The sequence below is a fragment of the Phacochoerus africanus genome, chromosome 10, assembly GCF_016906955.1.
Source record: "Phacochoerus africanus isolate WHEZ1 chromosome 10, ROS_Pafr_v1, whole genome shotgun sequence".
Lineage (NCBI taxonomy): Eukaryota > Metazoa > Chordata > Mammalia > Artiodactyla > Suidae > Phacochoerus > Phacochoerus africanus.
The window spans coordinates 104,161,259-104,233,347 of record NC_062553.1 but is presented as its reverse complement, the minus strand read 5'-3'; positions in this window follow the sequence as shown (position 1 = coordinate 104,233,347).

Here is a 72,089-nt window from a genome sequence, read left to right as displayed (position 1 = left end):
ATCTTATTAAGGTTCGGGTGGGAGTAGGGGGCAGTGAAGTGTGTTTTGGAGGGTTACCAGTTGTCCTGCATAGAGCTCAGGTTGCATGCTGCTAGAGTGTGAAATGCCACCATTTACAGATTTTGTTATGTTGTAGCATATGAAATTACCATTTTTTAAGGTTAAAAAAAAAACCTGAAAAATTGGCAATCACATAGTTTGACCTAATATTCTGTGTATTTGCAATAAAGCTGCTAATGGATAAACTGCTCATATTAGATGACTAAAAATGCTACTTATGCTTTATTGTTTAGTATTTTCAGAGTTAGAAGTGCCTTAAAATATTTAAGTGGAATGAGTATTCTAGTTGGACTCCAGTAAACTTTTTTTTTTTTTTTTTGGTTGTTCATGGATGGGTCAAGATAAAAGTATACTGTCAGCAAAACTTTTGAGGTAGGCATATTGCTCACTACATCTCATGGCAGTCAGAACCTGGGTACTCAACTGAAATAGTTCAGCCTACCTCATGTTTTGTCTTTCAAAGATGGGTGGCCTTGAACCCAAGCAGAAAAATATAAGAGATAGTTGATGCCTGGGTTTCAGGGGAACCCATCAGGAAATAGAGGACTCAGGATAGACCACGGTAAAGGGAAGTGTCGAATTTCATGTTCAATATTGCCCTCTAACCACGTATTATTTAGTAACCTATTGGATGAAGATATGCTGGAGTTTTGATGTGGTTTCTCATTCTGCAACACAACTAAGAAGGTGTGAGTCAAATGCTAGTTAATATGAATTTTAAAGGGAATTTCCACTGAGACATATATTTTTAAAATATTGCTACTTTCTACTAAACATACTGGAAGTGCCCCTGAAGCCGATCGCTGCTGCAGAAGCAATTACTTGAGCAGTGTGGTAGACAGATAATGGGTCCCCAAAGATGTCCATGTCCTAATCTCCTGGACCTGTGAAAATGTTACCTTACAAACATGATTAAATTAAGCATTTTGAGATAGGGAGATTAGCTTGGATTAGCCAGGTGGTTCCAATGTAATCACAAAAGTCTTTACAGAAGGGAAGCAGTAGGGTTAAAGTTAGGAGAAGATCATGTAACAATGGAGTAGAGACTGGAGCCATGTGGCCAGAAGCCAAGGAATTCTAGCAGCCTCTAAAAGTTGGAAGAGGCAAGGAATGGATTCTCTTCCAAAATGAAGCAGCCCTGAACACATGTTGATTTGGCCCCACTGATTTTTTTTCCCTGTGAGACTTAATTCAGACCTCTGACCTCCAGATATGTGTAAAAAAAAAAAAAACTAATCTGTATTTTTGTTTTGTTTTGTTTTTTGTCATTTTAGGGCCATACCTGCAGCATATGGAGGTTCCCAGTCTAGGGGTTGAATCAGAGTTGTAGCCACCGGCCTACACCACAGCCACAGCAATGGCGAATCCAAGCTGCGTCTGCAGGCTACACCACAGTTCACCGCAATGCCGGATTCTTAACCCACTGAGTGAGGCCAGGGGTTGAATGTACATCCTAATAGATACTAGTCAGATTTGTTTCCGCTGAGCCATGATGGGAACTCCCCAAATCTGTACTGTTTTAAGCCACTAAATTTGTGGTAAGTTGTTACCGCAACCACATGAAACTGGTTATGTGAAAGTAATGAGGGGACACCTATGAGCACAGATTCCTTTTGACACTCACTCCTTATTGTTACCCCTTAAGAACCCAGATGAGAAATCCGCACAAAGAACTTCAGGGCCTCAGAGAGACTGAGACTAGGACACATCCAGAAATTTGGAGTTAGAGTGATCTGTTAGGACAAATTAGGGTGCTCTGACCAAGACGCAGTAACAAAGAAGAGCAGTGGGATGCCTAGGACCAAAGTTTCCTTAGGAAAGGGGGAAATGGGAGGTCTTGGCTGATCCAGTCTTGACATAAGATCCCAAGGGTTGTTGCGGGGAAGACTGGTCTGGCACAGCTTGCGATTTATGCTATAATGCCCTCCCGACCCAGCTGCCCAGGCATGGCATTGTGTCTTTAGGAAACAATGGCTGAGCAAGGCATTGGGACAAACAATGGGAAACTCTGCTCTAGGAATCCTGTGGCAGTGAGAAACACTGGTAGAAACACTGGAACTGAGTAACCCTTGAAGGTTCTTGGTAAATTGGTGGGGAGTTGGGGGGTGGGGGTGAAGAAGGTGAGATGGGAGGCGGGGAGGTAGGATGGGGTGGAATTTAAGAGTTACTGGGCTACCTGCTAGTAGCTTTTGTTTTTACTGACTGGATGAATTAGGACAAAATAGGAGTTATACAAAACTGTTTTTTTTTTTCTTCTGTGTTTGTGGACTAGGTGATCCTAGATACACATGTTTGTTTTCTGTTAGAAAAAATTTTTAAATATTTATACCTTCTTCTTATATCTTTTTGGAAATTTGAAAATAAACCACACTAATTTCTACATTCTTTACTCTTGCCCTTCATTAAAACAAATAATCTTGTAATACTATAAAATTAGAGGATTTGTACTTATATTATTCATCTCCTTTGAAATATTAACTTCTTTAATTGAGAGACTCTGTCAACAGGCATTTTCCAGAAGTTACTTAACCTTTATGGAGGACCTACCTTATATCAGATATTTCTCTGTGATTTTACATAGTTCATCTCATTTAAATCTTCCCACAATTCAGTGAGGTAGATTTTCTTGCTATTTTATAAAGGAGGAAATAGATTCATAGGGCTCAGGAATTTTTTCAAGGTATGTCTCTAAACATAATTATTGGTTTTATAAGCATCAGTTATGATTGCATTTAAATCGAATGGCAAGTGAAGCAAGAATATTAGTAGGATGCTTGAATGCAGCCAGTCTAGGAACACAATCAAGATTTAATATAAACTTACTATATAACAACAGTTTGCATTGCTCTTATTTTGGTCTAATTAATCTCTTACTCCAAACAAATCCTATTATCAGATAGGCCAGCATATCCTCCTTAACTTCTAGCTCCTCCATCAAATTCCTGAACTTTATATGTGACAATAATGTGTGAAAGATATGTAAAAAGTTCCTACCACTGTACCCTGAATAAGGATAGTACTAGTTAAAGTTTGGTTGAATAAAATGTTAGCAAAAACATAATCTGAAACACACAGTAAGAAATAGGGGAGGCAAAAAAATTGTCTGATACCATTTCCAAAGTTACTGCCTGATTTAAAAAACAGCAGCTACAGAGTAACAAAGCTGATATACAACTCCTTTTTGTAGAAAGGCTAAAAACAGATCATGAATTTGAAAGACAGGGTTGCAAAAATCTCCTGACTGAAAAATCCTAAAGCTACAGAATAAAAATTATTTATATATGGAAGAATATTTGCTTTTGGTGTTTAGAGAGCTATATTTTATATATGATCACCAATCACCATTTGAAATAGACATTTCTGCTGTCTACAAGCATTCATTTCTCCCTTCCTTCCAACAACACCCAGACTTTATTCAAGTTATCTTCCCCTTCCTCACACCTCTCCTGGGCCTCAGGAGAACCCAACTTCATCACTCAGGTCAGCTCTGGTGGGTGGCTCTGGTGCATCTAAAGCTAACCCCATCTCTAGAGCAAGTGACAGCTGCAGGAGATGACAAGTGACCCAGTTAATATGCAAAGAGATGTTCAAGGGGCATCTGAGAAAGATTTATCATCATAGTGAGATTCTTAGGATAACCCTCTCTGCAGACATTGTCATGATTCTTCTGCAACTATTTTGTTATTATCATGAAAATGAAGCTTCTATCTGAGTAGGAAAAATAACTCTAGCAGTGACAATCTGCTAGACCTCTAAGGCCTTTCCTTCTCTTCTTCTGGCTAATTAAGCTAATAAATAACTGATTGTTTAAGCTTGTTTGAGTTGGGTTTTCTATCATTTTCTACTGAAAATACTCTAACCTATGCACTATCAACATTTAATTCTGTAAATATAATTCTGGTGTTGAGTCAATAAAACTAGGAAAACAGTCTTTGCTCGTGGTATCAAATGGTAAGACTCAGCAACCCCAGAAGTGTATACTTAGGGGCCTGCCAAGCCAAATAAATACCTTCTAAAGACTACATTAGTTTAAAAACTTGCCAATTCAAATATGCCTATTCATCTGAAGTCATCAAGTTTCAGTTCCCTAACATTGTATATTGTGTGTTTTGTGAAATTACACGTTTCCTATGATAGCAAGAAGCCCAAGTAATAATTTACCTGGAAAAAGAAAGTGAAGAGTAAAGATGGTATATAATTTGTGTATGAATTCTTGTAGAATTTTTGCATATTTTTACACCACATGGTATGATTACGATTAAAAAAAAATAACAGATTTTAAAAATCCAACAAATTAAGAAAGGGCCATGAGTTACTTTTCAGGCACAGTTAAAGAGAATCATTAGAATCAGAGCTATTAAAATTTGTTTCAAGTTGTAATGTACTTTTTAACTTAAAAAGAACATTTGACCTTTGAGTAGATAATAGCAAAGTATATAATTTTTAGAAAGTGTTATGAATTGAAATGATCACAGAACTATCAATATGGGATTTCAAATTGAGAAAGCAAGTAACCTAAAATAATGTGTCCATTATTAAGCAAGTAACCTAAAATAATGTGTCCATTTTGTTTAAAGATCCAGCAGAGCAGCCCAGTTGGCACTTATGAAATACTATCTCACTTACCCTCAAATCTGAAAGTATGCTTGTGACTTGAAAAAATATGCTCTCAAGTATAAAACTGGGCCCAAATTCACTTTTAAAATTTAAATGATTTTGTTATGTGATGAGTTAGGGCCTATAATCAAATTATTAACTGTTAAAAAAGCATTTACTTTTTATGTAAAAAAAGAGTATTTATTAAGTTTGTCTGTTTTCCTTCCTAACTAGCATTTATGGCATATATTTGGCACAAAGAGGTAAAAAACCATCCAGCTCTTACGTAAGGTAGAAGACTGACTTTTGTAGTCCCAGAGAGATTTCTTTGTGCTTTGCACTTACTTTCTATCTATATTTTCCCCCAAAAGTAGTAATTCTATTGTGTTTTTTAAAATTAAGTAGCAAGATAGCTCTCCTGTTGATCAGAATTTGTCCCCAGTTGATCTTATAGTGACACAATATTGTCCCCCATTGATCTTGTAATAACTATTTTCCAATCTGTTCTTGGATTGATGGTTTATTATATTAAACATTTATTACTTCATAAGAAATAAGTACAATCTTTAAACCAAATGAACAGATATATATTGAATATAACCATGTATAAGTTGTTATATTTAAATATTATTATTTTCCCTGTCGGACATAAAAATCCAGGTTAACGCAATCCCACTCTTGGGTATATATCCGGACAAAACTCTACTTAAAAGAGACACGTGCACCCGCATGTTCATTGCAGCACTATTCACAATAGCCAGGACATGGAAACAACCCAAATGTCCATCGACAGATGATTGGATTCAGAAGAGGTGGTATATATACACAATGGAATACTACTCAGCCATAAAAAAGAATGACATAATGCCATTTGCAGCAACATGGATGGAACTAGAGAATCTCATACTGAGTGAAATGAGCCAGAAAGACAAAGACAAATACCATATGATATCACTTATAACTGGCATCTAATATCCAGCACAAATGAACATCTCAGAAAAGAAAATCATGGACTTGGAGAAGAGACTTGTGGCTGCCTGATGGGAGGGGGAGGGATCGGGAGTTTGGGCTTATCAGACACAACTTAGAATAGATTTACAAGGAGATCCTGCTGAATAGCATTGAGAACTTTGTCTAGATACTCATGTTGCAACAGAAGAAAGGGTGGGGGAAAAAATGTAATTGTAATGTATACAAGTAAGGATAACCTGACCCCCTTGCTGTACAGTGGGAAAATAAAAAAAAAATATTAAAAAAAAAATCCAGGTTAAGTCACATTATCACCTCATTAGGTGGAGACAGTATTCCAGCTGCCTTATTTACAGTAAAGAAAACCTAATCATTGACTCTAAAGGAACCAGTTATTAAACAAGTTAGTGAAAACATGAACAGTGATAATTATAATCGGATCTAACATTCACTGAGTGTTGAATTTAGAAAATAAATATTTTCTAATGTCTTCTGAAGTCTCTATCACCTTATCTGCTCAAGTCTATCTCATAAAAACAACTTTCAGATAAATTTATCCCTTATACTATTTCTCTACAAAAGCTAATTGATTTAGAGAGTATAATTATTATTATCGCTGTTATTTGCTTTAGGATCCAAACAGGCAATTTTCCATAAGGGAAGGTAACTCAGGTTTTGAAGAATAATTCAACTATTCACAGGATCCAGAAAGTTCCTCAATGTTTCTTCAAAGTGTATTCATCCTTCCATGTACTCGTTAACAAAGGATTTTTCTGAATGCCTCCTATGTAAAATAAATTTTAATTATTTAAAAGCACTTTGTGAAAATATACTATTACTGGGAAATCAGCTATCAGGGCATTTATTTTCTGTTTATTTTGCAAGGAAACGTACCCTTCTGAGTTTGATTTGGATAGGTATTCCTAAAGTAAATATTGCTCTTGATGGCTTCCTGTTTAATGTCGGACTAGTTAAATGACCCTAGAAATCTTCCAGTTGTGTTAAAATTTGCTTTACATGGATTCCACTGAAGTTGCTGTCATATTATTTAACATGTAAAAACCAGCTACCTTCTACATTTAAACTTTTATACCATTTTATTCTTACACTTACTAAGAGACAAATTACAAAAATAATAATATCTTTAAGTAATGATACTATGTCTCATTTAGGCCAACATTTAACATATGTCACAATTTTAAAACAGAAATCAAATTAACTAGCCTGACTTCCTGGGTCTTGGAAAGTTATGTATTACTATTTTTTTTTTCTCATCTGCAAAGTTAAATTCTACCAAATCTATCAAGTTTCCTACATCTGGACCCACATCCTCTGCTTTTCCTGTAGTAGCATGGCTCCTACCACCACTTCTCACCTCAACTTGTATACTGGGTCCTCTTCCTCCTTAACTTCTCTGAAGCTAGACTGATCCCTTCTTTCTTCTGTATCACCCTTTCTTTCTGCAGTAAATTATTCCCATCAGCTAAAAGCTTGTGAACGATCTCCCATCTCATTAAAAAGAATCCCTCTCTTGACTCCTCCCATCCCACGCTAGTTCTGCCCATTTCTCTGCTCCCTCTTATGCTAGAATTCCATACCTGTTTCTGTTTTCTTCACTTTCTCATTCTCTGCCTGGAACCCACATATTTGACTCCTCCAGAGGACTCTCCCTTGAACCCACTGATGACCACTTGTTAAGGTTACAAATGACCTCTACCTTACCATATCCAATATAAAATTCTCAGTCCTCATCTAGCTTCATTTATGGGCACCATTTGGAGTAGTGACTGCCCCTTCTCCACTTTCCTCACTGGGTGTTCAAGACACCACTCTGATCTTTCTTTACCCCCATCTCACTGCCTGCTTGTCTATCTTAGTTGCTGGATCTGCTTCCTCTTCATGACTAGAACTCAGTCTTCCACCCTATTTCTATTCATACTCATTTCCTCAGCAACCACTTCTCTGGGCTTAAAACTTCCAAAATTATATGCCTAGCCAATGTAGAGTACTGACTTTTATTTCTCATTGCAATCTACTAAAAACTAGGAAAGAAGATTCTGTAGCAACCCTCTTTCTTAATTCCATATTCAACTCCTCATCCTACCTGCTATCCTTGGGACTAAAAATGATGTTCATTTGTCCATTAATTTGACAACTACTTATTGAGCAATATATGTCAGGCTCTATACTGTCTTATCCATAATCTAATCCTCTAATGGTTTCTGGTCTTTGCCCTCTTTTCTTTTTTTCTATCAATTCTTCTTGCTCAATCTTAGCCATTTTCATTTGCTCAGGAATGTTCTAATGACCTCTCAAATATATAACTCCAGCCCAGACAATCTCCCCCTTGCTGAAAACTCACAATTCTACCAACTAGATTTCTAATCCTGGAACAAACACTTCAAATTCAACATTATGATTTAAATGCAATTTTGTTAGAATGTTTTTCTGCCTAAATCAGAGATGAGTCATCCTCAATTACTTCTCTTCTCTCAGCTCACAGTGCACTTCTAAGAGTCTCTGTAACTGGTCACCTTATCTCTATTCCTGCAAATAGTGCTTCATCATTTACTTGCCTTAACCATTTACTCTCTAAGAATCTCTCAGCCTCTAGTCTTGTAGTCCTCCAATCCTTGACCCACATTGCTGCCAGCACAATCCCCTTTAAGTTGAAATCTGAATATTTCACTTTCTTAAAAAATATCTCTGATGGCTCTCCCTCTCCTATAGTTTCATCCCCTGTAAAAATAAAATCTTTTGAGCCTCATAAGCTCTTCTTCAAAAATTCTATAAAATTCTAGCCCAACAGAATAATTTGCAGATCCATGAAACTGACATGCTCTTTCAGATCTCTTTCTGCATTTGTTTCCACACCCTGTGTGTCTGGGGATCATGACTCAGATCAGTTTATACTATCTTCAAACACCTTAAGCCCTGATGTCACCCAGAGATAGACCCTCTCTCCTCTGTGTTATATTACCTTATATAGATCTCTTCATTTTTTGCCTATTTATTTCATGTAGTATAATTATTTGACTGTATGTTTGTCTATTCCAATGTACAGGGAAGTCTAAGTAGGCAGAGACCTTATATGGTTAATCTTATAATTTCAATATTTTTATTTTTATTTCATCTTCTCTAAAGAAGAGCAAACAGTTGATGTGCACTATCCTCTTAATGAATTTTTTTTAGGGCCACACCTGTGGCACATGGGAGTTCCCAGGCTAGGAGTTGAATCAGAGGTGCAGCTGTGGCCTATGCCACAGACATGATGACACTTGATCCAAGCTGCATCTGTGACCTACACTGCAGCTTGTGGCAATGCCAGAACCTTAACCCACTGAGGGAGACCAGGGATTGAACCCACATCCTCTCAGACACTATGTTGGATTCTAAACCCACTAAGCTCCATTGGGAACTCCTTATTGAATACTTTTAAACTGCGGATGTTTAGATGAAACTTTTTTTTCTAAAATATAATAGCTATTTTTTTGCTACTTATCAGCCATCATTTGCTGCAGCAGTCCGAAGCAACACTGGCCAGAAGACTCAGCCTGACGTCATGTCACAGAATGCTAGAAAGCTGATTCAGAAAAATCTAGCTACATCAGCAGATACTCCACCAAGCACTGTTCCAGGAACTGGCAAGAATGCTGCTTGTAGTCCTAAAAAGGCCATCAGAGACCCTAAAACTGGGAAAGCTGTGCAAGAGAGAAATTCATATACGGTGAGTGTGTGGAAGAGAGTGAAAGCCAAGTTAGAGGGCCGAGATGTTGATCCAAATAGGAGGATGTCAGTTGCTGAACAGGTTGACTATGTCATTAAGGAAGCAACTAATCTAGATAACTTGGCTCAGCTGTATGAAGGTTGGACAGCCTGGGTATGAATGGCAAGAGAGTAGACGAGTCTGGTTAAGCAAGGTCAGATATCCACCAGAATCAACTCAGCCTCAGGCATCCAAAGCCACACCACAGTCGGTGGTGATGCAACTGGGGGCTTACTCTGAGGAAACCTAGGAAATCTCAGTGCGCTAGGAAGTGAATCCTGCTGGACAGATGCACTCAGGGATACACGCAACACCATGGCCTGCAACCCCAGGGTCAAGGGTGAAAGAAAGAAAGCTCACCGCCTGAACACGGAGATTGTCTTTCTGCCACAGAACAGCTGCAAACCTGTCAGGAGGTTAGCTGCAGAAAGAAATCGGGATGCCGCAGAGCACAGAGTGATTTGGAACTCCATTCCACCTGACCCTGTGTGCACAATTCAGGAAAAAACAAACCCCGCTGGAACACAGAAAACTGGGGCCGCGAAGAAATCACAGCCAAGGAAGATTTGATGCATTCGGATTCTTGTGTAACACTTGTTGCTTGGCAACAGCACTGGTTGGGTTGACCAGTAGGTACAAAAAAGGCTATGTGGTATGAATTTCAGAAATGGACTGAAGAAGGAGAGCTATGTAATAGATACACTACACTGGAAGAACTGACTTCTGAAATGAAGGGAAAAAAACCCACCCTGTTGTCCTCCTCCCCAAACCCCACCACCTGCCCTTTCCCCTTTTACCTGATCTAGTAGATTTGCCATCTTTCACATTCCTTTTATTTCAATCCTTATGTTTCATATACTTCTGTCTCAATGCTGTTAACACTATATTTGGATATACAGAAATTTCTCCAAAACCACTGATAACATGGAAAATTCAAGGATTGTTTAAAGGTCTGATGATTACAAACGAATTCTGGTTAAAATAATAATAATAAAATAAAATATAATAGCTAAGATTCTTCTAAGATTCTCCCATTTCCCAATTTTAGGGGGAATATAAAACCCCCAAGTAGGAGTTCCTGCTGTGGTGCAATAGGATTGGTGGAGTCTTGGGAGCCCTGGGACACAGGTTTGATCCCTGGCCTAGCACAGTGGGTTAAGGATCCAGCAGTGCTGCAGCTTAGGTTGCAGCTACAGCTCAGATCTGATCCCTGGCCTGGGAACTCCATATGCTGTGGGGTGGTCAAAAAAAAAAAAAAAAAAAAGACCCCCAAATACAAAACTCTTAATTAAGATTTAACACATGTTAATTTTGAAGGAGAAGTACTTTCCATCTCCTATCTTCCTATTTACCCTACATGTAAGTGTTATATGACAGTGCAGGGCTAAGGACTGGGATAACACATTTAATTTGCTGTCCTTTGAGACTCTTTAGAGTTTTTATTTTTATTTCAGTTCATAGCAAGTCTTACCTAGTAACTAGCTATTACCTTGTTTTTGTCTGTAATTAACCCACATGCCTTGGTATTACTTGAAAATCTTCATAAACATACTATAAATTCCTTTCTATTGCCTAACGTGGTATTCAGTATCAACAGTGGGTTCTAGAAATTGGACGATTTATTTGAACATGTGGTAGGGTGAAGCGACATTTGTTATAGTGGCTATTTGTACCTTTACACACACTCCATGGTTGAATCTTTCAAATGAGGTGATTGTGATTGTGGCCAGTCTCTAGTTGAGGAGAGGATTATTTTAGTTTATACACACACACACACACACACACACACACACAAATGGTGACAATGATTTTACTCAGATGGATTCCCCAACCTGATAAGACAGAGCCAGATGCTGTAAGCCATTTTCTGCAGTGTCATGGCTTTTGAGAGACTTCTGTTGACATGTCTAAATATATTCTGATGAGGTGGTTGCTCTCTTTTTCCCATACTTATATAAATACATATCCAATGATACTGTGTTCATACATTTTAAGCATTTCTCAGTTTTGTCTGTAGGCTTTTAGCTTTGTCATTGACTAAATGCTTCATTCCTTCATTCACAATTTATTCACCCCGGATCAACAGTGGCGTGCCTATGATTTTCATCATCATCATTACTATTAAAACATGATGTCCTCACAGACCTCTCTGACCTTTCTGTCAAGGTACCATCTGTTTTTATAGTTGTATATAGCCTAATCTACCCACTCTATACAACCTCACCTTAGATATCCTAGCTAAAATATTATAACTTTACCCTCATGTGAATGTATATTGGAATATTCAGCTCAATGTCAATTCACCCTTGCAAAATATACACAATCAAAAATTAATAACCATATAATTCATCTTACCAATTATACATAATAATTTTATTTTGTCCTAGGAGAGTAATTAGCATTCATGTTTCTGTCACTTAATATACAGTGGGCAAAAAAGGAAATAAAGCAAATTATGTATGTAGAAGAATAATTCATACAACATGGTAAACGGTTGGAAGTTACATTAGCTTAAATGTTTCATCAGTATTGGCTGGTCAGCCTCATTTTTATCCACCAATGTACTTTGTTTTTGTCACATCTGTGGCGTAAGGAAGTTCCCAAGCCAGAGGTCAAATCTAAGCTGCGGCTGTGACCTAGGTCTCATCTGTGGCAATGCTGAATCCTTAACCCACTGCGCTGGGCTAGGAATTGAACCTACATCACTGCAGAGACAACACCAGATCCTTAATGCAATGCAACACAGCAGGAACTTCTCTACCAATGCATTTTGATTATAAAATGCTTTATTTGTGTCTCATAATTTCTTTGTTAGACTGACTTTTTCTAAGAGAGTTAATATTCTTAGTTGATTCTCAAGTTAAGATTGATTTTGGCAAGCAACCAACTTCCCCAGTTCAAGTAAGTCTTTTTCACTAGTAAACTTACTTGCTTTTGTTTTTTACATCTTTAACAAAATTACACCTAATTTGTGCTAGTGGGAGCTCTGATAATGGGCCATCAAAATTTGTTATTCTCTCTCCTCCCTGAAGGATATTATGCTTATCTAACTAAAATTTTAAGGCAGGTTATCTTTTCCTCAAATATATGAAAAAGAAGAATAGACAAGGCCATGTGTTTTAGCAATTGGAATTAGAAGATTATATCCCATTTATCACAAAGTTTATAACATGAAAGGATTTGTATAATTAGCATGTATACATGTAGAGCCTGGGGCCTACAGGTATTGTCTGTAAATGAAAGGTTCCCATAGGTACTACACTGTTTGTTTCAGTTTGGATGTGCAATCAGTCACATGCTCATAGCCCATGAATTTGAGCAGAGTAGCAGTGGGCTTGAATGATATGGTTTTATGGTTCCAGATGTTCTCTAATCTTTCAAGTTTACTTTGTACTAAATGATTTATTGAATACCATATTTTTAGAAAACTTTTTCTCCCAGTACCAGTTGCATTCACTTTCTTTAGGGAGAAGAGGCATCTTGACTCCCCAAAAATAAATTCATTGATTTCCTCAGATTCTATTCTATGTCTTATAGCATCATATTACTTTCAACAACTTTAGAAGTCAGGGATTCAATGTTCCTCTGTCCCACTTCAGTTTCATTGGTCAAATTCTTATTATTAAAAGAGTTTTTTGGGCTGTGCCCATGGCATGCAGAAGTTCCTGGGCCAGGGATCAAACCCACGTTACAGCTGTAATCAGAGCCAAAGCACTGACAACACCAGATCCTTAACATGCTGAGCCAAGGGGAACTCGAAGAATGATTTTATAATCCTAATTTCAGTAGCAATACTCTGCAGGACTAAGACTAGATCTTGTAGAATGGATGTCTGGATGTGATTTTAGTCATGTTATAGAGCCACGTAAACACTCAGTTTTCCTGTATATAGAATGGATACTAATAAGACAGGAAAGCCTCCTTACCTGAGCAGGATTTTTTTTTTTTTTTTTTTTTGTCTTTTGGAGCCACAGGTGCAGCACATGGAAGTTCCAGGGCTAGTGGTAGAATCGGAGCTATAGCTGCACGCCTACACCATAGCCACAGCAATGCCAAATGCGAGCTGTGTCTGCAACCTACACCACAGCTTGCAGCAACGCTGGATCCTTAACTCACCGAGCAGGGCTGGGGAGCTCACTGAGCAGGGCTGGGGATCCTCACGGATATTAGGCAGGTTCATTTCCATTGAGTCACAACAGGAACTCCACAGGCATGACTGATACTGAAAGAAAAACCCACCTAAAGTGAATACACTTCAAATATAATTTTATATAATTTATAGCAAATTGTAAGAAGTTTGCAAATTCATCTTTAAGAATTCAAGCTAAGTGACATGAAAATGAATTCATCTTAGTTCATAGTTAACCACAGCATGAAGTTATTTCCTAGCATAAATAATCACCTAGCATAAAGCATCGATTTTTGGTGTATTTGGGGGTTAAAATTATACAATAGCATGATAGACAATCTTTACTTCAGATTGGGCTTCTATAGCAGAATCATAATCTTTTGATTAATTGTTCTTTTATGAAGAACATAATCTGTTAAGAGTTTGCTGACTTTCTCTTCTTCAATTGTTAATTATTCTAAATTCTGCGAGGTCCTCATTTGTTAATGTCTTTGCTTGTGATTTGAACAGTGTTCCAACCTATTTTTCATCAACTTCACCTTTTCCAAAATCTACAATTATGCATTGTTGTTGGTTTTCACTGTGGTGCTGAATGTTTAATACAAATAACAGGAAGCTGAGGGACAAAAACTTTGGCTCCTGTACTGGGATGCTGGCATTAAATAGAAGTGATGCTTATTTGAATGGGAATATTTTCTATAAGTAGTCAACTTATTAGTGAATATTTTGTGTTATTGTGATTCTTAATTTCCTCTAACCTACTAGGACTAAGTAGATGAATACTGATATAAAATCTCCTAACTCATCTACATTTTTGAGAAAACTAAAAGTGGGATTATATCTAAGCCACTTTAACATAGTTTCTGTCAAATATTAATCAAATCAAACATATTAGTGATTTTAATATTATCATTATTTTACCAAAATTCTTTAACAAATATAGGTAACCATAAACAGTTAAGTCTTTGGTGTACCTACTAACAGAATGGACTTACCTATCTAGCAATTCACAATTTTTAGGTTCATAGACCACTACAGTGAGTCAGGCCACTCATTTCACTTATTTAATTCACCAGAGTTTACTTCTACAAACTTCTAAGTACTTTTTTAGAAACTCTGTAACCCAATCCATTCATGCTATTTTCCCCTTCAGAGAGGACATAGAAAGTATAGATAAAGTGTTTAAGACTCTAGGTTAGACATTGGAAAGAAAAATAATTTTTTGCCGAATCGGTGTCTGAATGAGAAACCAGGACATTATGTCAGCAGCAATTTCTTTTAAAGACTATGCCTTATTCCTCTCCTCCATTTCTTTCTTTTTTTTTTTTTTCTTTTTGGCTACACCCATGGCATGTGGAAGTTGCGGGGCCAAGGACAGAACCTGTTCCACAGAAGCAACCCAAGCCACCTCAGGGACAACGCTGGATCCTTAACCTACTGCACCACAAGAGAATTCCATCTCCTCCATTTCTTTTTCCTTCAGTTTGCCTGTAGTCTTGTCTAAGCTAAGAGAGAAATCAAAAGTAAAAATAGGAGTTCCCATCGTGGCTCAGTGGTTAACGAATCTGACTAGGAACCATGAGGTTGCGGGTTCAATCCCTGGCCTTGCTCAGTGGGTTAGCGATCTGGTGTTGCTGTGAGCTGTGGTGTAGGTTGCAGACGCGGCTTGGATCCCGGTTGCTGTGGCTCTGGTGTAGGCCTGCGGCTATAGCTCCAATTGGACCCCTAGCCTGGGAACCTCCATATGCCGCAGGAGCGGCCCAAGAAATGGCAAAAAGACCAAAAAAAAAAGTAAAAATAACATTCAATCGCTATTCTTTTTTTTTTTTTTTTTTGGAGACTGTGGAGAAAAGAGCAAAATATGGGGATGAATGGAAGGATAACTAGCCCTGTCTGAGAGCATGCAGTGTTCAGTTCCTGGGACTTTCAGTCAAAATGACCTTGCTAACAAATAAACTGACCTTATATAGGATGGGTTGCCATTTCTTCAGCTTGACCCATTCCACCTTTCTATCCTTGCTCCTACTCCTAGTTTTATTTTTTAAATGTGGGTTATCAGATCAGTAGATACTTTAATCTATTGTCTAGTCCAGTGCTTATCAAAATTAAAGCACTTAAATATCCCCTAGGGATTTTGCTAAAATGTAGGTTCCAAGTCAGTAGGTCTGGAAAAGGGCCTGAGAGCCTGCATTTCTAGCAAGCTTCCAAGTGGTATTTATGCTGCTGATCCAGGGCAAAGGCTCACACTTTGAAGAAAAAGAATTTGGTATACTCCCAAGAATGCTGGGTAGGATGAAATGAAAGCACTTACTGATGGTTAAAGAGTTTTCCCTTTATCAACATTACTATATATAAGGAAAGGAAATTAAATTAGTCTTTCTAGCACTACTTGGGTTTGCAAAGGCATGCTCATTAGTCTATTTCTGTCCTTTTAAGGACACTTTGAAATGATATTCTACTTTCTTCTTGGGTATCAGCATTAAACTGTCCAACCTAATTTTGCTTTGACCAAATCACGAATGTAGGTAGTCTCTGGTTTCATGATCTCTTCCTTTTCACCCTCAATGTAGCCTCTAAATTTATTCTAGAGTGTAGATAACTGATAATGATAATGTAAACAGATGGGAACACAATGTTAGCTTCTACTATATGACATAGCTGCTGTAAGTGCTAGGGACACAATGATGAATAAAACATATATGGTATCTAATTGCCTCCTCTTTTTAACCAGGGACATAGGTATGACTTTAATTGTGCAGATGAGAACACACAGTGGGTTAAGTAACTGCAGCAATAGCAGCTGGTAAGTGGCAGGGCTGAAATATAAACCCAATTCTTTTTTATTTTAAAGTCCTTGCTAAAGCTCCTGAACTCATTCTGAATGGGGAGTTGCCTACCCCTCCCCACCACAAATAACTAGGGGTTTCGTATTCTTTTAGTGTCCCTCCCCCCAAAAAAATCATTCTATATCTCTTTCTCATCCTTTTAGAATATATTTGCTGACTCTATAGTGACAGCTGTCAACATATTTTATAAATAAGGATCCTATCTTCAAGATCAAGTAATCCAAAGATACATAACGTTTTAAGACTGCTCCTGTTTTTCTCACTTTATTGTGACTTCCTATCTTTCTGTCTCTTGTCCTGGATGACAGACTAGAACAAGTATTCTTTTTAGAAAGGAAACACCTACCACACACAGAAAGCAATTTGAAGTAATGTCAAGATTTAAATGTGTGGAGTTCCCATCGTGGCGCAGTGGTTAACGAATCCGACTAGGAACCATGAGGTTGCGGGTTCAGTCCCTGCCCTTGCTCAGTGGGTTAACGATCCGGCGTTGCCATGAGTTGTGGTGTAGGCTGCAGACGCGGCTCAGATCCCGCGTTGCTGTGGCTCTGGCGTAGGCTAGTGGCTACAGCTCCGATTAGACCCCTAGCCTGGGAACCTCCATATGCCACTGGAGCGGCCCAAAGAGATAGCAAAAAGACAAAAAAAAAAAAAAAAAAAAGATTTAAATGTGAAAGGTAAAATAATAAAGTTTACAAAGATAACCCAGGAGAGTAACTTCAAGAACTTGGATTAGGGAAAGACTTCTTAAGCAGGATATAGAAAACACTAATCAAAAAGGAAAATATTGATATATTGTATTAAAACTTCTGTTGATAAAATGTAACATTAAGAAAGGCAGGCCCACAAAGCAAAGGATATTTGCAATACAAAACCAACAGAATTAGAATACCAAAAAAAAAAAAAAATTTCCAACAGATCAGTAAGAAGAAAGGCAGAAAATATACTAGAAAAAGTTGCAAAAGATTTACATGGATGGGCACTTGACAAAAACTTGTATTCAAATTATCAGTAACATATGAAAATGTTCTCAACCTCATTTGTCATCAGGGAAATGCAAACTAAAATCACACTAAAATGTCATCCCATACCCTCCAGAATGTCTAAAATGAAAAAGACTGACAATATCAATCTCAAGCAATGGTTTGGAGCAACTGGAACTCTCATACACTGTTAACAGGAATATAAATTGATACAGCAACTTCAGAAAAACTTTTGGCAATAAATATTAAAACTGAACAAGTGCACAGCCAAAGATTCAGCAATTCCACTTGTAAGTACATATGCAACAGATACGTGAACTGCAGAAAGTAACATACGTGAATATGCATATTCCTAAGCATTTATAATAGCCATAACCGGGAACAATTAAAATATCTATAAATATAGAATGGATAAATAAATTGCATTTAGTCTACAAATAACAAATGCTGGAGAGGGTGTGGAGAAAAGGGAACACTCCTACACTGTTGATGGGAATGTAAATTGGTACAACCACTATGGAAAACAGTATGGAGATTCCTCAGAAAACTAAATACAGAACTAACATATGATCTAGCAATTCCACTCCTGGGCATATGTCCAGACAAAACTATAATTCAAAAAGATACATGCACCCCCATGTTCACAGCAAGACTATTCACAATAGCCAAGATATGGAAACAACCTAAATGTCCATCAGCAGATGAATGGATTAAGATGTGGCACACATTTACAATGGAAAACTACTCAGCCATAAACAAGAATTAAATAATGGCATTTGCAGCAACATGGATGCAACTAGAAATTCTCATACTAAGTGAAGCAAGTCAGAAAGAGAAGGAAAAATACCATATGGCATTACTTATATGTGGAATCTAAAATATAGCAAAAACGAACCTATCTACAAAATAGAAACAGACTCACAGACATAAAGAACATACTTGCGGTTGCCAGTGGGGAGGGAGTGGGATGGACTGGGAGTTTGGAGTTAGTAGATGCAAAATATTATATTTAGAATGGATAAGCAATGAGATCTTACTGTATAGTACAGGGAACTATATCCAATCTCTAGGGACAGAACATGATGGAAGATAGTATGAGAAAAATAATGTATGTGTGTATATATATATGTATATATTTTTTAAACTGGGCACTTTGCCCTACAGCAGAAATTGGCACAACACTGTAAATCAACCATAATTTAAAAAGTAAAATAAAATAATAAATAAATTGCATTTTATTCTTTCAGTGACACAATTTAGCAATAAATATGAACACCTGCTCCATATAACAGTAAGAGTGAAATATCCTTAGTATCCAGCAAAAGAAGTTAGACACAGAAAAGTACATATTGTATGATTCTGTTTATATGAAGGTGGAAAGCAGGCAAAACTGGTCTATAGTGTTAGAAGTTAGGAGTGACTTATGCAGGAATGGGAACGGGCATGGGCTTGAGAAGGATTTCTGAAGTCCTGGAAAAGCACTATTTCTTGATCTGGGTGGTAGATACCTAGATGTGTTCGTTTTATGAAAATTCACTGAGATGTATACTTTTGTATATGTAGGCTAAGGTATATAGTTTGCAATACATGTATTTTAATAAAAATAAAACATATGAAGGAGTAAAACTGTTTAAAATCTGTATTTTTTAATGTCACATTATTAGTTTTTTCCCTCTATAGCAAAGAAGCATTTTTTTTATTTCATTCCTTTGCCTTGCAAAACTGAAATCTGTCTTTTAAACACAGTTTTATGATATTTGTAAAATACTTTTCTATTACTGCTTTTATGTCCCCAGTTTTTGCCTTTTCAACATTAAATCCATTCTGTGGGGTTTTTTTTCTTTTCTTTTTTTTGAGTTCTGACCCAACTCTGTTTTTTGTCACTTTTTCATTTGCCTTTTATGTTTCAGTAGAGTTCTGGTAATAATCCCATTTGACCTTAAGACAAATGCATTATCAACCATTAAACAAAGACCAGTCGCCATGGGCCTGATGTGTGACCTCATTCCATCTAACATTTAAGGAAATAACAGTCCTCTAAGAATGATGGAACAATTGCTTCCTGAGGATGTGAGACTTATGACTGAATAGATGATCTTTGGGAAAAAAAGCATTGATGATGGGAACATAAAAGGAGTTTATCCTGTCACAAGTGAAAAAACCACTCTGTCATCATAGCTTTGCACACTTTGCACTGCCACAACCCAAAGTAGCCCATGTCAACACATGGTGAAAATGATTTGGAAAAGACTTGCGTTCTGGGGTCAACAGGCAGGGATTCAAAAACTTTAGATTTTACTAACAGGGTGTTCTTGAGCACATGTTCAATCTCTCTGAACTTTGACTGACTTCACTATAAAAATGGGATAAAAATATCTACATCACAAAACTATTGCAAGGGTTACAGATTATAAAAATGTCTCTACCATGATATTTAGCACATCTAGATATTCAAAAGGTGAAACTCTCTTCCCTTTTCTATCCTTTTCCTTTTTAGGCAAAAATATGTCATTGTAATAGTTTGCAATCATGTCTGAGTTTTTGATTCACAGCAATTTGGCTTTAGAGATGACAGGCCCTGGGATAAATACGTATTGGATCGTATATCTTCTCATACAGTATATATATTTTTCACCTTTTGAATTTTCCAGATGTAATCTGTATCCTGAATGGGATTAGGAAGTAATAATAATTGTATAATTCCTTTGATGGGAAAGAAGATATTTTAATATTTGATCTACTATCTTAAAGAGAAATAGTGTAGATGAGAATTTATTTTGTATTTTTAATTCCAATTTTAAAGTCTCACAAATTTGGAAAACTGGACATAAGTGTAGTGTTTTTGGCTAATTTCACCCCCTGACAGTTTTATTGAGAAACTATTGACATACATCACTGTATAAGTTTAAGGAATACAGCATGATGGTTTGATTTACATACATTGTGAAATGACTACCAAATAGGTTCAGCTAACATTCACATTCCTGTATAGATAAAAGAAAAGAAAGAAAAAGAAAAAAGGGGTAAAAGAAAGAAAAAAAGAAAAAAGGGGGAATTTTTCTCTTTGTGATGAGACCTCTTAGCATTTACTCTTGTAACAATGTTCCTATACCGGCATACCTGGTAGATTTTGCCGGTTTAGTTCCATCCCACTGCTTTAAAGTGAATATCACAATAAAGTGATTTACATGAATGTTTTGGTTTGCCAGTGCATATAAAAGTATATTTTTACGATACTGTAGTCTATTAACTGTGAAATAGCATCAGGGGTAAAAAAAAAATGTACATATCTTAATTAAAAATTCTTCATTGCTTAAAAATGCTGTCATCTGACAACAAAGGGTTGCCAGAAACCTTAAATTTGTAGAAAATGCTCTATCTCTGAAGTGCAATAAAGCAAAGTACAATAACACAACATGCCTGTGTATCATTCATCAGTGTTAGCCATAGTCATCATGTTGTACATCACATCCCAGTACTTGTTTATCTTATCATTGGAGGTTTATACCCTTAGACCATCTTTTCCATTTTCCCCTCCCTCACCTTTTGCCTCTGATAACCCCAGGTCTTATCTCTCTTCCTATGAGTTTTGTTTTTCGTTTGTTTGTTTTTTAAGATTATAAGTGAGATCATCCAGTATTTGTCTTCCTCTGTCTGACTTATTTCACTCAGCATAATGTCTTCAAGATCCATCCCTCACAAAATGGTAGGACTGTCTTGGGTTTTTTTAATGGCTGAATAATATTCCACTGCATATATACACCACATCTTCTTCATCCATTCATCCAATGATGGACACTTAGGATATTTCCTGTGTCTTGACTATTATAAGTAATGCTGCTATGAACATGGAGGTACAGATTTCTTTCTGAGTTAAAAGTTTTTGTTTCCTTTGAATATAGTTCCAGAAGTGGAATTGCTGAATCATAGGTAGTTCTATTTTTAATTTTTTGAAAGTCTTCCCTACTGTTTTCCATAGCGGCTAGGACCAATTTACAATCTCACCAGTAGTGCACAGGGGTTCCCTTTTCCCCACATCCATGCACATTTGGCTACTTTCGATTATAACCAACTGCATGTCACTTTAAAAAAATGTGTTACCTAGAAAAGTTTAAATGGCTGAAGGGGACTTAGTATTGAGCTATCCCCTCATTTTATTCCTAAAAAATGTAGGAAGGTGAAACAAGTTACTTGAGGTGGCCATTGAATCTTTGGAGTCAAAAAAGAAAAAAAAAAAAGAAAGAAGTTAGGAGTCAAAGAATCACCTCCTCTCTTCTCTGAGTTCCAAGTGACAGAAAGTAGACATAAATGTTGAGAAAACAAAGAGTGGGTGTGCTAACGGCTGCTTAAAGCTGAATTAGGAAATGTAGCTGAGACCCAAGGTTGAAATGGCAGTATTCTGTAACTTTGACTCAAAACGAACACCTTGGAGACCTTCTGCAGGTGGAGCTGGCTTTGTAAAGCTGACTCTATGTACACTTGCCTGCTAATCTCATGGAGGAGTACAGGCAGGTCTGCCCGCAAGCTCAGACACTGCTGAATGCAGTTTAAAAAAGAAAGATGAGCCCTCCTGATCTCTGTGCAATGACCCTCCTCAGATAACACTTTCCTGCTAAAAAAATGCCCTGTTCATCAGCAGATGCTTTTAACATGCCAGAAAATATTTATTTAAAATACTGTTTGTTCTGTAATCTTACCTAGAGTAAGATTTGTTTAGCCTGCCTCTTCAAATTACTTATATCAGGGAAAATGACAACCTAGAACCTGCCCAAATGATCACTAATGATAGATTATTATTATTATTATTATTATTTTGATTACTCTTCCTACTGTTTGGTAGATTTTCCTCTTAGCATCAAAGAACTTAGCATAATACCTCACAAATAAAAGTCCTTGGAGGATTATACCGAATGTTGTTCCTTAATCGAATTGATATGGAGTTAGTCCTCCATATCTCAAGGAGTTCTTTTACAGTTTCAAACTGTAAAACTGCTCTATAAAACTATAAAGCCTAAAAAGAAAGAAAGAAAAATCACCCACATAAAGGTTAAGGACTATTACCAATTTCAGTCAAGATAAAATTAGGTGAAAGAATGAGTTTCTGGACACAAATAGCAGTTTATTTCCTAAAATTAAGAATCTCATAGTGAAATATAAGTAGGGAACTATCACTACCATTTTATCGTCACTGCATTAGAAAATCTGTTTAACATTAGTGCCGGAATAAACACGGCAGCCTTTGAGGGCATGTAACATTAATTTACTTCTTTAAACCCCACAATGCCACAAAGGATTTGAAGCATCTAAGCCATTATTGAGAAAAGAACAACATTTTTTTTTTTTTTCAGGAAGGTGGCATCTGCCACAATTGCATTTAGCAGTATGGATGTGAATGAAATACACACAAAAATCCCAGTGAATAATTAGCATATAGAGTCTCTGTAAGTTGTTAAATCCTTGGTGTCTGGGAAAATCCAGGAACTAAAATAATTGAAAGGGTTGGGAGGGTTGACATTAAAAGGCACTGCATATGTTTCCACAAGGAATCAATAACTCTCAAGGGAAATACACATGTTAGTTTCAATTTATTACTTGTGTACTTAGCCTCTTTCACTTAATCTCTTTCTTGCTCCCTTACTCTTGCTCTATCTCCTCCAAATAAAGTCTTATTTCTGAGTACAGAACAAATGAATTTAATAAATTAAGCTTCAATCTCTGTGATCTTCTATGACAAATTAAAGTGGTTAAAGGTATTTCACATAGTTTTGGCAATAAAACATAGGTTTAAAAGGACATTATCATGTAGTAAAAATGGAGTATGCAGCTGTATTTTAGCTCATTGGGTGACTACCTTACAAGGGTACTCTTCTGCTGAAGGGAAGTGTAACCTACACATGCTGTAAAACAGGTATTGCTTGGTCTGACTTCCTTCATGTCTGGACTTAAATTCCTGCATTCTCTTGAATATAGAATCTAACTCCCTACTGCTCAACTACGGTGTCTTTTGTTGACAGGAGAGTGACAGTGTGGAGCCTGTATATATAATTTGGCTACCTTTTTGGGAGTGTCATGATTATTCTTGTAACTATTTTATCACTATGATACTGCATTAATTTTAATCATTTCTATATTCCAAAGATTTGGGAAAAGCCTGCTCAGAACATAGACTATTCCTTCAAAGTCCTTGCTGCTCTTTAGTTTATGAACTGAAATTGATGGTTCATCTATTTCAGTAGTTATTAACATAGGGTGAAATAATAGAGTCACCTATAAGGGTTTTAGAAGATATATGTGATGATTTCCAAGTGGGTCCCAGATATCAGAATATGTTTTAATTTTCCCTCATCGCTTCCCAAGACGGTGCTACAGAACTTTCAGGATTGAGAATCACAGAGCTATTTACACAACAGTCTTGTGCTGTCTGGAGAGGTAATGCTGCGTAATGGTGTAATAGACCTGCAGCCAGGCTTCAAATCCTGGCTGCCACTTTTTAACCAGTGTGACTTTAGGCAAGGTACTTAACAATTCTTATCTTTAGTTTCCTCATCTGTAAAATGCAGATGACGGTAACAGAACATACATCATACATGTAAAACAACTATATGTACATAACATATAGTATGAGAGTGTATTAATAAATTTTTTTTCTTTTTTCTTTTTCTTTTTCTTTTTTTGTCTTTCTAGGGCCGCACGCATGGCATATGGAGGTTCCCAGGCTAGGGGTCGAATTGGAGCTACAGCTGCCAGCCTATGCCACAGCCACAGCAATGCCAGATCTGAGCTACATCTGTGACATACACCACAGCTCACAGCAACGCTGGATCCTTAACCCACTAAACGAGGCCAGTGATCGAACCTGTGTCTTCATGGATACTAGTCAGATTCGTTTCTGCTGAGCCATGATGTGAACTCCCCATATTAATAAATATTATAAATATTTAACTCTCGCTTCCAGCATTTTTTTTCATTTTAAAATTTTGCTCAAATATCAAGGAGAGCCTTATGAATATGGCTTGTGCATTTTAAGGGTTAACTAGCTGGTGTTCCTAAATAAAACAGTAAAATTTTCTATTGTTTCCTTGTTTCATCATCCCCATCGTCACCCAGGATGTGCTCAAGAAAACCCAACTTAATGATTATACTATTTCATTAAAATTTGATTATTTATACCCTCATTTTATTCCAAAAGGGTTTTGGCAGGTATCTTACAAAATACATATAATAATGTAATGAGCTAGAAGAACTAAGCAATAAAACCAGAGCAAAAGATAAACAAGGGTAGGAAGACAAATGAGCCTTTTAAGTTTGGCTCCCAAGAAGGCACCCTATAAGGCCCTAGACTTTTAGTTCAGGCCCACATCATTCATTCAGGCCTAACTTCATGCCAGATGGATATTTTACATTATCTGTGCAATAGCTTTTTTGGTGACACAAGAAATAGAAAGATGAGTTTTATTATTGCTATTTTCATAAGCAGAAAAATTTAGGCACTAAAGATGAAGCAAATTATTCTAGATGATTTTATAGGTTAGAAACATTGAAATACCAATATTCAGATGCTATATTTTTTTTACCTAAAATGGCTTAATTTATACAATAATATTAGATAAAATATAAAGTCTTTTAAAATACCTGTTAGACATTACTACCCCATAAAAGACAATAGTTTACATTCAACTATCCAAAGAAATGAGCCTGAAATGTATGCTAGACATGGCATTTATTTCCATTTCTATGATCCACTTTTATCAAACCATGCAACTGCTTGTGGTTAGCCCTCAAGTCTATAAAAGGAGACTAATGAGAAGTGGAGAAGTTTGGCCTAGCAGTCACCCACAATCTCCGCTGGACATCCTTCCCGTGTTGTCAAAGAGCTGTCACACATACACCCTACAGCCTGATCTGCAGAGCATCCATCCTGGATGGCTGCCTGCAGGCAGATAGGTTAATGTGTATTTCCCTCAGCAGCCAGCAAATGTGCAGTGTTCTTGTAGACTAATCCACTAAAGCAAGAGAAAGACAAAATAACTGTCAGGTCTAAATTTGTTAGAAAGCCACTTAGTGCTTCAACACCATACTATCAGGCTTGATTGCGGCAGCATTTCATTCTCTGTGTCACAGGAGGCAGGTTTGAGATGGGGCACATTAGTCACTGATGACGTTAAACTCCTTAGGATTTGTTTGGTGGATCTATTCCAAGCCTAAAAATTTCCAGGAATCTTAAAAGTTACAGTGCCTCCCAGGACTTCCCAGAAGAATTTGTGTGTATATCTAATATTCCCTCTCCCAAACAGCTAACACTTACCTTAATCTCACTGAAAATGTTAGGTTGGCAGGAAAAGTGAGAATATGAGGTGAAATTCTCCTGATTGCTCTAATTTTAGTTTTGATCTTAAGTTTTAGTGCTTTATATTTCAATCTGATAGTTTTTACTTCTCATATTCTTATCAATCCATTCTGAAGCGTGAAGGTTGTTAGAGCGTAGAAACTCCATCTGTGTTTTGTATTCAGCACATATACAGTTATAGCAATTACAGCTTTTTTAAATTCATTATTTGACTTCAGGGTAACTGGTAGGTTGTGCTTCAAGTTATAATTATCTTTCTTTATATGATACTCCTTTGTAGGATCGCTCTCATCACCAGAAGCAATGTTTATTCATGCCTTGGTTACTTATTGAGTGATGACTAGGTAAATGGTCTTGGGGTATGTATATTAGAAAACATAGAGACCACTACCAACAAAAATTGTATGGTAGTGGGGAAAACATGGATTTTCATGTCTGAACTGGGTTTGAATCTCGGCTCCATCATTAATTTGATGTATATTTTCTTTTAATCTGTCTTAGTTTCTATAGCTTTGTAATATTAAAATCTAGCAGTGTGAGTTTTCTAGTATTATTTTTAAATATTGTTTTGCTATTCTTGTTCCCTTGAATCTCTACATGAATTTTAGAATCAACTTGTCAATTTCTGAAAAAAGCGTCCTACTAGCATTTTTGGTAGGGATTAAGTTAGCGTTGGAGATCAATTTGAGGAATATGGCCATCTTAGCATTGTCTTTCCATCCACGAACATGTCTTTCCATTTATTTAGGACTTCACCAGTTTTTTGTTGTTGTTGTTGTTGTTTGTTTGGTTTTTTTAAATGAATTTTGTAGTTTGCACTTATTTTGCTAGATTTACTCCAAAGTATTCTTTCTGATTTTACTATCAGTGGAATTGCTTTCTTAAATTCATTTCCAGTCTGTTCATTGCTAGTGTATAGTAACATAACCAATTTTTTTGTATATTGGTTTTCTACCTGCGGCCATACTGAACTCATTTACTAGTTCTAATTTTGTGAATGTGTGTGACATAAAAATCACGTCTGCAAATAGAGGTGGTTTTACTCCTTCCTTTCCAATCTACATGCTTCTATTTCTTTTTCTTTTATTACTGCCCTGGCTAGTACCTCCAGTTTAATATCACGCAGAAGTGTTAAGAGTTAACATAGTTTTCTTATTACTAATCACTGGGAGAAAATATTCAGTTTTTCACCAATGGGTACAATGTAAGTTGTGATTTTGTTTTTATTTTTTGTAGGTGTCCTTTACCAGGTTGAAGAATTTCCCTTCTATTTCTCATTTGTTAAGTGTTTTTCTCAGGAAAGAATTCCAGATTTTGTCAAATACTTTTTGTGCTTCTACTGAGATGATCATATGGCTTTTATCTTTTATCAGTTAGTATACTGTATTATAATGATTGATTTTCATATGTTGAGCTCATCTTTCATTTCTGGGTTAAATCCCATTTGGCTGTTATTTTAAAACCATTGGTCTAGAGAATATATTTCCCCAGTGTAATCTCAGAGCAATAATTCTATTGGATGGTAATAATTGCTCCATGAAAAAAAAATAGTTACATTAAGTAATTGGAGAAATGCTGGATTAGAATTAAATGTTTCTTTACATTAGACTATCTCAGAGAATATAGTATACTAATAGACTTTGCAAAACTCCAAGAGGGAGGTGTAGTATGCCACATTTTATAAATTTATCTGACAGGACCATTTTGTGAAATTAATTTTCCATCAAACACATCTTGAGAAGTACTAGTCCTAAGAATTTTGATTAAACTTCTCTAGCATGTAATAGTGACCTGGAACAGCTTAATACTGATAGGATTATCAATTTTTAATTTACATGTTGCTGTATTGAAAAAAAGATATAAAATACTATGAAAAAAGACTTGGAAGATAAGTGCTTAGGTACAAACTACAAAATAAAATATTTTAAATGTATTAAAATATCTTGTATTTTGCAATAAAGTCTTTTAAATTTCACTATTCATTTCTCATTTTTCCTGTTAATGTCCTTTTTAATTTTCCTCTTTTATTTTTTGGTATTTTATCTTCTGTAGCAAAACTGTCTTATGGCTAAGTAGTAATGTGGCAAAGATATCTAAGACAAAGAGGCTTATGAAGAAACTATCAGAAATGGAAATAGCATGTATTGGCAAGGATATGGAGAAAAAAAAACCCTTGTGCACTACTGTTGGGAATGTAAGCTAGTGCAGCAACTATAGAAAACAGTGGGGGGGGGGTCCTCGAAAACTTAAAAATAGAGCTACAATATGAAGCAGCAATTCCACTTCTAGGTATTTATCTAAAGAAAACAAAAACATTGATTTGAAAAAATATATGCACCCTCATGTTCATTGCAGCATTATTTGCAATAGCCAAGAAATGGAAACAACTTAAACATTAACTGACTGATAAATGGATAAATAAAGTATGGTGTATAGATGCAATGGACTATTACTCAGTCATAAAAATGAAATATTTCCATTTGCCACAATATGGATGGACCTTGAGGTCTCTACACTAAGTGAAATAAGTCAAAGAGAGAAAGAACAATACCATATGATTTTAATTATATGTGGACTCTTAAAAAAAAAAAAAGTTCATAGATACAGAGAACTGATTTGTATTTGCCAGAGGTGGAGGGTGGGAATGGGTAAAGAGGTCAACAGGCACAGGTACAAATTTTCAGTTTTAAAATAAATAAATCATAGCGATGTAATATATAGCATGGTGACTGTAGTTAAAATCACTGTACTGCATATTTGACAGTTGCTAAGAGTAGATCTTAAAAGTACTCATTGTAAGAAAAAAAAATCTGGGGCAGCTATGTGTAGTAGCAGATACTTCTTGTAGTGATTATTTTGCAATATATATAAAATATCAGGGGGCCACAGACAAGAAGGTGGAGTAGAAGAACCTGAGCTCGCCTCCTCTCATGGGCACACCAAAATCACAACTATCTGCTGAATAACCATCAATAAAAAAAGACTGGAATCTATCTAAAAAAAGATATTCTACATACATAGACATCATGAAGAAGCCACAACAAGATGGTAGGAGGAGCCCACTTGAGATATAACAAATCCTATACCACCTAGGCAAGCAACCCACAAACTGGAGAATGATTATATCATAGAACTTCTCCCAAAGGAGTGAGAGTTCTGATACCCACGTCAGGCTCCTCAGCCTAAAGGGTCTGGGCATCAGGAGGAGGAGCTCCCAGAGCATTTACCTTTGAAGGCCAGAAGAGCTTGATTGCAAGAGGTTGGATAGAGATAGACTGGGGATTTGGGATTGTCATATGCACACTGTAGTATATGGAATGCCTGGCCAACAGGGACCTGCTGTATAGCACAGAGAACTCTATCCCAATATTCTGTGATAATCTATGTGGGAAAAGAATCTGAAAGAGAATGGATATGTGTATATGTATAACTGAATCACTTTGTTGTACAGCAGAAATTATCACGACATTGTAAATCAACCACACTTCCAATAAAACTTTAAAAAATGAAAAAAAAAATAAGAAAGAGAATGACAGAACATTTACTAAGCCTTAAAAAAACCCCTGCAAAACCCAAAAAAATGTGGAGGTTAGACAATAAATAAATAACCAATGGACCAAAAGAGGAAATCAAAAATACCTAGAGACCAATAAAAATGAAAACATGATGATCCAAAACCTATGGGATGCAGCAACAGCAGTTATAAGTGGGAAGTTTACAGGAAGACAAGCTTACTTCAGGAAATAAGAAAAATTTCAAATAAACAACCTAGCTTTACATCTAAAGCAACTAGAAAAAGAAGAACAGGAGTTCCCATCATGGTTCAGTGGTCAACGAACCCAACTAGGAACCAAGAGATTTCAGGTTTGATCTCTGGCCTCGCTTAGTGGGTTAGGGATCCAGCATTGCCCTGAGCTGTGGTGTAGGTCATAGATGCTGCTCGGATCCTGCATTGCTGTGGCTGTGGCGTAGGCCAGTGGCCACAGTTCCAATTAGACCCCTAGCCTGGGAACCTCCATGTGCCATGTGTATGGCCCTAAAAAGCAAAAGAAGAAAAAGAAGAACAAACAAAACCCAAAGTTAGTAGAAAAAAATGAAATCATAAAAATCAGAACAGAAATAAATGTAACAGAGGTTAAGAAAACAATAGAAAAGATTAAACTAAAAGGTCCTGCTTTGAAAATAGAAACAGTTATAAACCTTTAACCAGACTCATTAGGAAAAAAAGGGAGAAGGCCCAAACCAATAAAATCAGAAATGAAAAAGAAGACATTACAAATGGCATCACAGAAATACCAAGGATCATGAGACTACTATGAACAACATGCCAATAAAACGGATAATCTAGAAGAAATTGACAAATTTTTAGAAAGACACAACCTCCTAAGACAGAACTAGAAGGAAACCAAATATGAACATACCTATTATGATGAATTTGAAATGAAATTGAATCTGTAATTTTAAAACTCCCTATAAACAAAAGCCTAGGATCAGAAGGCTTCACAGGTGAATTCCACCAAGCATTTAGAGAAGAGTTAACACCTATCCTTCTGAAATTACTCCCAAAAACCGCAGAGAAAGGAACATTTCCAAACCCATTTTATGAGGCCACCATCAGCATGATACCAAAAGCAGACAAAGATACCAGGGAGAGAGGGAGGGAGGGAGAGAGAGAGAGAGAATGAGAATTACAGGCCAGTATTACTGATGAATATAGATTCAAAAATCCTCAACAAAATACTAACAAATGGAATCCAACAATACATTAAAAGGATCATACACAAGTGGAATTTATCCCAGGTATGGAAAGATTTTTCAGTATCCATTGATCAATCAATGTGATAAACTACATTAACAAACTGAAGAAATAAAACCATGTGATTATCTCAATAGATGCAGAAAAGAGTTTTTGACAACATTCAACATCCATTTATGATTAAAAAAAAAAAAAACTCCAGAAAGTGGGGATAGAGGGAACCTACCTCAACATAATAAAGGCCCTATATGATAAACTCACAGCTAACATCATACACAATGGTGAAAAGCTGAAAGCATTTCATCTAAGCTCCAGAATAAGACAAGGATGCTGACTTTTACTCAGAATAGTTTCAGAAGTCCTAGCTATAGCAATCAAAGAATAAAAAGAAATAAAAATTCAAATTGGAAAAGAAGTTAAACTGTCACTGTTTGCAGATGATGTGATACTATATACAGACAATCTTAAAGATGCTACCAGAAAGCCATTAGAGCTCATCAATGAATTCAGTAAAGTTGCAGGCTGCAAAATTAATACACAGAAATCTTTTGCATTTCTATACACTAAGAATGAAAGGTCAGAAAGAGAAATTAAGGAAACAATCCCACTTACAATTGCATTAAAAAGAAAAATACCTAGGAATAAACCTACATAAGGAGGCTAAAAATCTGTACTCCAAAAACTATAAGAAGCAGATGAAAGAAACTGAAAATGACACAAACAGATGCATTGCTAAAATCAATATTGTTAAAATGGCCGTACTACCCAAGACAATCTGCAGATTCAATGCAATCTCTCAAACTACCAGTGGCATTTTCCACAGAACTAGAACAAAAAAATTTTGAAGTTGTATGAAAAAAAAAAAGATCCTGAATAGCCAAGGCAATCTTGAGAAAGAAAAACAGACCTGGAGGAATCAGGCTCTCTGACATCAGACTATACTACAAAGCAAAAGTAATTGTAACAATATGACACTGGCACAAAAACAGACATACAGATCGATGCCACAGAAGATAGAGCCCAGAAATAAGTTCACATGCATATGATCAATTAATCTACACAAAAGGAGGGCAAGAATATACAATGGAGAAAAGACGGTCTCTTCAGTAAATGGTGCTGGGAAAACTGGACAGCTACAAGTAAATGAATGTAATGAAAACATTCTCTAACACCGTATACAAAAATAAAGTCAAAATGGATTAAAGACCTAAATATAAGCCTGGATATTATAAAATTCCTAGAGGAAAACACAGGCAGAACACATTTTGACATAAATCGCAGCAATATCTTTTGGATCCATCTTCTAGAATAATGGTAATAAAAACAAAAATAACAAATGGAAACTATTTAAACTTAAAAGCTCTTGCACAGCAAAGGAAACCAGAAACAACATGGAAAGACAAGCTACAGTCTTAATATCTGCAACTGATTGGACTGACAAGGGATTAATTTCCAAAATATACAGACAACTCACACAGCTCAATATCAAAACCCAAACAACCCAATTAAAAAATGAGAAGATCTAAATAGACATTTCTCCAAATAAGATGTACAGATGACCAAAAGTCACATGAAAATATGCTCAACACTGCTAATTATTAGAGAAATGCAAATCAAAACTACATAATGAGGTATCACATCACACCAGTCAGATTGGCCGTCATCAGAAAGTCTACAAATAATAAGTGCTGAAGAGGGTATGGAGAAAAAGGAACCCTCCTACACTGATGGTGGGAATGTACATTGGTACAACCACTATGGAGAACTGTATGGAGGTTTCTTAGAAAACTAAAAATAAAACCACTATATAATCCTACAATCCCACTCCTTTGGCTTATATTCATAGAAAACTCTAATTCAAAAAGATACATGCACCACAATGTTTACAGCAACACTTTTTACAATAGCCAAAACATGGAAGCAACAAAAATGTTCATTGACAGATGAATGGATAAAGAAGATGGTGTGAGATTATACACACACACACACACACACACACACAATGGAATATTAGCCATAAAAAAGAATGAAATAATGCCACTTGCAGCAACATAGATGTCCATGGAGATTTTCATTGTAAGTGAAGTAAACCAGAAAGAGAAAGACAAATGTCATATGATATCTGAAATCACAGTGATATAAGATTCCTCTTATGTCTGGAATCTTAAAAAAATGATAGACACAAACATATTTACAAAACAGAAATAGACCCCATAGACATAGAAACAAACTAATGGGTACCAGAGAGCAAAGTGGGGAGAGATAAATTAGGAGTTTGGGATTAACATGCATACACCACAATATATAAAATAGACAACCAAAAGGTCCTACTGTGTAGCACATGGAACTAAACTCATTATTTTTTAATAACCTATAATGGAAAAGAATCTATCAACTGTCAATTCTGGGTGTGTCTTCGGCTAGATTTCACATCTTCCTTTGAAGAAAGGTATGGCCGTATAAGTGAGTTCCAGTCATTGGAATATGACTGGAGGTGGCCTGGTCCACTTCTAGGCCTGGTCCACTTCTAAGCCTGGTCCACTAAGCTCTTCCACTTGATATTTATTCCTTTCCCTTTTGATTGGCTGAGCACTAGCCTGCCAGTATTGGAAACAGTATTTTGAAAATAATAGATCCCAAACTGGAAGAAACCTGGGTCTCTGCATTCTGCTCAAAGGAGACCATCTGTTAATCAGCAACCCCCATTTTTCACTTGACAATGAGTGGGGAATACATGTTTACTGTATTTGAGAGATACATTTTAAGTTTATTTGTCATGGCATCTAATGGTCTCAAAACTAATGCAAAGAGGGAAACAAGGGTTCAAAAGCACACTTACTGACGACATTACTCTGGTGAGCCCTCCAGCTCAGAGCCAAATATTTCCTTCAAATCTAGAAGCATATAGTTGAGGAGTGGAATTACAAGTGTATACCTTTAAATATAGGGTTTAAACCTAACTGATGAAACATTCCATATACTCTAATGCTGGCTTAAGCATTCATTCAAAGATGTAAATTTTTGAGGCTTACGAAATTGGCAGCATTACTGAGATATTCAGTTTTCCCAATTTGATTTACATTGCCAGTTAAATCTGTTTACTGAGTGCATGGTGGCATTTAGAAATCTAATTCACTGCTCTACTTGAAAATGTCTGATCATGCTTTTGGATCATAGCTTTTCTTAAATACTGCATCCCTTCTAGGGCAGTATGTATTGCAAAAAAGTTTCCTTAGAAGTTTTTTCCATTTTTAGTTTATCCATTCCTTGGCTTCAGAGGCATACAGGATAAAATCTTTATTTTCAAATTTTATGTACACATGTCCTTCAGAAAAAAACACAGTTCAACATGGGCCTCTGTAATCACTCCATGTCAAATATATGTATTTTCTAAAATAAAGTACAAAATTATAAAAGGGTGTGGATTTTCCAACCTTATACTGAGAGAAAAAGATAAGCATATTAACATTCTATAAGGAAATAAAAATACTTAAAGATTTTGTCTACAAATTTAGAAACCAAGAGTAAAAATCTTCCCATATTTAAACTCTGGGTTTACTGTGAAGACAGATACCATTTGGTATATAATTATATGTGAACATTGCTCCCTCTTCTCAAACATCTACTCTAAGTAGGTGACATAGAGTATTTGGCTTACCTTATAATATGCCCAATAGTAGTAGAAGTAGTGTAGTAGTAAAGTTTTATTGAGTACTATCATGTGTCGGGGACTATGTAAAGCAGGTTTTATGACTCTTTTAATATAATTCTCACAATGGCTATAGGAAGAGACAAATATTTTCTACTTTTCCAGTGAAGAAGTTGAAGCACAGATAAGTTTAATGACTTGTTCAAGGTTATATTTAGTATGTGAGAGAACTAAGAATTGAACAAATCCAGCAGTCTGGCCATAGCCCATGTTCAATATATCTGGAGAGGCTAACATACTAAGTTCCCTCCATTAAGTGCAAATCAATTCATCATTTTTATTAATGAGAGTACATATTAAATGTTAACATAATAATGCAAGAAATTAAAAGAAAAATTATTAGCACTTATTCACTGTATTAATACATATACTTATGGTTATTTTTATGTTTATGTAAGTACAGTTAACTATAGCATTTATTATGAATAATATAGTACTTATACTAATATATTAGTGCTATATACTAAATATAAAGCTAAAATCATGGTTTAAGTACTGGGAAAATTTAAAACTTACTGTTACCTAAAAATGTAGCAAAAACCTTAAATATTTAATATCTGTCTATATATATAGATATTGATATATACTATATGCTAATATACTAAAGAAATTATGTCGTATAAATAATAATCAGTGTAAAGTACGATTAAATAAAATATTAAAAAACATTAATCTGTACTAATCTGGGAAAAGCTCAGAATTATTTATGTGGAAAGTATGAAATACATTGAAGTGGTGGTGACAGCTTTAAAAATGAGCTTTTTTAAGGGGGAAATCAAATGGTTTAATGTCTTCGCATATCTTTAAGATGAATAATGTATTAATACTTATATTAATATTAAACCCCAATAAGTCAAAGATATAGATTTAATTTCTAAGACAAAAATGAGCTCTGTGTGTGTGTGTGTGTGTGTGTGTGTGTGTGTGTGTGTGTGTCTTTTTAGGGCCACACTTGTGGCATATGGAAGTTCCCAGGCTAGGAGTCAAATCTGAGTTACAGCTGCTGACCTACATCACAGCCACAGCAATGCCAGATCCAAGCCATGTCTGTGACCTACACCACAGCTCATGACAATGCCAGATCCTTGACCCACCGACTGAGGCCAGAGGCTGTACCTGTGTCTTCGTGGATACTAGTTAGGTTTGTTACCACCGAGCCATGACAGGAATTCCAAAAATTAGCTTCTTGAGAGTCTCTGATAGAAGACAGTATGAGAGAAAGAACATATATATATGTTCTTTATATATATATATATATGTATAACTGGGTCACTACGCAGAAATTGACAAAACACTGTAAATTAACTATAATTTAAAAATATCTCAAGCACTAGTCCAGTGTCTGGCCTACAGTTTGAATATATAAATAACTATTAAAGAGTTGTATTAGACAGGGTTATGCAGAAAAACAGAGTATATATATATATATATATATATATATATATATACATACACATATGGAGATTTAGAAATTGCTCACATGGTTATGGAGAGACAGGAATGCTGGTAGTATAATTCTGTCTGAGTCCAAAAACCTGAGAACTAGGGGAGTTGATAGTTTAAGTCCCAGCTTCGCAAGGTCCAAGAACAAAGAGGTCCGATGTCCGAGGGCAGGAGAAGGGAAATGTCCCAGCTTAGGGAGAGAGAGCTAAGCCTTCCCTTTACCTTTATGATCTCTTCAGGCCCTCAACTGATCAGATGATTTCCACTTGCATTGGTGAGGGAGGGTATCTTTTCTCAGTCTGTTAATTCAAATGCTAATGTCTTCCAAAAACACCTTCACAGACACACCCGGAAATAAGTTTTACCAGCCATCTGGCCTTCTTGTAACTTGGTCAAGTTGACACATAAAATTAATCACACAAGAGTGTTTCCATGTAAAGGTCCATTTAGATCTGCTTCACATCAATGAATAAGAAAAGTGATTCATATAACAAGTTTATTATGTATATTTGTTTATAAATAATTTTAATAGTTCTAAACTAGATCTTGTAATGAGTTTCTATCTCTATGAAAGCTGAAATTTTGATCTATAATATTTTTTATATTATTAATCTGATCTCCAACCATTTTGTTCATCATTCAAAAGTCAGTGATAGACTAGTTCAAGTCAAATAATCATGGTTCCTAAATTGGTATTTCATAATTAATGAAATATTTGGCTGAGCATCATAACAAGAAAGGTGTATTTGAGAGCTGTGCTGCCTAGCACAGTAGCTGTTTAGCTACATGTGGCTATCTAAATTTAAATTATTAAAATGAAATACAATGAAAAATTCAGTTGTTCGGGGGAGATGGGATTAAGATGGTGGAATAGAAGGACTGGAGCTCAACTTCTCTCCTAAAAACAACAAAATTCACAACTAAAGACTAAGCATTCTTCACCCAAATGGACTGGAAACCTTAAAAAAGATACCCTACTCCAGAAGAAAAAGAAGAGGCCACATCAAGAGGTAGGAGGGGCGATTTCATGATATAAACAACCCTATACCTCCCAGGTGGGAAGCAACACAGACTGGAAACTAACTGGTTCACAGAGACTCACCTACAGGAGTGAGAGTTCTGAGCACCACAACAAACTCTCACGTGTGGGGATCTGGCACTGGGAGAAAGAGCCCCTGGAGCATCTGGCATTGAAGGCCAGTGGGGCTTGTGCACAGGAGCTCCACGGGACTGGGGGAAACAGAGACCCCATTCTTAAAAGGCACACACAGACTTTCATGTGCACTGGGTCCCAGGGCAAAGCAAAGTCTCCATAGGAATCTAGGTCAAGCCTGATCGCAGTTCTTGGAGGACATCCTGGGAAAGCAGGGGTGAACATGGCTTGTTGTGAGGGAAGGACACAGAAAGCAAAGTTCTCGGGAATATTCAGCAGCCTTGTCTTTCTCTGGAGGTGGCCATTTTGGGAAAACCTGGCCCCACCCATCAGTCATCTGCTGAGAAGCCCCAGGGCAAACAACAACCCAAGTGGGATCACAGCCCCACCCCTCAGTAAACAGGCTACCTAAAGACCCCTCAGGCACACAGCTGCCTCTAATCCCATCCAGAGACCAAGCCCAACACACCAGAGGGATTAGAATTGGCTCCACCTACCAGGGGGCAGGCATCAGCCCCTCCCATCAGGAAGCCTACAGCAAGCCCCCATACTTACTTCAGCCACATAGGGGACAGACACCAGAAGTAAGAGAGGCTACAACTCTATTATCTGGAAAAAGGTCCCCACACCAAAAACTTATAAAAATGAAAAGACAGAGAACTATAACTCAGATGAGGGAGAAAGAAAAAACCCCAGAAAATCAGCTAAGCCATGAGGAGATTCTCAGCCTCCAGGAAAAAGGCTTTAAATTGTTGATGCTGAAGATGATGCAAGACATTGGAAATAAACTGGAGGTAAAGATGGATACCTTACAGGAAACACTGACCAAAGAGATACAAGATATAAAACTTAAATAAGAAGAGGTGCAAAATACAATCACTGAAATAAAAAATTCACTAGAAGCAGCAAATAGCAGAATACATGAGGCAGAAGAACGAATAAGTGAGGTGGAGGACAGATTAGTGGAAATTATGGATGCAGAACAGAAAAGAGAAAAAAGATTGAAAACAAATGAAGAGAGTCTCAGAGAACTCTGGGACAACATGAAACGCAACAACATCCATATTATAGGGGTGCCAGAAGAAGAGAGAGAAGGGGACAGAAAAAATATTCCAAGAGATAATAGCTGAAAATTTCCCTAACATGGGAAAGGAACCACTCAGTCAAATCCAGGAAGCACAACGAGTACCATATAAAATAAACCCGAGGAGGAACACCCTGAGACACATATTAATCAAACGGACCAAAATTAAAGACAAAGAGAAAATCTTGAAAGCAGCTAGGGAAAAGAAACAAATAACATACAAGGGAACACTACTAAGGTTATCGGCAGATTTTTCATCAGAAACTCTGCAGGCCAGATGGGAGTGGCATGATATACTTAACATGATGAAAGGAAAAAAACCTCCAACCAAGATTACCCAGCAAGGCTCTCATTCAGAGTTGAAGGAGAAATCAAAACCTTCACAGATAAGCAAAAACTGAGAGGATTCAACAACACTAAACCAGCCTTACAACAAATACTAAAGGAACTTCTCTAGGCAGAAAAGAACGAGAAGAAGGAAAGAAGAAAGAGCAGCAAAAACAAATCCAAAGTAATTAATAAAATGGCAACGAGAACATACATATCAATAATTACCTTAAATGTTAATGGACTAAACGCCCCAATGGAAAGACACAGACTTGCTGAATGGATACAAAAACAAGACACATACATATGCTGTCTCAAGAGACCCACTTCACTTCTAGGGACACATACAAATTGAAAGTGAGAGGATGGAAGAAAATATTTCATGTAATCGGGAATCAAAAGAAAGCTGGAATAGCAATACTCATATCAGACAAAATAGACTTTTTATTTATTTATTTGTCTTTTTGCTATTTCTTGGGCCGCTCCCACAGCATATGGAAGTTCCCAGGCTAGGGGTCAAATCGGAGCTGTAGCCACCAGCCTACGCCAGAGCCACGGCAACACGGGATCCAAGCCGCGTCTGCAACCTACACCACAGCTCATGGCAACGCCAGATCGTTAACCTACTGAGCAAGGGCAGGGATGGAACCCGCAACCTCATGGTTCCTAGTTGGATTCGTTAACCACTGTGCCACGACAGGAACTCCACAAAATAGAATTTAAAATGAAGAATATTTTAAGGGACAAAGAAAGTCATTACATAATGATCAAAGGATCAATCCAAGAAGATGATATAACAATTTTAAAAATCTACGCACCCAACACAGGTTCACCACAATATATACGGCAACTGCTAACAACCTTAAAAGGAGAAATCAACAATAGCAAAATAATAGTGGGGTACTTTAACACCCCACTAACAGCAATGGACAGATCAATCAGACAGAAAATCAATAAGGAAACACAGGTCCTGAATGATGCATTAAACCAGATGGACTTAATAGATATTTATAGCACATTCCATCCAAAAGCAACAGAATACACATTCTTCTCAAGTGCACATGGAACATTCTCTAAGATTGATCATATCCTGGGCTACAAATCCAACCTCGGTTAACTTTAAGAAAATGGAAATCATATCAAGCATCTTTTCCGACCACAACGGTATATGACTGAAAATCAACAACAAGAAAAAAACTGCAGAAAACACAAACACGTGGAGACTAAACAACATGCTACTAAACAACCAGTGGATCACTGAGGAAATCAAAGAGGAAATTAAAAAATACCTAGAACCAAATGACAATGAAGATACGGCACTCCAAAACCTATGGGATGCAGCAAAAGCCGTTCTAAGAAGAAAGTTCATAGCAATACAAGCCCACCTCAGGAAACAAGACAAAGCTCAAATAAACAAGCTAACTTTACATCTAAAGCAGCTCGAGCGAGAAGGACAGACAAGACCTAAAGTTAGTAGAAGGAAAGAAATCATAAAGATCAGAGCAGAAATCAATGAACTAGAAACAAAGAAAACCACAGAAAAGATCAATAAAACGAAAAGCGGGTTCTTTGAAAAGATCAACAAAATTGACAACCCCCTAGCCAGACTTATCAAGCAAAAAAGACAGAGGACTCAAATCAATAAAATGAGAAATGAAAAAGGAGAAGTAACAACAGACATCAGAGATATACAAAGGATCGTAAGAGACTACTACATGCAACTATATGCCAATAAAATGGAAAACCTAGAAGCAATGGACAAATTCTTAGAAAAGTACAATCTTCCAAGACTAAACCAAGATGAAATAGAAAAGATGAATGGACCCACCACAAGAACTGAAATTGAAACTGTAATTAAAAAACTTCCAACAAACAGAACTCCAGGACCAGATGGCTTCATAGGCAAATTCTATCAAACCTTTACAGAAGAGCTAACACCTCTCCTTCTGAAACTATTTCAAAATGTTTCAGAGGAAGGGATACCCCCAAACTCATTCTATGAGGCCACCATCACCCTGATACCAAAACCAGACAAAGATTCCACAAAAAAAGAAAACTGCAGGCCAACCTCAATGATGAACATTGATGCAAAAATCCTCAACAAAATACTAGCAAACCGCATCCAACAATACATTCAAAGGATTGTACATCATGATCAACTGGGATTTATCCCAGGGATGCAAGGGTTCTTCAATATCCACAAATCCATCAGTGTGATACACCACATTAACAAACTGAAGAATAAAAACCATATGATCCTCTCAATAGATGCAAAAAACAAACAAACAAACAAAAAGCCTTTGAGAAAATCCAACACTCATTTCTGATAAAAACCCTTCAGAAAGCCAGCATAGAGGGAACCTACCTCAATATAATAAAGGCTATATATGACAAACCCACAGTGAACATCATTCTCAATGATGAAAAGGTGAAAGAATTCCTGCTGAAATCAGGAATAAGACAAGGATGTCTGCTCTTGCCACTACTGTTCAACCTAGTTTTGGAAGTCCTAGCCATGGCAATCAGAGAAGTAAAAGAAAGAAAAGGAATCCAAATTGGAAAGGAAGAAGTAAAACTATCCCTGTTTTCAGATGCCATGATGCTATACCTAGAGAACCCTAAAGACTCTACCAGAAAACTGTTAGAGCTCATCCATGAATTTAGCAAAGTCGCAGGATTCAGAATTAATACACAGAAGTTGACGGCATTTCTATACACTAACAATGAAAGAGCAGAAAAGGAAATTAGGGAAGCAATCCCGTTTGCCATCGCATCTAAAAGAATAAGATACCTCGGAGTAAACCTACCTAAAGAGACAAAAGACCTGTACTCTGAAAACTAGAAGACCCTGATGAAAGAAATCAAAGATGACACAAAGGGATGGAAAGATATACCATGCTCCTGGATTTGAAGAGTTAATATTATCAAAATGACTATACTACCTAAGGTAATCTACAGATTCCATGCCATCCCTATCAAACCACCAAGGACATTTTTCACAGAACTCGAACAAAATATTTTAAAGTTTGTTTGGAAGCACAAAAGACCCAGACTAGCCAAAGCCATCCTGAAAAAGAAAAATGGAGCTGGAGGAATCAGGCTCCTGGGCTTCAGACTATACTACAAAGCAACAGTCATCAAAACCATATGGTACTGGCACAAAGACGGAAATACAGATCAGTGGAATAGGAGAGAAAGCCCAGAATTCAACCCATGCACCTACAACCAACTAATCTATGACAAAGGAGGCAAGGATATACAATGGAGAAAGGACAGCTTGTTCAATAAGTGGTGCTGGGAAAACTGGACAGCCACAGGGAAAAGAATGAAATTAGAACACTCCCTAACACCATACACAAAAATAAACTCAATATGGATTAAAGACCAAGATATAAGACCAGACACTATCAAACTCCTAGAGGAAAACATACGCCAAACACTCTGTGACATAAACGACAGCAACATCTTCTCAGTTCCACCTCTTAGAGTAATGACAGTAAAAACAAAAATAAACAAATGGGACCTAATCAAACTTCAAAGTTTCTGCACAGCAAAGGATACCCTAAACAAAACGAAAAGACAACCCACAGAATGGGAGAAAATCTTTGCCAGTGAATCCACTGACAAGGGATTAATCTCCAAAATTTATAAACACCTTCTGCAGCTCCATACCAAAAAAACAAACAACCCCATCAAAAAATGGGCAGAAGATCTAAACAGACAGTTCTCCAAAGAAGACATATAGATGGCCAAGAAACACATGAAAAGATGTTCAACATCACTCATCATTAGAGAGATGCAAATCAAAACCACTCTGAGATACCACCTTACACCAGCCAGAATGGCCATCATCCAAAAGTCTACAAACAATAAGTGCTGGAGAGGGTGTGGAGAAAAATGAACCCTAGTGCACTGTTGGTGGGATTGTAAATTGGTGCAACCATTGTGGAAAGCAGTATGGAGATTCCTCAGAAAACTAAAAATAGAACTACTATTTGATCCAGCAATCCCAACTCCTGGGCATCTATCCAGAGAAAACCACGACTCACAAAGACACATGTACTCCAATGTTTATTGCAGCACTATTTGCAATAGCCAAAACATGGAAACAACCTACATGTCCATCAATATTGGAGTGGATCAAGAAGAGGTGGTATATATACACAATGGAATATGACTCAGCCATTAAAAGGAACGAAATACCAGCACTTTTAGCAACATGGATGGACCTAGAAACTATCATGCTAAATGAAGTCAGCCATACAATGAGACACCAACATCAAATGCTTTCACTGACATGTAGAATCTGAAAAAAGGACAGACTGAACTTCTTTGCAGAACAGATGCTGACTCACAGACATTGAAAACCTTATGATCTCCAGAGAAGACAGTTTGCGGGGTGGGGTGATGTGCTTGGGCTGTGTGATGGAAATCCTGTGAAGTCAGATTGTTATGATCATTATATAACTATAGATGTGATAAATTCATTTGAGTAATAAAAAATAAATTAAAAAAAAAGAAATGGAAAAAAAATTTAGTTATTCAGTTGCGGTAGTGGCTAACTTCATTGAACAGCACAGATACAGAACATTTCTATTGTCACAAAGGTCTACACGACAGTGCTAATATAGAGAAAGAGAAAATTTATAACATGAATCAATTATATTCATAGATAATTTACAAATCTCACTTTTGTTGGTAATTTCTTATTTTCCATATCTTTCTCAATGTGTTTCTCTAACAATATAACTGGCCTGAATTTGAGTCTTGCCTTCCCCTCACTCTAGTCCTGAAGAAAGCACTAACTATGGGGAAAGCATGCCTAAAGGAAGCAAGAACGCATGCACAAGCAAGAAGCAGGATAATGTACAAATTGTCAAATCAGCTTTTATGAGATCAAGAAATTTGTCTATAGTACACCACAGATGAATCATTTATTCTTACAACTTTTATGAGCAAAACTTTCCTTAAAGGAGTTATAAAGAACTGTGGAGTACTACATGACTCATCATTTGAGTGAGTAGCCTAAAATCAAATAGTACAAAGAAAAAGAAAGTAGAAACAGCAAATATAAAAGGATATAGGAAAATTCCAAACCATTCAGTAACAATATATACAATTCCTGCAGAGGATGGAGTTTTTCCTTGATGTTGCCATACTTAACAGGTTTGGGATTCCTGTAGTTTTCTTCCTTTTAGCAATCAGCTCTTTTCAGTGGTCTCCTGATGTCTAGGTTTCCAGGCACAACCACTAGCTCTTCTTTAGATATTACCCTTCCACTTTGAACTTTTCAATGTGGGATTCCTTTTTCAAATCTAATCTAAAAAAATGACTGATTACATCCAAGGCAACGGCAATGTATCAGCTATTTAAATGTTCCAGAAAAGTTCCTATTTCCATTATAAACAGATTCATTCCTAGCCTCTTGCTGACCCAATTATGATAGGTTCACTGTAATTAGATCTCTTACGGTTACCATCTTCTCTTTTTCAAGCTGCATTTTAACCTGTCTCTTTTTCAAACACAGTGTAATAAATATTAGATTTCAAATATTCACAAAGACAAGCAGAAAGAAAAAGGTGTTTGCACATGAGCACGGACATAATTCACTGCAGTGTTTAATCTCTATCTTTTTAAAACAAACTCTAGGTTTGGGAGGAATATTGCAGGAAATAGAAAAAGGAAACAATGTCTCAGATGCTTCTAAATGTAGTTGAGATATTTTAAATAAAATATTTAGCCATTTAACCAAAGCTTTCACTTTTCATCATCAAGCAATCTTGAATTTTATGACAATATGAAGTGTTCATACATTGCATTGTGTAAGGTGTATCAATTTCATTTTGAGTAGAATTAATGGAGAATATTTTCAGGAATATTTTGGTGCCTTATTTTGAACCAAGCATATAAAATATTAAAAATTATAATTTCTACTTTTACCTTCCTAGACTGCTGTTTATAGTCACCTGCTGGTCATTCACTTGGCGTGAGACATGTGCAAGCCATATTGGGCATACTCCAAAGAACTTTGAGCCTCCCTCTGCAGTTCATTTCTGGTACACTTTTCCTTAATAGAACAAGAACTACAATATTTTCTAGATGTAAGACTGTGGTGTTAAGCTTGGGAGGAAGATAATTTTTCCAGAAAGCTAAGAAGTTACAGACTTGACTCAGAGCTAGCACATACTGTAGTATTTTTACTAAAATGTAGGAATGGAAAGAGAGTAAAATGACTGGATAATGTGTAGCGGAAATCCAGATTTGAGGCTGAGCTATACCTAGTGCCAGAGTTCAGATATTTGCTGGAACATGTCTCTAGATTGTCTGAACTCTATCTGAATGAAGAATTAGAAATCTCCTTGGAAAGACATTATTTTAAGGGGAAGAGAAATTTAGGTATGACAAAATTATCCCTATAACAAAATATTCACCATTGGAATTTCAATTTTGAGTACCAGCATCCTCGTGTGGCTCATGGGGGTGATTGAGGGATTGATTGCTGGGGGATGAGGGATGTGTTCCCTGTACCTCCCATTTGCACTTTTAAAAAATAAAGTCTTTTCAAGGTACTATGGTGCTGGATTATCGTGCTTTGTTGCTCTCTCAATTGAGGCCTAAAGAGTCAATGTGGTACAGCATCAAAGGAGCAGAGAGACTGATATTTATGTGTAGATAATCTTCCAATTCCTTCTTTTTCATGCTAGGTGACATCCTTCAATCAAATAAGACAACATTCAAAACCCTTAATCTGTGCAAAGCATTCCAGACAGTCTCTTCCTTGAGAACAGTTACAGTCTCATGGAGGAGGCAGGCCTCAAAAATAAGTACCGACATTAATTATACATTACAAGAATGTGAGAGTTTCTGCAAGGGATCTAATCTAACTAGGGGCAGGTAAGGAGGTTCTCTTAGAGTGAAATTTAAGTTGACAGCTGCAGGAAGAGTCCAGTTAATCAGGTCAATGGAGTATGGCGAAAGCATGACAAGTACAAAGAAGAGCACATGCAAGGACCCTCGTGGCGAGAATGAATCTACTATATTTGAAACAGAGAAAGAAGCTAGCATAGCTGTTGCAAATAGATTGAAGAGGATAACAGAGGGAGATGAGGCTGCAGAGAGAGGCAGGGATCAGATCACAGAGGGCTCTGTCAGCCATAATAAGGGTTTTCATTTAATCCTAAGAGTAATGGGAAGCCATAAGGGGGTTTTAAGTAGGAAGTTATATGATTACAAATGACTATGGCTGTTTGTTGGTGAATGGATTACAAGGTTGTCAGATTGGATGTGGGCAGCCTATTGCAATAACCAAACCAAGAGACATGTGACTTTAGAGTCATAGTTCTCAAAGTGTGGTCCATAGACCCCGAGGAGGTCCATGGGGGCTGAAAGGTTAAAATTATTTTCATAGTAATACTAAGATATTACTGGCCCTTTAAATTGTTTTGACATTTGCACTGATGGTACAAAAGCAATAGTGGGTAAACTTCTGGAAATTTAGCTCTAATTAAGGCTTTAGCCATTTAATTCTTCATCTTAACATATTCTCAATGAAAACTACAAGTTTTATTTAAGAATTTCCTTGATGAAGCAGAAACATTTACTGCATTTATTAAATACCATCCCCAACTCATCCCCAAGTACACATCTTTTTAATATTATGTGACAAAATGGTGAAACATATTGCAGAAATAGTTCAGAGTTATTGCCAGCTTCCCATAGCAGAAGCTGTTTTTCTTTTTGTGGTAGCAGAGGTCACTTGCTCAGTGTAGCAGAGGGTAAAGAAAGACGGCATGTGAAAGTGGATGGTGTAAAAGAAGAGAGATAAAGACAATGTAGGCATATATAAATATATCTATGGGCATTTATGAGTCACTCTGCAAAGCTATTTAGCCTCCCAGTTCTGTCTGTTACGTAGTCATAGACAGGCTCTCAGGGAGACCCTGGAAAGTCGTTTTCTGTTGAGTACTAAAAATGATGTGCTAGAGTGGGATCATAATGGATCAGGAAAATGGATTGTGTTCTTCTCTTCCCAACTCCATATTCAGTAATGTCAGATTAGTAGACTGAAATCAAACATGGTCGTGGTATTTAGACCACATTAATTAAAAAACACTGCAAATGGGGCCTCCTTTTTTTTTTTTTAAAGCCTGGAGAGCCAGTTGTTAAACATTTACCAGCACACCTCTGGTCCTTAGCCAGGTCTCTAAATTCTTTCTCCCTCTCATGTTCCCAAGGCAAATAAATCATTGGCTCTCTCCATTAATCCCCATTTATTTAATAATCTTTGGTGTAAAAGAGAATTCAAGATAATAAGTGGCACTGTTAAAATGGAAATATCTGGCATATAATATATGCTCAACAAATATGCTGAATGCTGATAACCAAAAAAAAAAGGGGTGAAAAAAAAGACTAGGAATATATATCTTAATTGCTATTGATATAATTTATTGTCTGTCTCCCCATATCATGTAGTTTGAATATAGCACTTACATCATATTAGAGTTATTTGTTAAATATAAATGCCAAAAATCCATCCATTGAAACAAGCAATAAAGTCCCTGAGCTCTTTTATTTCCATTTTACTTTCATGAAAATATATTTACAGAAGAAACTAAAATCTTAATTTATTTTGTCAATGATATATGACGTATATTTCTAGTGTTAATAACCATTTAGGGAAAAAATAGGGACTTGAGACTTTAAGACAGCCTCTGTTCAATCATGCTTTATGATGCTTTGCAAAGCCAGCCTTCTCTAGTCAATAATTGAAACAAAAAAAACGAGCTCACAAATAATCAATTCCTAGTCATTCAAGGATTAATGGGATAGTTTGTGGAGTTGCTTATCTCCATCTTTACTTTTCTTTATTCTCTTTTTGGCCTCTCGCCACTAAATTTTTGCATTATTCATTAGAATCCCACTAGTGCATGATTGGGGAATAAAAGTATCTGAAATGCAAATCTTTCTTTTACGTCGGTTATCAGTTCTTCAGAAAGTGTTGCTGGACAAGGAGGTCAAAACAACTAAATAAAACTTGTTTGTATTTATGGTTTTCAAATATCCACTTAACATAAAGTTGGATCATCGTTAACATTATAAAGAGGGGCTAGAAACACTACTTAGTTTAAAAATCTCTAAGAATCTTATGTTTTGTCCACTCCAAGGGATCAAAATCTTAAAAAATTAGATAATAATCCCTATTCTTCTCAAAAAATTTTTCATGTCTCAGAATTCTAAATGTTTTTCCACAGCAGGTACTTTGTAATGATGAGTGCATTTGAGCATGTTCCTTGGAAGATAAACAGTGGAAGATAAACAAAACGTTGGGCTTCAGTTATAGTAGAGCCTTCCAAAAGAAATAAAGTCACTAGTTAATCCTCATTGTACTGGAATTTGCTGGACTGTTAGCCAAATGAATATTTAGGAGATTGCTCTGCATTTCTGAGTATATATGCTCATATCTCGACACTCTGGTTTGAGGCAAGAGCAGGAAGAGGAACGTGGGATCACTCACCTCAATACAAAAGGTATTAAGGATTGTAGAGAAACAGTTCCTATTCAAGAACACTTGTGGGTGTTATGTGTGGGTGTGGTGGCAGGTGAAGGTAAAGGTAAGGCAAAGAGAGGGATTGTTAACTGTTGGTTAACATCACTGTTGACAATTAGAGCTAAGCAGCCGAAGTTGAAGAGGCTTTTCTTAATTATCTCCAAGGCTCCCATGATGAAGACCTCTGGCCTAGCTAAGGTCTCCAACAGTCTGACTGTGAAGGTTTGTTTTATTTATTTATTTATTTATTTATTTATTTATTTATTTATTTATTTATTTATTGGCCATGCCTGTGGCAAGTGGAAATTCCAGGGCCAGGGATCAAACACACACCACGGTAGAAACCCAAGCTGCTGCATTGACAACACCAGATCCTTAACCCACTGCACCACAAGAAAACTCCCTGTGAGTTTTTATAATTGATGGTGAGGCCATCTTTCTAGTTTAAAAATTAAACTAAGCTTTGCTACAGCTCATTTTATTTTGGGTTTGTTTGTTTGTTTGTTTTGGTCTCTCCACCACGTGTGTATGGGTATATGTGTAGGCATTTTTCAGCAGTATCTCAGGACATTGGAAAACACTTAGCCACATACAAATATATTCAGTTACCATTAAATTTCCATTAAATTTACCTTGCAGCATCTAAGAGTACAAAGACATATTGTTCTGGGCATAGAAGAGAAATCTAGTTCCTCAAACCCCTTCACAAACCTAGTTTTGATCATCAGACTGTAACAGAATCAATATCACCATGTCCCCTTATCTCTTGCTTCCATAGCAGCCACACTGCTGGCTGTACTGGGACTAGGAAAAAAGCCTTTCTGCTTGCACTGGTTTGAAGGGCATAGAAAAATAGGAGCTGAAAGAAGCAAACCAAGACACAATTGATGCAATTATCAAGAGACTTATAAATGCTCTGTGGTTCCCAGGAGAACTGTTTCCTGTTCTGCTCAGGTCAGCTTCTGGGGGTGATTTCTCTTCCTGAGCCAATAAATAGTGATGATCAGCCGCCTACTGTGGAGTAGGCATCAGGAAAAGAGGAGAAGAAATGGATTTTCTATACTGATATTAGTTATAGGCATTTTAATTTCACCTTTTAATCTATGTACTTGTCTTTGAACAAAATGCTATATCAAATATTTAGTTCAAGGCACACATTGGTGCCAGACTGTAAGAAGGTACACCTTTTGACTTTTTACTCAGGCTCTTAGAAGTTGTTATTCTTTATTTCTGAAATTTCCCTTGAGTCTTTGACATGTTTCTATCGCTTTGATTGCTTTTTAGGTTCTTTTCTTACCAATAGTTCCAGGGTTTGATTTTGTGAATCAAATTCACATAGAGTCAACGGAGGTAAGACTTCTGAAAACTTACCTTAGAGCTGCTATTTTACCATGTTATTTTACCTGCATCAACCAACATCCTGTAATAGAGAGTTATTTCCCTTACCCTCATGAGACACAAAAATGTCTCAGAACACTTTTCAGAAAAATATGTGTATTAGAGATCAAAACTAACACCAGGCAGAATTATCCTTTGTGAAAACAAAAGGAGAGATAATGAAGTACAGTTTTTAGTGAAAAAAAAAAAATAAGACCCCATATATGTAGTTAATGTCAGAATTTTCTGAATTCTGCAAACGGCTTTGCTGGAATTATATAATCACAAAAAGGAAAAAAAAATTGAATCACAGTAATTTTTTTTTTTTTTTACTTCCTAAAAGGGCTAGAATAAGACTACTAAAGGAATCACCCCTAAATTGCAACAAATCAGAAATAATTCATCCTCAATCAACAAATAATTTTTAGTGTCTATCATGATAGTCAAAGTGCTAGGCCTAAAGCCTCTATGAAATACTTTTATTCTTATTAATCGAGATGAAGGATTTAAGCTTCTCCTCTCCAATGTGACCTATGAGTAATTTTATTTGGAATTTAGTAGATATTTAATAATCATTCTAATTTCTCTAGTTACTTATAAAAGTTAATTACAGAAAGTGATTCCTAAAAATTTAGTTTGAATATTTCAAATCAGGAAGAAGTTAGCAACTGCGTCACTATTCCTACTGTTACCATAACCACATAATGAAGACCAACAAGGTTCAATCTATTTTGTCTGTCATCCCTAACATGCACCTTAAAGTAGGTTCCACCACCTGTACTTAAGCACCAGCTGACCAGTGAGGGCATACAACACACACTCCAACCCCACACCCAGTAATTATAGGACTTTGGATCCCATTCCTTTCCGATTAGATCTGTTTGTTACCCCCTTGGATCATTCTCTCATGGTGAGTCCTGCTCTAGGCTGTGGTTCTATTATGCATACTTAGTTTCCTCAGCTGCGATTCCTGTTCTTCTTAAGAACAATGGTTTGAACCCTCTACTTCTTTTCTGGATTTTGGCTACTTCTTGTTGAATTCTTAACATAGCTTTAACATGTTGGGCTCTAGTCCCCAAGCTTGGGTGTCTGGTCAGTGCCCTTGCAGCACCCATTCAAGTTATAATGTAGTTATATATTCAAAAGCGTAAGTTAAATATGATTGATAGTAGTCATGGTATATGTGTTTTTATATTTAAATAAAAACCATTTTTCTGACATATTTGTTTGTAACCTATATTTCTTTTTGTTAAATGCTCTATTTCCTTATCAGTAAAATACTGATAAAATTTATTTGAGATATAAATTTAGTTTTTTTCCTGCATTTTGACCAATCCAGAAAACTTTATTGAAGTCTGTAACTATTTATGATTAAATGATAAATGATAATGTAAATAAAAGCACTTTAAATATTGTAAAAGTGTTCTACAGGTACTTATGGTTACATTATCATTACATACCTGGCAGTCTCAAGAGATGCCAGTGTCTCAGCTGATTGCTAAATCTATACTCAAGTCATATTTCTGCAGGGGGTAGCTTTTTCGCTACCTAAAGTTTTGTTTATGAGTATTTCATTTAGAAAATTTTATAAATGCTCTACAAAGAACAGTATCAAAATGAATAAGAAAGAATGTCACTTTCAAATATGCTTACCTTGCTTTTCAGTTTTTCTAATGTGCTAAAAAACCTGATTAAATATGAAAGATTTGGGTGAGGATTTTTGTCCTTCCAGAATCCTCTTCCCTATACTCATATAAAAACAATTTCTTTTCAAATAACATTATATCTTGATGAGAACACAAGGTTAGCCAACTAAAGCAGTCACTTGCTAATTATTTTTAAGAGGAACATGTAATTTACTTAACAAAAGGAATCTGAGTTTTTCTACTTTTTTTTTTGCTTTTTAGGGCCATACCCGAAGCATATGGAGATTCCCAGACTAGGGGTTGAATTGGAGCTGTAGCTGCTGGCCTATGCCACAGCAACATCAGATCCAAGCCGCATCTGCGACCCACACCACAGCTCATGGCAATGCGGCAATGCCAGATCCTTAACCACTGAGCGAGGCCAGGGATCGAACCTGCGTCTTCATGGATGCTAGTCAGGTTTGTTAACCGCTGAGCCATGACAGGAACTGCATTTTTTCTACATTTGAAAAGACAGAAAAGGTAGGTAAATGTGGGTTTGTGTGTAATTCATATTATTTCATGGGGAGAAATCTGAATGCTTATTCAGTATGGGTCAACTGATTTCACTAAACATTTTGAAAATTATATAACTTTCTGATTTATTTAGGATATGAGAATCATATGACTGTCTGTAGAATTTAATTTATAGCCCAAGAGGGAATGTGTTCAATAAATTTAGTTTTTGTTCTAAATAGTATACTATCAAAAGAAAATAGTTCTCATTGGAAAAAAAAATGTTCATAACTATGTATTTTTTAAACATAAGTGGATAAACATGCTGAAATCAAAGTCACATCAGAGAAACTGACCCAAAATAATTTGCTAGAGGGAAGTTCATGTATGCTCAAAACTCGTGGAACTTTAGCTCTGGCTCAAGACTTTGTAAATAAATCTTGTACAGGATAGGGGACTGGAGGTTAGAGGCTATTTAGTATAAATAAGCAAAAACAGAGCTTGTATTTGACATACACTATTACAGAAGACTTTCCCCAAAGGTTTTCTTGTATTGGAATTCATAATACAAAGCCAAATATGTCCTTGGATGTCGAATGGATGTCATCAATTACATGACATTTTAAAACATGTATATTGAGGCTAGGAGCTAGAACTATTTGAAAAATCCTTATGGTGCTAGTCCTGGGGAGTTGCGTGCAATTTTAATTTCCAAATTTGGGATATCATTGGGCTTTATTAAGGGAAAAGATAACAGCCTACTCTCTGCCAAGCGGAATATAAGGTTTTTCATTTATAACTCTCAGTCTCTTAACAGCCAACAAGGTAGGCATTCTACCCACAATTTACAGATGAAGACTCTGAGATTCAAGCTGTAAGAACCAACTTTGTGGGGAGTTCTCAAACTTCATTCATTCATTCATTTATTTATTTATCTTAAGCAAATAAACTCATGCTTCATTCATTGAGAGAGATATGTTTATCTATAACAGATTGAAAAGGAAATGGTGCGATTCCCACGTCTGCGGAAATTCCAGGAATGGCTGAGTATGTGATGGATCGTTGACCTAAGATGTCCCTTTCAAGAACAGGATGATGAAGCAGGAGTTTAGAATCTGAAGAAGAGAATCAGGGAAAGAGGAGAACATAGACTTATGCGTTTGGAAGAAACTACTGTATATATACACATACATGTGTGTTTCACATCTCCATTCTGAATCTCAAGGTGCTGAGAAATACCACTTTCCTTCTCTATTCTTTATTCTTTTTCCATCTCTCTTGCCCAGTAGTTACTCCACACTTAGGAGCCAACCCACTTACTAGCTACTGTATACATACAGGTTCAGAAGACATGGAATAGTTGTAGGAACCAGAGAAAATACTACAAAAGCTCTCACTCCCCAGTGTCTTGACCCTTAGATTCCTATGGAGGAGAACCTGGGGTGGGGGTGGGGGTTAAATTCAATTCAGTTCAATTCAACTAAAAAGTATAATCTTTCTCAAAAGATTACCTGTTATGCCTCTCTCTGTTCCTTTCTCCCTTCTTCAGGGTTAGCTTTAAAAACATGACACATCAATTCCATTTTTGGAAATCTGTCCCCCTTCTAACTCCTGTGCATTTGAGAAAAAGATGAGATAGATGAGTGGCACATATTAAATCTCTTATTTCATTTGGTTTTAAGGCTTAACTTATTTGAAGCTCTGACTCTATTCTTTTGACTCCTTAGCCTGAGCAATCCATACCAACCTATAAACCAGTAGAAAAAAAAAAAAAAAAGACAGAGCTGGGCCTGGCAAAGTGTAATATGTAGAAAGAGTGATTTTTTTTAAAAAAAAATCTTTGACATAGCCTAATATGAGTCAAGTCTGTGTCCAGCTGGTTCAGTATTTTATTACCAACAGAAAATCTTAAGAGTATGACATCAAGTTTAAAATTTAGGTATATCCCAGCTAATTTTTAGTAACATATAATCATAGTAGCATACACTTATAGAGCTAGAAAGGACTTTTGTTTTTCCATTTAGTCCAATGTCTTCAATACTTTAGGGGGAAAAAAACTCCTAATACATACCAACTAAAGTATTAGGCTTTTTATGTGCATGTTCTCTATGCATATATTTTATATTCTCTCAAATTATTACAATAACCACCAGTGTAAAAATCATTACCTTAAATTTACAGTTGAAGACTCTGATATTCACAGGATTTAGGAAGATTTTAAGATTTTTAATAGGGAAGGGAGCAGACAGTTAAAGAATTTACTCCAATTGTACCACAAAAAAATTTCAGGGCACAAAAGTGGACATGAGGAAATTAGCTGTGGCTTATGCATTAGTCTCATGATGCCAGTTCTGGACTGGAGATGGTAGGGATGGAAAGGAGACAATAGGATCAATAGAAATTCAGAGTATAGAACCAATGGGACTTGGTGATAGATCTATTGTGGGAGGTGAGAGGAAGGAAAGGAAGAGCTAAATTTTACGACTTCTGTTTAACTTGAATAACTGGCTGGATGGTGGAGACATCTGCAAAGATGAAAAGCTCTGTCAAGAAGATTTCGGAAGTAAGGATGAAGCAGGGAACAGAGAAGAGGTGCAAGGGTCAAGGAGATCAGGAACTGATGACATGATACAGGCAACGTTTTTCTGTTTTTTAAAGAAATACATTTTTCTGTTTCCATAATTTATTTATTAATTTATTTATTTCCTTTTGTCTTTTTTTTCTTTTTTTGGTCTATTTAAGGCCTCACCTGTGGCATATGAAGGTTCCCAGGCTAGGGGTCTGATTGGAGCCACAGCTGCCGGCCTACACCAGAGCCACAGCAACGCCAGATCCAAGCTGTGTCTGCAGTCTACACCACAGCTCCCCGCAACATCGGATCCTTAACCCACTGAGCGAAGCCAGGGATCAAACCCACAACCTCATTGTTCCTAGTCGGATTCATTTCCACTGCGCCACAGTGGGAACTCCTGTTTCCATAATTTATTATTTGTTAATTGAAGTATAGTTGATTTACAATGTTTCACAGGTACATCAAAATGGTTCGTGTGTGTGTGTGTGTATTCTTTTTCAAATTCTTTTCCATTATAGGTTATTACAAAATATTGAATATAGTTCTCTGTTACACAGTAGGCCCTTGTTGGTTATCTATTTTATATAGAGAGTAGTGTGTATTTGTTAATCCCTAATTTACCCCTCTCCCCCTATATCCTCTTTGGTGACCATAAGTTTGTTTTCTATGTCTGAGTCTATTTCTGTTTTCTAAATAAGTTCATTTATATCATTTTTAAAGACTTTTTCAAACAGTTTTTAAGATTGGAGGTCTGAGAATACATTTTCTTCCAATGCCCTCTGAACTTTTCCCTTCCCCTTATCCCTACGGCAATCCAAAAGGCACTTGGGCCTTGGGTTTGAGAATGTAGCTGTTAACTACATTTTCTAGTTAACTATAGGAGGTTGATGTTTATCACCTCACTTGATCTAAGACCTTATGATCCTCTTGAACTTAGCTAGATTTTAGGTAACTAGAATTACCTAACTTAGGTAGAAGAATTACCAGTGTAATAGGGATCTCATCTCGGCCTAAACTGGAATTTGAAATTTTGGTATGTGTTTGATGAAAAGGTACAGACAAAAGCTCAAAGAGGATATTTGGGTGAAGTAGTTTACACAGAAGGAAAGTATCTTCAAAGGGGAGGGTGTCTGGAGATAGAAATGGCAAGGGATATGAGTGGACGGGGGGTGTCTCTTTAATTAATGGGTCTCATAGACTCAGTCTGAACTCTAATGGAGACATGGGCTGCAAAATGAATCTGCAAATTGATAGGCACTGAGACCTATCATGTGGCTTGGGGCCAAGGTGATGAAGCAAAATATAGGTTAGGGAAGAATATAATTTTTCTCAGTAATTTAAATATTTTGCTCCACTGTCTTCTTGCTTGTATCGCTTCTGAGAAGTTGGGTGTGATTCATTTCTTTGTTGCTTTACAAATAAGGTGTTTTTTCCCCCTCTGGCTTTTCTTAGGGATTTTTCTCTTTCATCTAGGGCTTTCCGTAATTTGAAAACGATATGCCAAGGTGTAGGGTTTTTGTTTCCTTTTGTTTTGAGGGGCTTTTGTTTGGGGTTTATCTTGCTTAGTACTCTCTGAGCTTTTTGGATCTGTGGCTTGGCATATGACATTAATTTAGGGAAATTCCCAGTCATTATTATTTCAAATATTTTTTTTCCTTCCTTTCTTCTCCTTCTGGTATTCCCATTATGAATGTTACACTTTTCGTAGTTGTACTAAGTCCTTGGATATTCTGTTCTATTTTGTCCAGTCTTTGTTCTTTTTGTTTTGGTTTTTGAGGATTGCTCATCTGTTCTTTTAGGATGTCTACTTTATCCATTAGCGCCTTTAGAACATTACTCATAGGTGTCTTAAATTCCTGGTCTGATAATTACAACATTCAGCCATATCTAGTTCTGAGGCTAGTTCTAGCTCTTAGAATTGTGGTTTGTTTTGTTTTTTTTGCCGTTTGGTATGCCCTGTAATTTTTCCTTTATGGCTGAACAAGATACACTGGTAAAAAGGAACTGCTATAAATAGACATTTATTAATATGGTAGTGCGATATGTGGGTAGGGGAGGAGTTCTCTAATCCCATGATTGAGTCTCAGTCTTTTAGTGAGCCAGCACCTGTGGACTGTGAAGGAACATCCTTTCACAATATCTAGGTATGACATAGACTTGTTCTGAGTTGAAAAAGGCTGTTTAGGTTTGAGGGTTTTGTTTTGGGAGCACCAAGATAGGATTCAGCACCCGGAGTAGGGAGCCAGTATCAAGTACCACTCTCAAGTGGCTCTGCTAGCCAAGACCTCACCAAGTGATGCTAAGCAGAAAAATCTGGGAGGAGTGCTCTCCAACCCTGTGCTATATACATTTGGGGACTATGGAAATGGGTGAATAAGACCCTGTAATTACGTGTGGAGGGCCATGAGATCTGAGCTACTGCTATTATTGTGGTTTTGTTTGTAAGCACAGAGTGGTGAGGCCTGGGAGAAATGTAGACTACAGGAGAAAAGCAATTCCTATGCTGATGTAACTGGTGGAACTTTTAAAAAAAGATTTATGCCCATACCCCACTTGGAGCATTTTTGTTTTAGAAAGCCTAGGGTAGCATCTTGGCAACTGTGTTATGAAAAAAGCTCTGTGAGTAATTCTGATGGTTATGCCTAGTTAGAAACTACCGTCTTAAATTTATTAGAATTGAGTCATTTGATGCTAGTTAAATAGCTAGCAAGAGAAAGAATTTAGGTTTTTGGAGTTATTTCCCTTTTAGACTGCATTGTTTTATATTCTTATCCCTTTCTCCCCAGATTTCCACCTCTCATTGAAACAGCTTCTTTTCCCAAGTATTGGTTTTCTTAATTCCTCACTGAAGGCTTCTTTAAAACAGAATTATTGGGAGGTCCAGCCGGTCCAGGACTCTTAGATTCTCCATGCTTGGACTCTGATCAAAAGAAAAATTAAGAATGTAAACATCCTTTTTCTTCCTTAGAAGAAAATGGCTCACAATTTTATTATCAGTTCAATGTTAAACAATTGTGTGAATATTTTTCTTGAAACATCCTCTCTCTTCCACTGCTATTTCCACAGCTCACTCTAATGTTATTTTTGCTTAAAAGTTATCAATGGAATTTAGACATCAAAGTATCTTCATTTCTCCATTCTGTCTCCACAGGCTCTAGAGTTGTAAGCCACAAAAATGATCCCTCACCATACATAGTTTCATTCATTTCTGTGCAAGCTGGAGGAGAATGCTTTTCTTTTGTAGAATCCATAGTATGTAAAATAAACTAAGTTAGTGACTTAATTCCTGGTTAATGAATTCTTTATTTCCCAATTTCATCCATAATTTTCAATCCAACAGAATTGTTGTCTTTGAAATAAAGCTAAAATATAATAACTCTGTAGAAATTTTTTTTCAGTGCAAAATTTCAAATGCCCATCCTATTAACTGAGAAAATGGAATTAAAGAAGGAAAAATAGATGAAAGAGCCATAATTCAGCAGACTTTCTGTATTACTTCTCAGAGGAAGAAGCCTGAGTTTGTAAAGAGAGAAAGGATGCATTAAATTCTGGGGGAAAAAAAAGGAGGGTCTTTAGTCTTGGGAATGTAATAACCTGTGGTCAGCTGAGTGCCCTGAGGCAAACTGACCCAGTCAGCTGCCAGGAAAGTGACACCACTGCTCTGCTGGAGGGGAAAGATATTCTAATAAAACAGGTTTCACCATTCAGGGAGCTTTTGATATCATGAGAAAAGGAAGTGCTGTTCCTTTCAATTGAGAAACTGTAGAATGTCTCACCCATCTTTTTTTTTTTGAAATGCTCTTTTTATTAGCCTTGTGATAATTTTTTTTTGCGATAAATTGAGATGATTGCTTAATAATCATCTACTATCTAATGTTGGTAGATGACATTTATCTCTCCATTTAAAATGTTTTAAATATATATATATTAGAATTTAATGTTTCATATATAAGATGAAACAGAAACAAACTCTTGCATTTTTTTCATCAACTTATTCAGTTGATTTGGATTTGCTATTTCTAAGGTGAAAAGAAACTTTTTTCGCTCAAAACTTGTGTCCCTTATTGGATGACTTTAGACAACTGATTTGCCTTATCCAAATCTCAATATTTTACATGAACATTAGGAAAAATGTGAGTACCTACCTATTATTATTATAGAATGCATTTTTCAGTTTAAAAAATTACTCAAACATATTCTTTGGAACTACTGCATTATAAAAGCTAAAAGACGTAAGATTAAATGAATATTGCTGTTTGAGGGAGTTCCTGTTGTGGCTCAGCTGTAACAAACCTGACTAGTATCCATGAGGACAGGGGTTAGATCCCTGGTCTCATTCAGTGGGTTAAGCATCTAGCGCTGCCATGAGCTGTGGTGTAGATTGCAGATGCAGCTCAGATCCTGCAGCTCGGATTGGCTGTGGCGTGGGCCCGTGGGTAAGCTCTGATCTGACCCCTGGCCTGGGAACTTCCATATGCCCAAGGTGTGGCCCTAAAAAGAGAAAAAAAAAAAAGATAAAAAAAATTAATTTTGCTGTTTGAATGAACTCATTTAACAACAGTTGCCAGATGCAACCTGTGGAATTTTATGGGCCAAATTAGGGTTAGGCATACACTTTCTATTCTGAAATCTCTGGTATTTTCATATTATTCAGAATATGTAGCAAGATCAATGGATATGTCCTTGAAAAAACTAGAGAAAAGGAATGCCTTCCTATTTCTCAATGTTTATTAATTTAAAATTCAAATTTTATTTACATTTTTCAGTAGAGGGATCATGTGGTTTAATACATAAGGTAGCATATGAATAGAGGCAATGCCAAAAAAGAGGCTTGAGGGACCACCTTTTATTTTTTATTTTTTTTAAATTTTTTGTCTTTGTCCTTTTTTTTTGCCGTTTCTAGGGCTGCTCCCGCGGCATATGGAGGTTCCCAGGCTAGAGGTCTAATCGGACCTATAGCTGCTGGCCTACACCAGAGCCACAGCAATGAGGGATCTGAGCCACATCTGCAACCTACACCACAGCTCACGGCAACGCCGGATCGTTAACCCACTGAGCAAGGCCAGGGATCGACCCGCAACCTCATGGTTCCTAGTTGGATTCGTTAACAACTGAGCCACAACAGGAACTCCGAGGGACCATCTTTTAGTGCCCTACCTATTTCTCCAGTTACCTCCACAAATTTATTAATGTTTTTATCAGCTAGACAACTGCTATTTTTTAAAAAATTTATTTTATTGAAACCAGTTGATTTACAACGTTGTGTTAATTTCTCCTGTACAGCAAAATGATTCAGATATGTAAGTATATACATATATACCCACACAATTTTTATGTAGATATACACATATTTTTTCATATTCTTTTAATAACAGGATATTGAATATAGTTCCTGTACTATATAGTAGGACCTTGTTTTCTCCATTCTATATATAATTGTTTGTATCTGCTAATCTCAAACTTCGAATCCATCCCTCCCCCACTCCCTCTCCGCCTTGGCAACCACAAGTTTGGGCTCTGTCTGAGTCTGTTTCTATTTCACAGATAGGTGTATCTGTGGCATAATTTAGATTCCATATATAAGCGATATCATATGGCATTTGTCTTTCTCTTTCTGACTTACTTCACTTAGTATCATAACATCTAGGTCCATGCATGTTGCTGCAAATGGCATTATTATTCCACTGTATATATGTACCACATTTTCTTTATCCATTTGTCTGTCAATGAACATTTAGGTGGTTTCCATATTTTGGCTATTGTGAACAGTGCTACTATGAACACAACGGAGAAGGAGAATGTATCTTTATTATAGTTTTGTTCAGATATAAGCCCAGGAACGGGATTGCTGTATAACATGGCAACTCTATTTTTAGTGTTTTGAGGAACCTCTGGATTGTTTTCCATAGTGGCTTCATCAATTTACATTCCCTCCAACAGCGTAGGAGGGTTCCTTTTTCTCCACACCCTCTACAGCATTTGTTTGTAGATTTTCTATTTATTTAATTTTTAAAATTTTTCTTTTTTGGGGCCTCACCTGTAGCATATGGAAGTTTCCAGTCTAGGGGTCGAATTGGAGTTACAACTGAGGCCTATTCCACAGCAACAGCAATACCACATTCAAGTCTCATCTGCGACCTACACCACTGCTTGCAACAATGCTGGATCCTTAACCCACTGAGCAAGGCCAGGGATCAAACCACCTTCCTCATGGATATCAGTCAGGTTCTGAATCCACTGAGCCCCAATAAGAAATTCTATTTGTAGACTTTAATGATGGCAATTGTGAGGTGATACCTCATTGTAGTTTTTATTTGCATTTCACTAATAATTAGCAATATTGAGCATCTTTTAATGTTCCTGTTAGCCAGTTGTATGTCTTTGGAGAAATGTCTATTTAGGTCTTCTGCCCGTTTTTCAATTAGATGGTTTTTTGGATACTGAGTTGTTTGAGCTGTTTGTGTATTTTGGAAATTAAGCCCTAGTCAGTCACATCATCTTCTAGTCCATAGGTTGTTTTTTTCTTTATGGTTTTCCTTTGCTGTACAAAAGCTTGAAGTCTGATTAGGTCTCATTTATTTATTTTTGTTTTTATTTCTATTGCCTTGGAAGATTGACCTAAGAAGGCACTGGTATAATTTATGTCTGAGAATGTTTTGCCTATGTTATCTTCCAGGAGTTTTGTGGTGTCATGTCATATATATAAGTTTAAAGCCATTTTGAGTTTATTTTTGTTCATGGTGTGGGTGTGGGTTCTAACTTCATTGATTTATATGTGGCTATACAACTTTTCCAGTACAACTTGCTGAAGAGACTGTCTTTTCTCCATTGTATCTTCTTGCCTCCTTTGTCAAAGATTGACTGACCATAGGTGTGTGAATTTATTTCTGGGCTCTCTATTTTGTTCTATTTATCCATATGTGTGTTTTTGTGCCAATACCATGCCATTTTGATTACTGTAGCTTTGTAGTATTGTCTGAAGTCTGGGAGGGTTATGACTTGCTTTGTTCTCTTTCCTCAGGAGTTCTGGCAGTTATGGGTCTTTTATGGTTCTGTATAAATTTTAGGACTATTTGTTCTAGTTCTGTGAAAAATATCATGGGTAATTTGATAGGGATTGCACTGAATCTGTAGATTGCTTTGGGCAGTATGGCCATTTTAACAGTATTAATTCTTCCAATCCAAGAGCATGGTCTATCTTTCCACTTCCTTTATTAATTTTTTATAGTTCCTAGCATGTTGAGTCTTTCATCTCCTTAGTCAGGTTTACTTATAAGTATTTTATTTTATTTTTGATGTGATTTTAAAGGTTTTTTCAATTCCCTTCCTGATATTTCATTGGTAGCATAAAGAAATTCAAACGATTTCTGTATGTTAATCTTGTATCCTGCTACCTTGTTGAATTTATCGGTTCTAGGAACTTTTGTGTGGAGTCTTAAGGGTTTTCTATATATATATATATTATCATATCTATATACAGTGACAATTTTACCTCTTGCCTTCTAATTTGGATAAGTTTTATTTCTTCTTGTCTGATTGTTGTGGCTAGGACCTCTAATACTATTCTGAATAGAAGTAGTGAGAATGGGCATACTTAGACAACTGCCATTCACTTAATCATATGAAGATCATCTTCTGAAAAGGCTTTTATCTTCATTGATCTATTATTTGTAATTTAGGTAAAAACAAATGAGACAAATTTTCCCCACCCCATTTCCTGCTGCCCCTCAATCCCCCCATGTGAACATGCTGACTCCAGCAGATGTATAAGTTAATATGGAAACATAAATTTGAGTGTTCACTGTCCTAGAATAGTGCCAGTATCCCATAAAGACCCAAACTGTCATACAAATAAAGTCCTTACTATAGGAAAAGAGACAAAGATGATGTTCTGGAGAACAGAAAGACTCTAAATGGTTATATAGCATATACTTCGTGGATGATTGGGATGACATTTAAACAGCTTTTATTATATCATTTTTATACAGGTGTGTTTCATAGGAAAGGCATACTGAAAAATAAGGAAATGATAGGGACTGTCTGTAGATTTCTTTTTAATTTTTAAATTGACTTGGGCTTAGTTTTTGAGGATTTCTATCTATAGCCTATTTCTACACATCTATATCCCCATACATAGGAATTACAGGAAAGGAGGAGCACATTTTATGATTTCATAGATAGGAAGATAGGAATAATTAAGTAGATATCTGCCTGGAGAAATACTTACTATAATGTTTAAAATGTTCTTTTATAGTTATTTCACAAGAACCCCAAGATACCTCTGTTTCTGGGAACTAAAAGGGGAGGTAAGGGCTGTAGCTGATTTTGAGCCTGATGTATGTATAAAATAAAGGGAAAATTGAGGTTGAAATGCCAGTCTAAGTTTTCCCTTGAGGTAATGCTTTAGTTTCTGTTTCATCAAAAGCATATCAAGAAGTCATGACATGTAAAACACTGTAGTTTGGGAATGGATAGAAAGAGGAATTAGACATAGCCTCTGCTTTCAAAGATTTTAATCTGCTGAGGGTGACAGGGTGGAAAGAGTACACAAAACAAATTTAGGGTGTGAGCGAGATGGAGGCTGTGGGGGAAATGCTGAGGGTGAGCTGAGAAGAAAAGGTTGCAGTCCTTTTCTGTGTGTTGCTGGGGATTTTTTTAGTTGCCACCTCACAAAGTGACTAATGTTACATAACCTAGGTTGGAAGGGGGTCTTGTAAATATGTATCGCTTGCATCTAGAATCTGGATTGCATTTATTAACCCACCCATAGTCTCTAGTATTTTAATAACATCTATAATCCCAGTGATTCTTAAACTTTGGAACAGTGTGTATCCCTTAGAAAACATGAATAAACTTTTATTCTTTCCCAAGGGGAAGAAGGGAAGGAGGAAGCACACGAACGATTTCTGGGATTTCTTTCTAAAGTACACCTCATCACTTAAACTCTCTGTGTCTGTTTCAGGCTATAAAAAGGAAATGACAAGATTACTTCACAAAGTAGTTGAGAGAATTAAATAAGGTAATTATATAAAGTACTTCGCACCAATCCCAGGGCAGATAGTCAATAAATGGCAAGCATGATTTTATTCTTTTTTTCTTCCTTTTTCTGGGAGGCTGTGTTTATTCCTTCACTGTGACTGATTAGACAGTAACAAGGCTGGAGTATCAAATAAGGACCATTCACCAAGGAAGGTGGAGGAGATAAAGGGGAGAGATGAGTTTCATGTCCAGGTATAAAATATGATAGAGTAAGGAAATCTAGGAACTTCACAGGAAGTTATCTGTGGGACTGTCTAAGAGAATACTGTAAAGGAACCATGAAGATGATGCTCCAGATGTAAATATTTTGTGAACCTACTCTAATAGTAATACTAATAGTATTAATTTCAATAACAACAATAAATGTACACTTATGGAGCACTTACTATGTCTCAGGCATGGTGCTTAACTTAGGTTACACAGATACTTCATTTAATCCTCACAACAGTATGAAATAATACAGCCCATAATTCCTCATCTGAAATTCTAAAGGTAAAAAAAAACTCTAAAAACTAAAATTTTGAAATAATTGATTCGATTATCAAGTAATTCATTGATAATATCAATGATTGATTCAATAATCAAATCAATTGACATGAGGCTATTCTTTACTTTTATTTATCCCATTAAAAGTGAATATTTGTACAATTTGCCATAGAAGTTTTAATATTTGGTTATAGAGTGTTTATCAGACCCTACTAGGGTAATGGTCCATACTTCCCTTCTTAAGAAATGTCTCCAGATTCCAAACTTTACTTGGCCTCCAGGATTTCAGATAAGGTAGGATGGACCTTTGAAAAGAGCTAACATTTATTGAGAACTTGCTATGTGCTAAGTTTGGGTTCAAGTCTCTACTTATGTTAATGGATTTGCCCTTACAATAATCCTCAGAGGGAAATACATTTACCATCTTTCCTGCTTTATAGGTGAGGCAACTCAAGTACAGAGAGGTCAAGCAATCCAAGAGTAACAGCTAGTAACTCAGAGATACGGAATTTGAACTAAGGCAGTATGGATATGGGAAACTTCTGCTTAATTGCTACATACACTGCTTAATTTATATTATTACAATTGTTCTCATTCTACAGATAAAAATTCTGAAAATTAAAGGTTAAGTAATTTTATCCAGGACAAAGTGTCTATGTGATCCTAGGCAAGTTACTTAACTTGTCTGTGCCTCAGCTTTCCTTTCTGCAAAATAGAGGTAATGAAAATACATACCACATGGGTTTGTAACGGGGATTAAGTGAGGTTAAATCACTTAAACAAGTTCCTGAGATACCTTATGCAATCAGTACATTTTAGCTCTTACTATTATTACAACTAGGCCATGTGGAGGCTAAAAAGGAGGAAGAGGATATGATAAAGTCCTCATGCAAAGATTTACTACTGAAGATGTAAAAGGGGTAATACTTTTTCAGGTATTAAATCAGCCTTAGTCCCTAGGCTGCTCTATCTGTTGAATCAATGGCATCTACTGCTTCAGAGAGTAGGTACAGAACAAAGTCTTTTATTCAACTTTCAGTCTACTAGCTGACATTTTTTAATCCATTGCAAGACTTTAATCATGAAACCATGCTTTGTTAAAGAACAAGAGTGTTTTATAAATACCAAAAGCTTCTCTTTAAAAGAGAAGCTGGGCTTGGTTAACTCAATTCCTATTGTATTTTATTTATAAGAAGCCATTGCATAAAAAGAATAGGGACTGTATTGCAAGGAAAGTTTCCCTGTAACAGGATAGGGAGTTCCTTTTGACCAAGAACAGGATTTGATAACTAGGGAAAGAGAAGTCAAAGAGTATATCACAGATATGAGTGACATACTCACCTACTTGGGTGCTACTGCCCTGGAGAGAGGCAAGACAGAATGCTGTGACCTCCTTAACAAACCCTGCATTTGGCCTTGTGTTGGTGCTATGTAGTCTCTGGGAATAAAAGCAATGCCTGAGGCAATGTTTCAAGGCCACCTCAAAGAATTTTGCATATTGTGGAATGATGAGGAAAATTCAGTGATGGCTCTTGGGTCTTCTATAAAGTTAATGGATTGGAGACAATCAGTAAAACAAAAAAGAATCACTTTAGGGACCTTAGGATGAGGGAATATGATAAAACCCAGAAGCCTCAATGACAAATGACACCACGGAAAAAGACCAGACGAATCATACATCAGCAGGCACCGGTGTGGGCTATTCAGTGATAAGAGGGGAAAGGAAAATTCCAGAAGACAGCATGCGGACCAGAGGTTTCTCCTTATACCACCTGGACCCACAAACCAGTTGTAGAGGAAAGGGATTTAGAGAAGTCTCCATGAGAGTTTCCCCCCACCCCAAATTTAAAATATAAGAAGCTCAGTTAGTTTTATTTGTCCAATTTTATTTTATCTTTTCCTGCTTATAGAAGGAATTAGACTCCAGAGGATGTGTGAGATTAAATAGTAAAAGTAGCTACCTTTTTCTTTCTTTCTTTTTTTTTTTTGGTTTATTTATTTATTTATTGCTTTCTTTTAGGGCTATACCCACGGCTTATGGAGGTTCCCACGCTAGGAATCCAATTGGAGCTGTAGCCGCCGGCCTACACCACAGCCACAGCAACTTGAGTTCGAAGCGTTGTCTGTGACCTACACCACAGCTTACGGCAATGCCGGATCCTTAACCCACTGAGTGATGCCAGGGATCAAACCTGAGTTCTCATGGATACTAGTCGGGTTCCTTAACCACTGAGCCACAACGGGAACTCCAAGTAGCTACCTTTTTCTTAAAACAGCCCAACGTATGTTTTAATTCTATTATATTTCAAAGGTACTAAATCTCAGAATTTTCTAAAACAAACTGCATTTGAAGTTAGGTCAGAATTTGGCCATGAGAGATAACGAGGATATGTAACTACCCTCCATTCAAAAGCAACCAGAAAACTGGACAAATTTTAGTAAATATTTTAAGAAACTTGATGGTAGGTATCAGAGGACAGTAGTCCCGAATGAAAGCGAAACAAATAAGCTAGGCTTATCTGTTTGCCCCAGGCTTTCTGCCTGGAAGTAATTTCCACTGAAGTACAGAAAAGGAGGGGGAATAACAAACAAAACTTGGATATGTCAATGAGTCGAAGAGACAGAAACTACTATTTGGAGAAGCCAAGGCAACTAGAATTTGTGGAAGAGACTACCTAAGAGGAAGGAACTATACAGAAGTGCTCCAGATAGCTTCACAGGAGTCCCACTGAATCTTTGGTTAAATATCAAGCTACAAACATATCATTGGAGATGATCAGTATCAGAGGAAATAACAATTACCAGGAAGCTGTAGCTGTAAAAATTTTTGGATCTCATAAAGGTTTGAGAATCATTCAAGTTCCCATAATCCAAAGTAAAGAGACCTTCATGAATATATGATGCATTTCATAGAAACCTCAGAAGAGCCTCATCTTAGAAGTGAGGCTAAACCAGCCCTACAGGTAAGCCGGATTCATCCCAACAAATACAGCAAAATACAGCACTCAAAACCATGATTCCAGCATCTAAATAAAAGCACTGCATTTTTGAAGAAGCAGAAAAACGACCTGGTAAAAGAAGGAAGTATCCCAGGGTGTTTCTTTTCCAGCTCTCAAAATAATTTTCTTTCCTGAATGTGCAGAATAAGTATTTTCTGTGTTGCCGCCCAGCCTTCTCCCTACACCTCTAGCACCCAACAGCAAGGCTGGCTGTCCTGGAGCCTCCATCATCTTCCCCTCCCTCAGCGGCCGTCCTGCTCTGCTCCCTGACCACTGTTCTCTCCGGTCATGGAAGGTCGGGGGAATCACGTTCTCTAGCCTTTTCCCCCTCCCAAGGAAACAAAGTGTCCCACTTCTCCTTGGCCCTTAAGCCTAGCTGCGTTTCCATGAGCCACAGATAGGTGGACTGAGGGTTAAAGGGAAGAAGCTTGGCAGGGAGGCACGCACCTACTTTGAAAATCGTTCCTTCTGTGGACACACCCCACCCCACACCCACATACAGGAAGGCTCTAATCTCTACATCCCAGAAAGGTCAGGAAGGGGTTTGACTCAAGCTCTCCAACAAGCTGCCCTGGTCAATGGGTGGAAGGGGCTTGGGGGTGGGGGTGGGCTTCTGGCTCGGGGATGACACTCACCTGTGCGGAACCAGGCTCCGGTCCAACAAGTCGTGACGGGATCAGACTAGCGCAAACCAGTTCTGGGGAGCAGACCGCGCGTGCGCAAGGGAGAGGCTCTCAGTGGCCGGGGAACTCCTGCGCCCACTGTAGCAAAGAGCAGAGCCCACCCTCATCTGTGTCAGTTTGCTGGACGACAAGGACTCAGCAACAGGCAAGTCACCGTTCCTTCTCAGTATCTGAAGCTTAGGCACTGTTGGGCAGGAGGCCACAGGAGTGGAACTCGCCTGAAAGTAGCTGGCACTGGGTGCTTTTATAGCCTCTGGCTCCTGACCTGGGCCATTGCTCTTGGTCTTTTCCTGCCGCTTAACTGAGAATGGCTGCCTGCAAATACCACCTGCTCCTGTGCACTTAGAAACCGCTGCCCCAGCTACCTTCACCTGCCCAGTGCCTCCCTCGCCCAAGGTGAGTCCTGTCCCTGCCTGCCCACCGGAGGTTGAGGGGATTTGTATCAGACAAGTCTTGAGAGCAACAACACAATGGGAGAATTACAGTACAATTGGTGATGGAATATTCCAGGGAAGGTAGGTAAGAATACAATGGTGGGGATATGTTTTTTTGCAAAAGGCTTTTAAAAGTTAAGGTTATAAGAGTGAATTGAGATAAAACATCTAAACATTTTTAGAAGGAGCAAATTTCCTTCTCAAGCTTCATCACATGTTTAGGAGAATAGAAGGGAAAACTAAATTTCTGGCGGAGCACCAGTTGGTCATTGCTCAGCTCTGCCAAACAACTGTGCATTCTACTTCATCCTCACTTTCAGTGCCTTCACAGTTATAGGGAAGGTGGTGCTGTAACACTATCTGTAATGCTCCATTACTTGTTACTCTATCAGAGTTTGATTGTTTTCAGGAGTTTCCCTTCCATCATTGATTGTTTTCAGAACTCATGAAATGGGAAGAGGGGGTGGGGTGGGGAGGTCAGATTTACCTGGTCAAATACAAAGAAAATTCACAAAGACCAGGATGATTAAAAAAAACAACAGAAAAGAAAATAAGACGCAGAGTTTATTCAAAAGAGCGGCAATCAGAGAAGTTTCAGGGCTGGAAAGATATCTTGGTTAGGGGGTGGTTGAAAGGATAGGCTCACTCTCAAGAACTAGGAGGGTCTCAGAAGGATCAGAAGGCTGCTTGGCCAAGTCAATGAGAAAAACACCTGGGTCTTTAGGCGCTTGCAATCCTGATTCAGCTCATTACTTACACACCATGTCGTGATAGAAAAGGAAGAAAGGGAAATGTCACTAAGGCAGAGCGAAATTTAGAAGTAACTTTAAGCTAGGTAAGATAACGGGTTGTGTTAAATCACATGAGTTTGACCAAATTAGGACTTTCATTGCTTGGTTCATAAACAAATAAACTGTTTATAAATAAACTTATTTCTTATGCTTTCCTTTTTTTTTTTTTTTTTTTTTTTTTTTTTTTTTGCTACACACTGCAGCATGTTCCTGGGCCAGGGATTGGACTTGCACCACAGCAGTGACCTGAGCTGCTGCAGGGACAATGCCAGGCTCTTAACACACTGTGCCACAAAGTAATTCCTCCATTCTTAGCTTCATACTAAGTGAAGTTAGGCAGTAAAAGACAAACATCATGTTATCACTTATATGTGTAATCTAAAAAAAAAAAAGATGCAAATGAGCTTATTTGTAGAACAGAAACAGACTCACAGATTTTGAAAACCTTACTGTTAGCAAAGGAGACAGGGTCGGGGTGGGGGGGATTGGCTGGGGGTTTGGGATTGACATTATACACACTGAGAAATATGGAAAGGTTGACCAACAGTGACCTGCTGTATAGTACAGAGATCTCTATCCAATATTCTGTGATAATCTATGTGAGAAAAGAATCTGAAAGAGAATAGGTGTGTATATATGACTGAATTGCTTTGCCGTACAGCAGAAATTATCACAACCTTGTAAATCAACTGTATGTCAATAAAACTTGAAAACAAAATATAACCAAAAAAAGAAACCTTGCCAACAAATAAGTAGGGGTATGTTCTTCCTATTGCTTTAGTGATGGCTTCTTGCTTTTATTTTTCTTTTTTCCCCATCCATTGGGCTTAAAGTGCCAGAACTAATAGAATGGAAATAATTTCTTGGAGTTCCCATCGTGGCACAGTGGTTAACGAATCCGACTAGGAACCATGAGGTTTCGGGTTCGGTCCCTGCCCTTGCTCAGTGGGTTAACGATCCGGCGTTGCCGTGAGCTGTGGTGTAGGTTGCAGACGTGGCTCGGATCTTGTGTTGCTGTGGCTCTGGCGTAGGCTAGTGGCTACAACTCCGATTTGACCCCTAGCCTGGGACCCTCCATATGCTGCAGGAGCGGCCCAAGACATAGCAAAAAACAAAAAAAAAAAAAAGACAAAAAAAAAGAATGAAAATAATTTCAGAAATACACATGAAGTAAGAGAGTATGTGTTGATTTGTGTTTCACAGTATAGGTGTTTGTTCTTATTCTTTTTTTCTATTACATGTTGATATTTAGAGTCATGAAAGTAATACAGATTTTGTTTTCTCTATTCTGTAACTTCACATGCATGGCTTTCAGTGTTGGTGAAATGCTCTCTATAAATCACAAAATGTTTTCTTAGTTTAAGCCAATGAACTAAATGTTGATCAGTGAATTTGCTTTTTCAGTAACCTCTGTGGACAGAAGAGTCTGAAGCAGAAGAACGCGGAGTGCTTAAGAATGCTGGGATCTGTAAGTTGCTTTGTGAACACAGGAGGCTGCTCACCTAAAGCTCCATGACAGCGGTTGATGTTGGTGATGGGCAGGTTTTGACTCTTCCTCAATCTAAGAAGAAAGCTCTGAATAAAGGTATGTGAATTTTTGGTTAATAGTAGACAATATTAGAATGAGGTCTTGGAAATTTTCCTATCCTTTATTCTGTTTTCAAGTAAAAAGCAGACTGCAAGACTTAGTATTTGTCTGAAGGGTACCTTATTATGGGACAATTTGAATTTGCTTGGTCAGGATCTCTGCAAGTATTCAGGAAATCATAGACTTGACAAGATTTCAGAGGCCTTCAAAATGTGAGCTAGGTAAGATAGGGTCTGATCTCCAATGGAATCTCACCTTTCATTCCAAAAATCGAAGTAGCAAAAGTAACAGATTAACACACGCATGTGGAAAATGCCTTTTGCCCCACTTTCCCTTCATTTTTTTGAAAGACCAACATCTTTCAGATTATGAGGCCTCAGTACTTTATGAAAATGAAAGTATGCATAAACCGATATCTTGGCTGTCTGAAACAGGAAGTGCTATTAAATGCCTTTCAGAGAGAAAGGATAAAGGTCAGTACCTTGTATGTGTCTTTAGCTAGTTTTCTCAATACCTAATCTATCTTATCCAGGAAGAATCCAGAGCAAGGAACTAAATCAAGATTAGTGATGGTTTTAAGCTAGATGGTAGTTTGGAAGTTTAGAGAGTTTGACTCATATGGTTGCTATGAAGTATTTTATGAACTTCAGTGATAGGGTATAAAATCTTATAAGCATCTATAGAAGCACTCTGGTCACCTTAAATTAGATAGTGAACTTTAAAATTTTCCTACATTTTCTCTTAGACTTCCTGGTTGATTTCTTGGAATCCTGGCAGCTACTGAGGAACAGTTTTCCCAAGGCCATTTAAGAATCCAATCAGTAATTTTATCCTTATTCTGGTTACATTTCTGTTATAAACAGTTTATGCATGTATACACACAAAAGTCTATACATAAAAGACTCCATTCCTCATAAACTATTTTGGCCTTGTTCATAAGCCAAGACTGTGTACTGTTAAAGATCAGATAGTTCTCCAAAAAGCTTTGAATTTAAAGGGAAATAATTTTTCCATTAAACCTTTAAAAAATTCTCAAGCTACAATTCAACCTTAAGTTGAAAGAATGGCAACATTTTATTTCACTCATTTTATCTTACTTTTCCTCTATTCTATGTAAAAAAAAGTCCAATAGATTTTATCTGGTGCAATTTTGATTATTCTGGTAAGCTTACTTTAGAAGCATCGCTTATGTTCCTATTCTCTATGCTACATTTCTGAGTTGTTCATTTACAATGCATCTGTGTTCTGACTTCTCACAATTTCTTAATGGAGCATGTTATTTTATTTCTAGATATATGATGATATTTAAATGCTTTAATCTTTCTATTTAAGCAGTAACTTTTTTTCTTCCGTGTTCTGTAGAGGAAATAAGCAGATTCTCATAGGTTGGAATGTTTGTATGTTATCTTCAAAGCATTCATGGTAAAAAGAAAGTGTTACCATCACAATTTTAGCAGCAGAATGTTTAAAATAACTAGGTCAACGAGACTACTTGTTATGAAGCCCACTAAGAGATAATCCCATCCTAAATTACTCAACATATAACTATATTCCTATTTAAAAAAAAGCGAAACTTAACAGAAGGTAAGGTAAATACCTCTGAAACATGTCAGGTCCTAACAAACATCAGTTAGTTTTTAACTTAGACTTTTAAATTACAAAAGGAAATTTTCTGAGAGCTTTCTATGTTTTATTTGAAAAACTTAAGTAGTTTTAGATTTTGTTTGATTTTTTTTTTGGCTGCACCCATGGCGTGTGGAAGTTCTTCACCAATGTGCCAGACCTGTGCAGATAGGCATGCCGCTGTTTGCATGGTATGATATGTCCTCGTAAGAATAAGAGGAAGATGAGCCTCATGGCCCCAAGGGGTTTATGGGGTCTTTAGCAGGGCCACGAAGTGAAGAACCTGTGCCACAGCAGCAACCCAAGCCACTGCAATATCAGTATTGGATCCTTAACCCACTCCATTGCAGGGACACTCCTAGAATAGGTTATGTTTGCAGTAGGTTTTTGTTTCCTAGATTCAGGAAATAGTTGGGAAAAAATAATGATTGCATAGCTGCCTTTTCACCAGCTGGGTCTCAGAAACAGTGCTTGGTCCTTACCAACCTTTATGTGCTGCTGCTGGGTAGATATTGAGGATGGATTGCGGCATAGAGAAGGAAGGGGATGCATCAACTTCTTTTCTTATTTCAGTCTTCTTAATTACCCATCAGGTACTCAATGACCAAGCCTTGTTTCCTCCCACGTGCAACACTCTGAAA